At 32.9% G+C, this 69,528-nt stretch overlaps 3 protein-coding genes and 1 long non-coding RNA gene across 8 annotated transcripts; 3 read left to right on the plus strand and 1 right to left on the minus strand.

Annotated features, from left to right (window-relative positions):
- Positions 1-2,497: 2,497 nt before the first annotated feature.
- On the plus strand, positions 2,498-6,588 carry LOC127710762 (uncharacterized). Its single transcript, XR_007986315.1, has 4 exons — positions 2,498-2,720; positions 3,703-3,798; positions 4,808-4,921; positions 6,379-6,588. It is a non-coding gene; the product is annotated as an uncharacterized LOC127710762 (long non-coding RNA).
- Positions 6,589-24,619: 18,031 nt separating this feature from the next.
- Positions 24,620-36,590, plus strand: LOC127710758 (uncharacterized). Of its 4 annotated transcripts, none has more exons than XR_007986313.1 (4): positions 24,620-24,858; positions 26,834-26,923; positions 28,690-28,800; positions 29,909-29,956. XR_007986313.1 is itself a non-coding variant. In XM_052216723.1 (4 exons), the coding sequence occupies exons 1-4, from the start codon at positions 24,771-24,773 to the stop codon at positions 36,481-36,483; spliced, it is 411 nt and encodes a 136-aa protein (XP_052072683.1). In that variant the 5' UTR covers positions 24,620-24,770; the 3' UTR covers positions 36,484-36,590. The 4 variants fall into 4 exon arrangements, 3 of the variants coding, with proteins under 3 accessions (XP_052072683.1, XP_052072682.1, XP_052072680.1); XM_052216723.1 differs by lacking the exon at positions 29,909-29,956 and adding an exon at positions 36,362-36,590; XM_052216722.1 differs by lacking the exons at positions 28,690-28,800; positions 29,909-29,956 and adding exons at positions 34,611-34,721; positions 36,362-36,590.
- Positions 36,591-40,979: 4,389 nt separating this feature from the next.
- On the minus strand, positions 40,980-51,643 carry LOC127710748 (NIF3-like protein 1). 2 transcript variants are annotated; one of them, XM_052216708.1, is made up of 7 exons: positions 51,617-51,643; positions 47,409-47,571; positions 46,779-47,025; positions 45,098-45,248; positions 43,848-43,962; positions 43,270-43,396; positions 40,980-41,274 (listed from the first exon to the last, which is right to left on the minus strand). In XM_052216708.1, the coding sequence occupies exons 2-7, from the start codon at positions 47,559-47,561 to the stop codon at positions 41,006-41,008; spliced, it is 1,062 nt and encodes a 353-aa protein (XP_052072668.1). In that variant the 5' UTR covers positions 47,562-47,571; positions 51,617-51,643; the 3' UTR covers positions 40,980-41,005. The 2 variants fall into 2 exon arrangements, with proteins under 2 accessions (XP_052072668.1, XP_052072669.1); XM_052216709.1 differs by lacking the exon at positions 51,617-51,643 and adding an exon at positions 51,583-51,606.
- A 4,604-nt stretch (positions 51,644-56,247) lies between these two features.
- LOC127710753 (NAD-dependent protein lipoamidase sirtuin-4, mitochondrial-like) lies at positions 56,248-60,467 on the plus strand. The gene is made up of 3 exons (XM_052216715.1): positions 56,248-57,145; positions 58,257-58,400; positions 60,245-60,467. Exons 1-3 carry the CDS (start codon positions 56,504-56,506, stop codon positions 60,386-60,388), a joined length of 930 nt encoding a protein of 309 aa, XP_052072675.1. The 5' UTR covers positions 56,248-56,503; the 3' UTR covers positions 60,389-60,467.
- The last annotated feature ends 9,061 nt before the right edge of the window (positions 60,468-69,528 follow it).

Raw genomic sequence — 69,528 nt, forward strand, 5'->3', positions numbered from 1 at the left:
CCTTCAACAATGAGCAAAGCCCATACCGCACAGTCAGCTATAAAAGGCCCCGAAATGACAATGTAAAACAATTCAAACGAGAAAACTAACGGCCTAATTTATGTACAAAAAATGAACGAATAACAAACATGTAACACATATACAAACGTTTATTTCATTACGAAGTAAACAAAATATAGATGATACAGTTGTGTCTTTTTAGATATTAATACAGTACACCCCAGGATCCTTCTAGTATACACTGTCTGTATCACTCTGCTCAGCTCTTCATCAAATTGCATATCATGGCTTTGTGATATCAAATTCGTTGACCCGGCCTTTTCTAAAATAACTTTGATCCGGACATATCACCGATGTCATAATGGATGAACCGACGTTGACAAGTTTGACCCGAACTTATCAAGTCATCTTCGGTTTGCTCGTGAAACAAAGACAAACACTTGTTTCTATTATACAAGATACACAAATACAATCCGAATAATCGATTATCAGAACAAGAACTTGTTCATCATATTTATATTGAGTTCACTCGACAAAAAAGCTTCATATTGTGACTCGCAGCTAATATTTTACATTATCGGTGATCCCACTGTCTGTATCACTCTGCTCAGCTTTTTCTATTTGATTCAATCCATTAAGTTTATTTCATTATGAAGTAAACAAACTATAGATGTCATGATACTGTTGTGTCTTTTCAGATATTAATCCAGTACACTCCAGGATCCTCCTAGTCTGTATCACTCTGCTCAGCTCTTCATAACATTCCATATATCATGGCTTTGTGACGTCAAATACGCTAACCTGGCCTTTTAAATAACTTTGACCCGGACATATCACCGACGTCATAATGAATGCACCGATGTTGATAAGTTTGACCCGATATGAAGCCTTTTTGAACCCGTTTGCAGCGCTCAATCGACAAAAAGCTTCATGTTGAGACTCGCAGTTGATATTTTACAATATCAATATGCAGACATGTAGAATAACCATACATTGTTTCGAAATTTTATTTGTACAAGGCTAAGAAACAGGTAGAAAGCGAAGCTCTGTCGAGCATTTCTATCCTGTTTTGAGCCGAGTACAAATAAAATGTACATTTCGAGACAATGTATGGTAATTTTTTTATAAACTGCAACTCCTACAACTGTTCCAAATAAAATATTTAGGGTAAAAAACCATCATTTTTCAATTCGGAGCGAACGACGTAAAAATTCCGCGAACCTGTACTTTTAATGACGTCATAAATAAAACTCTACGCAAACGCATTGTCAAACGTCATAAACAAGGCGATATACGGTTAGTGACTGTATATCACAAATGATTATACGGTCAATGCAATTTGATTGCGCAAATAGCACAGCTGCAGTAAATAACCTGATAATCGATACATATCAATATGCAGACAACCTGATAACCGGTACATTTAAGGAATGACTGTAATATTTGTTCTGTCTATGAAGAAATAACCTAAAAAATGTGGTGCACACTAAATAACCCGCGTAGCTAAAACGTAAATTCCGTTTTTAAGGAGTAAATTTTGAAAAAAAAACGTTGGTGACGTCAAGGTCACATGACAAAATTATGTCTATGAGCTGATAGACAAAACACTGTCAGCCAATCAGAAGACGTCTTACATCCAAAATTAAATTATATCTGGATATCTTCATTTCTACTTCAGAATGCCTATTTCTACTAGATTAAAGGATTTTGATCAAATTCCAATTTGTTCTGTGAAAAACCACCAAAGATACCAAGCTTCTAATTTTGTACGCCAGTCTCGTGTTTCGTCTACAAGAGACTCGTATTAGTGGTGCTCGAATAAACATAAGTTAATAGGCCAAATAGAGTACAGAGTTGAAGAGTCTTGAGGACCAGAAATCACGAAAGGTTTTACCAAATACAGCTGAGGTAATCTATTCCTGTGGTAAAATATCCGTAATCATGGTAATATTCAAAATTCAAATACAAAGTTTTGTAAACAATTAATTTATTTATATTACCATATCAAAGATAAATAAGGTCATCGGAGAAATGCTGACTACTGGACTAGTGTAACATGTACCTTATCATCAAACAGAAAAAAGCCAACAACAAAAAAGCAGTAAAAATACGTATACGCTTAAGGAATGACGATTTATGAAACCAAAATTATAATAAATTGTGTTCGCACCAAATTTACGTTTTTTTAACATAAAACAACGTGTTGTATCACAACGTGCATGATATTTATACGAGTGACATTTCAAACATGCTTATTTACGCATTTTATTATTTTGACCTTTCAGTTTTTTACTTTTCTAGTGTTAAAGGGTTGATTCTTGTCTCCGTGACAATAACCTGACGTCTCGTTAAAATTTTATTCTATTTTGATGTAATTAGTCAATTTTTAATTTTTGTTTTGTATTTGTTCGTATATACTATATATGTATGTATGCTTTCTTTTTTCACATTTGACATTTACGAAAGAATTTACTTTACATTTAATGACAAAACATGATATTGTTCTCGTAATTAACCATCTATCATAGCCAGTTTTATCCGTCTTAAACTGACATAAAACATCTTTTAATAAAACTGTAAACAAATTTACTCATTATACCAACAAAATCGTTGCGGAGGAAAGATGCATAAATTTGTTGTCCTATGTGTCTTGGTTATAGTTTCAACTTGCATAGCACAGAAGACAAAAGGACGACCAAAGATTGTCGTTAAACCTAAAGGTAAGACAACTATATTATGAACCTGAATCGCTAACCTGACAAATTCACCCGAAGTTGCTAACAAGAAAAAAGAACCTCTGGTAAATTGAAATTGAATGTCCTTGTTTTTATCAATCCCCAATGATTCGAAACTCACGCATTGTAGTTTGATAGAAGATTTTTGAAATTGACCAATGAGATTCCAAAATTGAATCTGTTGGACACGTTTTTCATCCGATCAAATTTAAACGAGGATCTTTTGCAGAAGACCTTCTATCATATATCATGTCCGCGAAGTTTGCTAAAATGCCAGACGCGGTTTCAGAGAGGAAGATGATAATGCTGAATGAATTCTGTACAGAAATATATGCGTTTCAAAAGTAGACTTCACCTTCAATGAGTGTACGTGGTTTTGGAATACATAGCTGTTTCAGGACGTCCAAAATAATTCTGTCGAGGCTCTTTGATACTAACTTATTCAAAACATGGTTGGAAAAAAGTAAAAGGTCATGCCGATTTATGATAATATTATTAACACTGAAATTGGTACTTTCCAATTCGGTGTACTGGAACTATTAAACAAAGATATAAGTTTAATGACGAGTTAGAATAATATGTCTACTTTAAATACGAGTGTAGCTTTAAAATCTAAAATTATGATATTTCAGACAAATAAGAGAGATTCCTTTCTGCAATTTTTTAGTTTTGTTTTATTGTTTTTTGCTGAAACCAAAGGACGATTTTATGAATCCGTTCCACGGTTTTGGTCTTGTGATTCACCCGTTCAAAAGAAGGGAGTATATTGTTTTACCTCTGTCTGTTCGTATATCATTCCGTAACAATTGGGGGGGGTTGTAGTTTTTTTTTCTTTTCTTTCTCTGTTGTATTTGTATTTGTTTTGTTTAATATTTTGTTAATTTTTTTATGGTTTATTGTTGGTGTTTTGGATCATTTTTTTCTATTCATTTAATTATTCATAATTCAATGATGTAAATATTTTTAGGAATTTCAGTCAACACAGATATTGAGAAGTGTCGAACTTGTAGCCGGTATTTTAAAGGAGACAACAGGCAGCTGTGTAACAATTTGTTTTGCAGTAGTAAGGTTTTAATGATAATCTTTTAAGAGTAACATGCATATATAAAATTTTGGATTGAAACAATAATTTTAAAAGATTATGAGTTCAGTCGCTTGTGAAACCATTCTACTTAAACTGGTCAGGGCTTTTGATAGGACGCCAGTTTATAAAGGCGTGGTAAGAAGTCACTGAATGGTCTCCAATAAGATTTCCTATTTGAAAAATTATGTTTGTAAAAGTTTGGGGCATGTTAACGTTATGAGTCGTAAAATAGATTCGCAATTTTATGGACTCTATTCATAATGACGTTGATTTCGATAACTTGCTCTGTAAAAACTGAGATGCAATCGAGTATAAATCATTAGAAAAAAAATGAAAACAACACGTTATAAATTACATGCGTTTGAAGCGCTTTTCTGGATTTACCATCATCAGGAACGCTCAAAGCCGAATATTAGAAAGCCAAGGATGTATAAGAACCGAAGCAGTTGAAGAGTTGTATGACCAAAAAGGACCTAAAAAATTACCAAATCAATCTAAGGTCAACTTTGCCTGAGGGAATTGAAACCTTAGTTTCTTTATAATTTAAAATTTCATAAACGGACAATTTTAGAAAGGTTTGTTATGAATCATGTCAGTACCGAAGCACTTACTAATGAGCTGATGATACCCTCAGGGACTACTAGCAGAGGTATCGAACCAGTGCTGTAAAAAATGAAAATAACAAGTTATAAATTTCATGCATCCGAAGCGCTTTTCTGGATTTACCTTCATCAGGAACGCTTAAAGCCAAATATTTAAAAGCCAAGAATGTATAAGAACCGAAACAGTTGAAGAGCTATATGACCAAAAAGGACCTAAAAAAATTACCAAATCCATCTAAGGTCCACTTTGCCTTAGGGAGTTGAAACCTTAGTTTTTTTATAATTCAAAAAATTATAGAAGTTTGGTTTGGTATAACCTGTATCAATTATAGCAACTAGATAGCAAATATTTCTATAAATGCATAGTCTGTTTCTTATTTTCACAGAAGACAAAGCCAGAAAAAACTTGAAAAGTCCTCAAATATGCAGTTCGTGTACTAGAAAGTTTACAATCCTGAAGAAACAACAGACGTGTAAGGAAGTTTTCTGTGCAGGACCTAGTATGTATAATACATTTCTGTTGATATGATATAAATGGCATATATCTTCATTTTACGGTTTGGTTTGGGATGGAGGTTTGAAACGCTCAATCTCAAAAATTAAAAGCCAAGGATTATGAGTACAAAACACGTAACGAGCTATATGACTTTAAACAAATGTAAAAAAAAGTAAATATATCTAAGGCCAATTTTGTCTGAGGGAATTGGAGACTAAGTTATCTGATAATGTCATAATTTATCAACAAATAATATAAGACAATTTTATTATAAATCTTGTCAGTCCCGGAAGTGTATAATTTTTTACAATTATAACTAATGAGAATCACAATGATATAAAACATTCACCTACAATAGTAGTCACGTACCTTTAGTCAATAAGGTTATTATCCTAGGAAATGAGAAAAAAAAATGTTGCTTGTTTGTTTTAGTTTAGATTCACTGGTTGCTCCAATTTTAGAAAATAAAATCCAAGCCTCAAATTATTCCTGACCGTTTTATATCATGCTAATCTATGAATGCAGCTTTAGATACATTATATTTCTCTTCAACAACACTTATCTAAGCTATAGGAATTGATTTTTTTTGTACTTTGACTGAAACACTGAAAACCGAAATCATATAGTCTCTGATTCGTTTGTTGAGTCTAGATATGTTGTTAGATAGTTGTTTAGTTATCCTCCTACAGTTTTAAAAATACACAATTAAAGTCTCAAACTATGATAATTCCTGACCTTTTAACATCATGCTAATATATGATAATTACATCTTTAGACATATTGAATTTCTCAATTCGATTTCTTCAGCAACATTTATCTGAACGAAATAAATTGCATTTTATTTTACTCTGACTGAAACCCTGAAAACCAAAGGCCTATGTTCTCTGTTATGCTGTTTAAATGTTATGTTAAAATAACTTTTGTAATAAAACTTTTCAAAACATTTGAAATTCGCATTATGAGGGATTTGAAAAAAACATAGTAAATTATGCGTGCCACTTGTGGAGCAGGATCTGCTTGTCCTTCTGGAGTACCTAAGAGCACCCCTTCCACAATTGTTTATATATCTTAGTGCAGTTAAGATGAATTATTCGACCAAAATTTAGATTTCTCATCTGTCACGTATAGGTGGTGCATGACGTATTTTTAAAAATGAAAATAAGATGGTATAGTAAATTTGCCAATGAGAAAAATATTCACCAAAAAAACAAAGGGCATTGATATTATCAAATATAGATCAGTGAACGTCCTGAATTGCACATCACAGCTTTTTATTCACAAACTAATATACAGAAAATTCCTTTTAAACTATAATGAATAATAAAAAATAAAAGAAAAAAGAATTTAGTCAACTGTATTTTCACAAAAAGATACCAACACAGCTCAAAAAGAGCATGTGTACTGAAAAGTACAAATAAAGCAAAGAACACTGTATAAAGCATTGTTTTTATTCTGTTTTAGCAACAGTTGATCCTACCACCTTTCCCGCAAGAGCTTTGGCCTTTACAGTGGATATGCTATGTGCTTACTGCAGGGCTATAAATAATTATAATTGCCTTGTACACTATGGTTGTCCACGGTAGACGATTGTGTACCATAAGACAAACAAGCTAATCTTAAAATACTTTGTTTATAGTTCGTTAATCGTGGATAAAATTTATCTAAACTGTGCGGGTTTGTTATTATTTGTTTTAGTTTTACGCCATGTGCCGTCTTAATAGGCAAAGGTGGATCGGGGGAGGGGTATGGCCAATCGGATAAATATCTGCCTTAAGATTAAAGGACCCTCGAGGAATACAACTACAGGTCATTGGACCGTAGTCAAGAAAGAGAAAAACCCATAAGGTATATTTAGCTATAAAATTCCCGGGTAGCACATTGTGAAACAAACAAACTAACGTTATGGTCTAGGCCTATATGCAAAACGAAAAAACTGAATGAAAACTTTGTTAAAACAAAAGTCTTTTGAAGTCTTATATAAACGGAACGCACGTCTGGCGTGCCAAATTATAATTTTAGTATCTTTCAGCTCCCAAACTAGATAATATATTTTGTTGTTGCTATGCATAATAAGTATGTTACTTATATGATTGTTAAAAAGCCTGCTCGTCAACTGCGTACAATGGGATGCAACTTTCATTGTACCTAATTGATAACGCCATGTACAAGATTTGCCTCCCTGCCCCCTTGCCCCCATTGTTACTTCATCCGGAGATCATTTTCCAGCCACATTTTATTATGTATTTGATATTTTTTTTATCCAATGTAAAATTAGAGAACTAGGAAACCTCCAGCTTATCTAAAGGATTTTATTCTATCTTCTTATGAAATGCATCAGTTTCCGACCTTGAAGATATTACCTCTGAACACATGGTTCAACTTCAGTCTTCTACACCAAAATATGAAGCAAGTGCTACCGTTCGTACAAAAATCCTACATCTACGAACATTGTGACATAACTGGACAAACCAATTGAAGAATAAACAATTCAGATTAAAATATTGGAACGGAAGTTGTTGGCCGAACAACACGGGCTCTTTGTAGACAAGAAAACATCCGGTGTTGATAAAAAGACTTCAAGAATCAAAGCGAAGGACAATGGTAAAATTAAAATTAAAACATTAAAACTGGTAACCTTGAATCAGTTACGGGATACAGATAAGGTCAACAAACAGGCTAAAGAGCTCAATCAGCACCTTTATAGATCAATCTTCAGATTCAGATTCTACTTCTTCAAGTGACAATGACGAGGATAAGAGTCAAGCCCAAATTAAAGGTAATGATTGACTATATGCATTGTTCAAAGACAAACAAAAACGTAACGCATTTTCGGGTGAAGCAAAGGCCGCTAAGGATCGGGTAACTTACGATGTGTCATGGCCACATGAGCATGCCCAAACCAAATCAGTGAATTATTCGGATGAACACTTCGGACTCACACAGATTGTTAGAGGTGAAACATTTGACATACATAACATAGAAGCCATAGCAATGCTCAGACAGAAGCATTTGATTAATCTGTTTTTTCTCGCCGGAAAATGGTCCTTTGCGGAGACAAAGGATTTTAATGCCGTAGTTTTGCGTTCAAAAGAAGTCATAAAAATTGGTCTCATGTATTTTTAGAAGAACTAGGCCAAACTCTCCTTAAATTTTCATCTAAACTAACAGAAGAAGTACTCAACGATAAAGTTAATTGCAATCCCATTTGCGGCGCCTAATTATCAAGCGGAAAACTGTAGTCGTTCCGGGGATCATTTTGGAGCCTATGAAGACATGTTTGCAGGAAGTGCGTTCGTAAAGGCAAAGACTCAAGAAACTCGTCCGTTCGACATCCATTGAAGGATTGTCCGCATCATGAATGATGTTCAACTTCAGTGCTACATTGTGCATCTGCTTAAATAATCAATAATTACATTCAGCATAATATCATGAAACCACCTGCTGTGCCAGGTGTGTACTATAATGAATATATCATTCGCAAAGAGAAATCATGTTCCTCTGGAAATGTGGGCGTGTTATTGTGTGATAATTTTGTGAAACCTCCTGCAATTCCAGATGTGATTGTTTCCCCTGATATTCAGGTGTGTACTTTAGTGAATTTACCATGTTTAAAGAAAAAATCATATTCTCCTGCAAATGCGGGCGTGCTATTGTATGGTCCTCAAAATTTGTTTGGAATATCCTCTGCAAATAAGACAGACATTTTTATAGCAATATTTGTAATTTTGTGCTTAGAGTTGTGTTTATTTATGAAAATGATGCATATTTACTGCAACCTTTATTATGTAGCACTGATTTTGACACTGTTATCAAAGATAACCATTGTTGTTGATGAAACTAATAATATACTTTTAGTTTTAAATGTTTGTCCTTGGTTTACGAAAACAGCAGGGTCTATAGACTATTTTCATATTACCGACTTTTTACTTAGAATTATATAATTTTTCGACCTAATCTGTGGTAGGACATCCTGGAACTCAGTCAGGTAAGAGCAACCAAAAGAAGTAAAATTAAACATATAATCGGTGCAATTTGGGGGGAAAGTTTACTGTTTTCCGATTATTTTTTTGTGTATAGAAAAATATGAAACAGTTAATTTCCCCCGAAAATTCCACCGATTGAAAGCTTGATTTTACTTCTATACGTTGCTCTTACTTGGTCGAGTACCAGGATGTCCTACCAAAGAGTAGGGTATCTGTCGAAAAAATACTCCAGAGTCAAAAGTCGGTAATATGAAAATAGTCTACTGATTTTAAATATCGTTCAAATTTAGTGAAATGGATATGAATATTTTTTCACGTGTTCGTGAAGCCGAATTTTAAGCATTCATGATTGTAAAATTCCAGTACGTTCTAATGTTTTAATATTCAATTTAGGGAAAACTTTTGGAAGATTATAGGACGGAATAAGAACATGTTGAATTTAGTACATCAACTATGGTGCTTGTGTATGAAAAGTAATGTTCAATTGAGTGTGAGTTATATAGCATCTGTGGGAAATATGTTATCGGATTTGCTATCCGGTTAAAATCGGTCGGAGAAGAAGAAAACACAGTTCTTCATAAAATCTAATGTGTACAATTAAGATTTTGCTGAGAAAGATGTACCTAACCTAGTTACATGTTTAATGATGTCATCAATATCTAGGTGTGCATACATGATACATTTGTACTATTTTAGTATAATTAGTGATAAGTGTAACTATACTAACTAGTATTACATAGTTGTGTATCTAATTACTGTTGTCTTGTGACTTCCTGGTCTTTAGTCCAAAAGAGCAGTTTTACAGAAGAGGTCAAGCTTGCTAAAGGAGCAGCCCCTCGGTCTGGTATTTTTTCTAACCCGAAAAATCAACTCAATGCATACAATATATTTTGAGTGTTTTATAAATTTCGACCATTTATATTTTCCATTGTGTAAGGATGCCTTGTGTGCTAACGCAGGTTCTGTTAAAAACAAATATATCTGGCATGAGTACCTGGAGTCAACTGTTTGAGTTTGCTATGGACCTTTTTTTATCTACAGATTAGAAATTGAATTTAAGGGGATTGAGCCACAAGATTCAGTATGTGGCCGTGTCAACATTGTCATTGTTTTACTTGACATTGTTAAGTTGTTGAATATATTTATGATTGTGTAGGTGCTTCTTTATGGCGTTTTCTAACGTTGGCATATTTCAATATGCTTAGTGCGTCGGATCTGGTCAGAAGCTCTCTGTCTTTTAATTTCCGGGGACAATTGAACAGGAAGAATGGTTTTGGTAGTCATAGGGCATCCTTCTTTTATTGAATTGGTCAAAGACTATACACGATCATGATTATGCACATGTTTTTTTCTTCTTCCCTATATTTGATTGCATTATTATAATAAAGCACCTTTCGCAAAACACTATTAGTTGTCGATTGCGTACAATGAGAGGCAACTCTCATTGTACCTAATTGATTACGCCATGTACTTGATTTGCGTCCCTTGTAACGTCATCCAGGTTTTAGTTAACATGTGGTTTTAAGAAAGAAAGCATGTCCATGTTGTAATGTACTATTATATTATTTATTTATGTATTTCTCTGTGCTAAGTGTTCTGTTTGTACTGTATTCCTGTGACGTTGTGTTGTCATTTTAGCAAAATGTGTATGACCCCTCAACTAAAAGTTGGGGGCATATTGTTTTACCCCTGTCCCTCCGTCCGTCTGTTCTTATTATTTACTTGCATAAAAGGTGCATAGGGTTTCCGGATTACTCCTCCTACAGTTTGAGTGCTAGGAGTGTTTTCACTTTGCTGGCTGTTTGTACATATATTGAAGGTATGCAGGTGGTCAGGGTTTTGATTTTAATTAATATTTGCTCTTTTGGGAGATAGTTGAAATTTGTCTTTTTTTGGAGTATATACTTGCATCAGAGGATAAATCCTCCTACAGTGAAAGATATACCTATGTGCTCTCATGCTCATCTTTGTGTATTTTAAAATAACACTTTGCATCTGCTGGGGCATCATTTGTGTCTCCCAGACACCATTATATCTCAAAGCAAGTCCTACATTGACTTTGTTATAATACAGTTATTTCAGAGTGGAGTGCGGGGGCATCACTTTGTCTAGTTAACATTGCCATATAAGCGGGAGGTTTGGCTAGCCATGAAACCATTTTTTCTTAAAATATCCTGTGCCAAGTCAGGAATATGGCAGTTATTATCTACAGTCCGTTTCTATGTATGTTGGCGTTTGATTTTGTTGTAGTTCAGTGTTTCTATTGTTCCGTTGTTTGCCTCTTATAGTTAATGTGTTTCCCTAATATTGTTAGCTTTATTAAGGTAGCTTTAAGATAATCTTCAGTGTCAGATTTATAAGCATAAACAAACTGTGTTTTTATTTAAAGGTCTCTTTGGTCATGGTGCATACCTATGTTCAAGGACTCTTCGGTCATGGTGAATACCTGTGAACATGATCTTTTTGGTTATGGTGCAAACCTGTGTTCAAGGTCACTTCGGTCATGGTGCATACCTGTGTTCAATGTCCAATCGGTCAATGAGTATACTTGTGTTCAAGGACACTTCGGTCATGGTGCATACCTGTGTTCAAGGTCTCTTCGGTCATGGTACATACCTGTGTTCAAGGTCACTTCGGTCATGGTGCATATCTGTGTTCAACTTGGTATCTTCGGTCATGGTGCATCCCTGTGTTCACAGGCACATTTATTGACATGTAAATTAGTTTATTCAACAAACCTCGGTCATGGTGCATATCTGTGTTCAACTTGGTATCTTCGGTCATGGTGCATTCATGTGTTCACATGCACATCTATTGATGTGAATTAGCTTATTCAACAAACCCAACATTACAATTTCCTTTGCGAAATTATATACTAGTATCTAAAAACGTGCAAAAGCATGCGCCAAGTCATCTTTTAAAAAAGAGTCGGAAAATAATGAGAGAACCTTCAAAAATCGAAGATAAACCATTGACAAAAAGAAAGAAAAATGACAAAAAGACGAGCATGCCCTCAAAATACTATACAGAAAACTAAAGATTTAACAAAACGAAACCTACTAATACCGGGTTGAATTAAGGCTCTATGGAAGGGTATATGCTGCTCCTGCTCCACAAGTGGCAACCGTCGTTAAATGTATTATTCCGTATATTAATCACTTTCTATAAATATCAATATTCCTCCATATTCAACCTAAACGCACCAAATGTATAAAGTAGTATTTTCAATTACTAGCTCTAAATTCGGCTTATCTTTTCAGGTCTCTTTTGGTCATACGGCTTATTGCGTATTCGGGTTTTTATTCATCAACTTCTTTGAAATTTTTGATTTTGAGATTCATGATGAAGGCAAATCCAGAAATACTCTTCGGACGAACCAAAAACATTTTTTTCCTTTTATGAGCAATGGGTCGATACCGCCGCTGGTTTACTGTTAGTCACCGAGGGTATCGTTCGCTCAGGAGTTTTTCGGTACCAAAATTTTAGTTTATTCGTTTGAAGTTCTTTTTTTGTCATATAGCTACTCACATATTTAGGTATTTTTTTTACATTCTCGCATTGAGATTTTTGGGTTTGCGCGTTCCCGATGAAAGTAAATCCTGACAAGCACTTTGGACGCACCAAATTTGAAAAGTATTATTTACATTTAGACCCGGTTTATGGTTGGGTTAGTGTTGCTCAGTCTTTAGTCTTCTATTTTGCGTTTTGTGTTCTGTTGTTTGTCTTTTTGTCATTTTTACCATGGCATTGTCAGTTTGTTTTCCGCTTATCAATTTGCATATCCCTTTAATTTCGTTATCAAGTGGTTTGAAAGAATTTGTCAACAGATATTTCCTAATTATTTATCAAGTTCATTAACGATATAAGTATTTTGATATAAAACAAGATACAAACATGATCAAATATGGTGCCGAATAGTAGTTCGTTCGATCCTGACACATAGCTTCATGGTAGGAACAGCTAGTTTAAACGATACTTTTCGTAGTCTACTACATGCATGTATGGAGTCAAGCTAGATTGTTATAACTTGGGTGTGAATTGTCATTAGAGCTACTTCGTAATTCCACCTGTGTGTTACTACTTTTTCGAGGAGCATTATTGCATTTCAGATTTTGATCCATTTTTTTTTTTAATTACGGAAGAGATATTGGTATATTGTAATGTCTTTGAGCTTGTAGTAGCATATGTTATAGCAACTCGAACCCAAATCAAGATCATGGTCATGATTGATGATTGCCGGATCATCTGAAGTATTGTTGGGACCCGTAATATGATCATCTGAATGATTATTGGGACATGTAATATGATCATCTGAATGATTATTTGGACACGTAATATGATCATCTGATGGATTGTTGGGACCAGTAATTACATTGAATTTTGAGATTGGTTATTTAATGATTTTGATTAAAATAAGTAATAAGGGGTTCCCAAAGTAAGTGTGAAAAATAATACGTATTGTTTGAACAAGCTGTGTGAAAACATAATAAAGATAAGTAATCTTTCAATTTTCAACGTCAAATCATTAAAGGTACGAAGTATGAAAACATAATTACTGAATTATAACATGTATAAGTAATTCAGATATTTTTTTATTGCAGATAATTGTGCGAAAGGCAATATTATAAAATCCGATACGAGATGCTTAACTAAAAATAATTTATATGTTTACTAGTATCATAATTTGTTATTCTCAGCTCGGTTAATGTGTTGCTAATTTTGAAATATGCTAGAAACATCGGAAGCGATGTATATATATACAAGAAAAATTAACCATTTATCATTCAATTCTGAATACTGTAAGAATGAAGAAAGAAGTTCTATTTTCCCCTCAGCTCGGTGGCGACAGAACAGTGCGAGTTTTAAAGGACGGTGAAAGTTTCCAGGTTCAGATTTATGAAGTCATGGAAAAATGAAGAACCAAGCCGTATTAAAGAACAAGCATTGAATCTATCCAGATGGAAGATTTTTAATGACAATATCAAGGTGGCGACGGATGCAGTAAGATAAATAAAGCGAGGAATGGAAGTTGAAAACGGATGGTGTTATTGCAAAGTTTGGACGAAATTAACTTTTGCATACCTGATGAATTTGACGATATTGTGCCGTGCTATTTGTCCGCTGACCACCACAATCAGGAACGCTTTATAAGATGTAAAATTGCCATGTATGCACTGTCTGTGTCCATTTCTATGTACAAGAAATCTGACGTGTCAACATATCTTATCATAAAATCATAGTAAAACTCAAGCATCGTCATTTTAGCCTACTGTAGAATAAAGAAGCCTAATTGTATCGGTAGATCGAGAACCAGAATTTCCCGTGTTTTGGACATCTCAATAATAATTTTCTTGCTAAGGTCGCTGTCACCTTCCCGTCGTCTTTCGATGACTTGATCTACGAAGGTATTGGAACAGTTCATGGCGGAGAATTCAATAACCTGATGTATTTATGTGACTTGCATACCATGTATAAGAAACCATCGCAGTAGTACAGATCCTAAAAGTATTTTCCTAGCTTTCATACCTCCAATAAGTGAACGACGAGGTTTTTCTGACAGCCCTTGATCACTCGCGACATTTTGCGTGTGCTCCCCTATGCTTTCAAATGGAATATTAGTGTTGCAGAACAGTGGTGACATCTCTTTAAAATATCTAAACAGACTCATTTTGTTTCCTGAATGTTTTTTTTTCAGGTCGGTGGAACTTCGATATCTACTTCTAAAACACCAAACAGCATTCAGAATTTGTTTTACTGTGACATTACCTTTATTTTTCGTAAAAAAGGTAGACGATCCAGTTTGAATGTGGTTTTGTAAAGTTCGTTCTCTTTTTTGCAAACTTAAGTACTGACATTCCTAAATTTCTACAAGATTATATCCTTGTTCCCGGAAAACATGGATGTATTTTGTGTTCTTTTCAATTTGTGTGTCTTCTGTGCTCATTTTGAATGTTTTTCGTAAGACAGCAGTTGCGTCCATGATAACAACCATGAAATTGATAGATGGTTGATGTTTCAGCACAACAGCCGTCTACTGGATATGATCCGACACGCTTCTCCATACCGTCGTTTAAATTGTGTTTAATATCGCGATCTGTTATTTTCCGGAGCAAATCCAGTAATATGCGCTTATATATTTGTCGCGCACTTCGGGGACGAAATCGTTATCCTCTTTCCTTTTTATGTTTGTCCTGTTGGCTTTTGCTGGTTCAAAGCCCATAGATACAATGCAAATCTAACAATCTTTTTGCACGATTTTTCGGAGTTATTACGAATAAACGTTTCATTCGTTTTAGCATGTCTGAAAAATATAATTGAAGGTCCGCCGACAATATTATTCTGAACTGTTTGATAAAGATCAATGTCATTTTGACTGAACAAAGAGTAGACTGCAACGCATTTTTTGCTGGATTGAACAATATTTCTCGTGGTATTCCCTATATTTACATTGCTACTTTGAAAATTTCTACACCGCGGTTGAAATAATAGCAAACCATCCTTTCTGTTGCGGTTACGTAAGGCCAAAAATCAAAGTTATTGTGCCAGATGAGAAGACCGCGGATAGTCCTCATCTTTTACCTTTTCCACACTTCTTGACAGTACTAATACTCTTCTTCGCTTATGTTTGTAGCCTTCAGGTTACTGTAAAAAGCCGTATGAAGGGGTAATGTATGTTCATCAAGTTTTTTGGGTTCTGTCAAAAACTCGTAAGGAAAAAAATCCTTTATACACTTTCACATCGAATGCTTTCAGAAAGGCAGAGTATGAAGTACCTGTGGACAAATAGTTTGTGATATCCAGAAATTTAAAATTTTCATTTCAAAATACAAGTGTAAGAGTTTATTTTCTTAATTATGACATTTGAACCCTCGAACAAGTTCATTTGTTCCAAAAAGTGTCTTTTCAAGAGATTCAAATCGTAGCGAGCAGAATTGAATCCGAGAACTGACACTTGTTGACAATACAGTTCAAATCGACCTTGCAATTGACGTAGCGCGTTACACATTACAGCTCCATGGTCTTCCTAATGAGATATGGCGGAATCAAGTCATTCTAAAACGTCCTCCATCTCTCACATGCAAGCTCGTAATACGCAGCAGCGATCACCATGATGTAATTGATCATTTCACCTACTAAATTGCTGCAGTCGGGATTGATAAAACTTTTCGCTTGCTGATAACCATCAAGGTTAGAGCAAACACTTACAGAAATAGGACGGTGACAGGTTTCCTACTTGAGTCCTAATCCTTCAATCTCTTCATCTACAGGTTCTAGTATAAGTTCACAATTAAAAACAATAAAGTATGAATACACCCGTTTTTACATGTCAACACCAGTTTCGTATTCTTCGAGCACATCAGAAATATTTTGTCTTGAACGATGAAATCCACCCAGATAACTTAACGTTGTCTTATTCTAGCATTTTCTCTGATGTTGGATACATAGCAATGCACTGGTAAAGTAACGTTCGTATATTAGACATTTGTATTTGTTACTGTAGGCTTTCATCTTTGAAATATACAAGAAGTGAGAACAATGGAGGTTTAAGTTCATCGTATCTTCATATTGTGTCATGCACCTGCAATGCAGCACTACAGTTCCGTCATCTCTTAGATTGTAAATTTTAACGTTTATATGAAAACATTGCTCAAAAGAGTGTCATTCACGTATGTTAATTCCAAGGAAGGACTTTCTGGAATGGGACCCACCTGTAAACTCCTTAAAACGTTTGAAAAACGATATTGCTGTTGATTCTCTTTTTTTTTTTTTTTCTCCATTGTGTATGGCGAGACAACGGAATGCACACAAATTGTCCATATATTTCTTTCCTGTACTTTTGTTTTTGGTCAGATCTTATATGTTTTTATTGGAAATAATATATTCAGGCAGTTCTACGCCACCAGCTCCAAGCATGAAATTTGTTTTGAACACGATAATTTTCATATTCGTTAAAAAAAAATTTCCACTTATTGTTTTGTTTCTGTAACAATATGTATTCGTTAATGTCGATCTGATTCAGCAAACGTTTTATGTTTTTGTGAATATCAAATGGTCTCATTCTGGTCAGGGATGAAGTATCTCAGGTCATTTGTTTCAATACTCTGCAAAATGAGCCCAAAAGGAAATATTTAAACGGAAAGCCATCGGTTGACCACTATATATTCTGAGCGCTTCGGCCATTATTTCTTGGACGCTAATTTCATTTGCAAGAGGATACTGTAAGAGTTTTGGATTAAACTGACTTCATCTGGTGCCAATATAAACCTTGTATTTGCCTTGTTGTGTCCTCGAAAGTTTTGTTGCCATCATACGGCAGTGGTTTGTCCTCTTCCCATGGTGGTGTTTGTAATTTCAAGCCGCTACCTTCTTAATAGACCTTTTCAACAACTCACGACACCGACTATTGACATCTACAGTTTACAGGAGAAATAGAGGGGTCGTATCAAAGATAAAAAATCATTCAGGTAGAACATGCATGTAACATAAACGTAGTACTACATATTCGATTTAAACGGTATTATTAAAAAAAAACGGATATTGTGCAAATAGCTATTCTGGATTTTCTGTGTTTTTCCCCTTTCTTTCATATAATTCTTAATCATATGTAAAAAATATTTATAAACCATTTCTCTTTCAATTCTATAAATCTTTTAAAAAATCGGCAATCTATTCACATCCGAATCTATTGCTTCTTCTCTTATGTAAATTAAATATAATTATTGATATCTAGTTGTACGAATTTTCCATGGAAGACTACTTCGCTTGCCAATAGCCGTTAACTCGTTTTGGGAATGTTATTTTATGACTCTACATTTTATCCTCCCCATAGTAACAATGTTACGGATAGGACATTGCAACTAGACTATCTGTCTGTCCGAAACGCGTCCAAAACACACTTGTGGACATTGTAGAGGTTGCGTCTCAGCAGATCTTCACTATACTTGTTGTACATATTGAATATAATTGACTGTTATAAGTTCCCGAATGAATCAGACCTTGTCCCTTTGTTTTTGGTACATTTTTTCCGTTCCCGGACATAATCATTACGGGAAACACGTCTAGTATGTTGTAAGAAGCTATAACTGCTTACCCTGTCGGAGCACTTACGTTGATCCCAGTTTTACGGAGTCAGTGTTTTCTCATATAACTTTGGTCTTCTATGAGAAAATTGTCCTTTTCTCTTGTCTTCCGATTTTTTTTCTTTATTTTCCCTTTTGTTGATCTACGCTTTGGTTTTTTGGTCAATAGTATATTCTTTTCTCGTTAGAATTTTTAGTTTACAATATTATGCTACGGCCTTGGATTTTATCTCTTTGTTTTGTCGGAGCCGTTCAGATCTCGCTGCTTGGTACTGAATTCGAAGATCACGCGGTAACTCTGAATGTCAGGTTTGTGTGTTGAATCGTGTGATTTATTCGTGCCGTGTCCATTGTCCGTGCCTGCCTTTTCTCATTATTGTCAAAGTCTGTTTTGTGTAATTTGAATTGAAAAAATATAACGAAAATATGAAATAGAACATTCGCCTTATCTAAATGTTCTGTCCATACACATTTAAGTTGAACATATAGCATGAGCGAATTAAAAAAAAACCCTACTAAGTATAAAGTACATTGTGAAGGCATCCGAGGCAAAAAAAATAACGGACTTTGTAATGACATGTGCCGCACTTGCCAATAGACATAAAATAATTGTCTGTTTACATATTCACAAGTTTTTTTTCATTTTGATACCTTAAAGTAGCTAGATTCTCATCTTCTAAAAATATAGAATAGAATATTAAAGATTTCCCTTTTATTTATTCATTAGGGTCTGGATGGGGGTCCCTCAACTCTGTATTCTCTTTTTTTTAAATATTTTTCTCTATTTTTCTTTTATTTTCCCCATTATTCTCTATATTCTTTATTATAATTTAGAACCCCAGTATTCTCTATTCTTTATTTTTTGGGCCTATTTTTCTCTTTTTTTTTTACCATGATTTTGTAGTATTGGTCTATTTATGTCTATTCTGTAAACCCCATCTAGACCCTTATTCGTACTCAATTTAAAATAAAATTAAAGAATTTAAATCAGTAAATGGTTTATAACCAAAACAAGAAAAAATATCGTTATGGTGAATACAAATAGGCCGGTGAAACATTTTTTCCTTTCAATTCAGTTACTGATAACAATTATATCCAACCATTACTACTTTGAGATGACCACTTACATCTAACCTGTCGTAGTCGTTGTCAACTGTAGGTGTAGATAATTGTTGAAAAGGTCTAGTGGGACAGGTTCCTATGCAGATAAAGTTCCCATTTGTTGTCAAAACATTAATCACATGTTCTACATTTAAATGACTGTTTGGTATTCGTTGAAATGTTTTTGGCCACTGTTGAATTTTCACTATGCATTTTTTGATGATTAAGTAATTCTTTCTTTTTCCAAAGCAGATGTGTTGACAATTTTCACATTTTATGCCCTTATTCCTTCTTTGAATTGGTTCTTCCTGTGAATAAGAAAAGGATCCGAAATTTAGAACCGTTAGCAGAAAGTAAGCGAAATATTTTTAAAACAATTACTAGTATATAAAATACTTCAGAATGAAGTTTTGATTTTAAGGTTGTCTCTATTTGCCAACACGTGTGGCTTTTGGTCTTTTTTTGCTTCAATAAACATTGGCCTTAAAATGACTGAAAAGTAGTTTACATCCGGAACAAGAATGAATAAACATTTAATATCTTCATTATGTGTTTAATTCCATCTCTATTATAACAGATATAAATAGTAAGAATAATATGTTAACTTTTCATTTTGTTTTGCTTGTGTTAAATAACTACTTCCAGGGATAGGGTTTGGACAGTCCGCATCAGAACTAATCTGAAATAAATGTATAGGTTTAGCTTCTTTGCATTGCATATGAAATGTGAAGTAAGCCAAAACTGTAAAACGTATTTTGGTTTCTAAAACATCAATCTAAGTTAAAAGTTAATAAATTGATTTGTACGAATTTGAAATATCAAAAAGAAATTACCTTTTTCTGACTATCTTTACATGTCTTCTCGTGTCTTATTCGGTTTGTGTTGAATGAAAATGAGAATTCGTTCCAACATTTTCGACAAGGAAACTTTTTGTTGGTCAACGTTGGCTTCGAAAGGTTTTCAATTTGCAACAAAAAATGTTAACTCATTATTATCAACTTTTCCTTGACACCTTTTTTCATGACGATTTCTGTTTCTTGTATTAGTAAACTTTGTGTTACACATCTTACAGAAAGTATTATTGACCAAGTTTCCTGAAAAAATTAACAAAAATTAACACAAAACATATAACAACTTAAAAAAGAACAAAAAAGTGATGAAATTAAAATTGACGATTGTCTCGAAATGGATTAAACTATGGGATTTAATATAACAGTGAATTACATGTACCTTTTCTTTTTTTTATGAATAAATTCTTCAATTACTGATAATCAGCAACTAAAATTCCTCGGACCTCTGCTGTACAGATTCCACATTTTAACGTTTTCCTCTCTCCTTCCGTGAAATCTGTTCTTCTGCATGAAAAAGAACATCATTCCGATTCATTATGGAAAATTTCGTAATCGAGTTCTGTTAAACTGTTATAATTGTTTTTTTAACTTTTTTTAACGTAAACCGATTTGTTTTTGGTTACTAAACCTTTAAAAAAACGAATAATCAGACCGTTAAAGCAAAAAATCATTTGCCCGTGTGTGAACAACTTATTACTTATTTAACAATTTATCATAAAATAATCAATCTCAGAATTCAATATAATTAAGGATCCCAATAATCCTTCAGATGATAATATAACAGGTCCCACGTTGAAAATTGAAAGATTACATATCTTAAATATGTTTTCACACATCTTATTCAAACAATGCTTATTGTTTCTCACTCTTACGTTTGGAACCCCTTATTACTTATTTTAAACAAAATCATTTAAATAACCAATCTTAAAATTCAATCTAATTACGGGTCCTAACAATCCATCAGATGATCATATCACAGGTCCTAATAATACTTCAGATGATCAAGCAACCATCAATCATGATCATGATCTTGATTTGGGTTCGAATTGCTATAACGTATTCTACTGCTTGTTTATATGCATGATAATTCTGAATCATTATGAATAAGATTTAAGGATAAAAGATCATAGGAATATAGCACACAAATATAGGTCACTGCTGGTGGTGGTTTCCTCCTCGGGGCTACCTACAGCTCAGTAGTCAACACTTTTATGTTTTGTGTTATGTGTTATTATTGATACGGTCATAATTATAAAGTAACTGTTAACAAAACTTTGAATTATGCGTAATACTAAGGATTTTTTGCCCTAGGAATAGATTACCTTAGCTGTATTTGGCAATATCTTTTGGAATTTGGGTCCTCAATGCTCTTCAACTTTATACTCTAATTGGCCTTCTTAACTTTTTTTTATTCGAGCGTCACTGACGACGTTTTAAAAACATCCATCCATCATCGTCATGTAATATTTACATGTATATGTATATTGTTCAAATGATGAATATGTTCTTGATAAAAAGTTAAACATTACTAATTTTTTCAAATTTTGCAGATACCGAAAATTGATATAAAACATAAAATATTTGTAACTCAGCTTCCTTTGCATAGCAGTAGACAAATTCTGGATGATATTAACTATATAGTGTTTCAGAGAAAATATATTTCATATTTTTACACTATGTACCGCTGATAATCATGAACTATTGGCATAAAACAATTGATGCCGTCTCTATTATAGTATACCCTTGCTTTCTGAAGTCGATGGAATAAAGTGAGGACGGAGGACGTTCGGTCGTCCTTTCGTCTTCCCTTTCTCTTATGCATCCGTAACTACTTGACGACAAATGTTTGTGTAACTTTCTCAGAATCTTCAGCATATAATAATGCCACGACTTTGCATTGCGGGAGAGTACCAATTTGTGAGCTTTGCCAAAAAAACGTATACTTTAGTTCTATTCTAATATTAAACATATAAACTTTAAATGTCCTGTTGGAACGATTTTAACAATAGCATTGTCCTTACATAAACTTCACACTGACAAGAACCTTCTCAAATTGCATTAGACAAGGAACATAGAATACCAGTTAAATATAAAATTTCACACGATATAAAACTAACAGTATTTAATTACAGTGGATACTTTGTCCAGAAAATCAAACAGTACAATGCGTTTTCGAGTACACAGCGACGGGTAATAGGTGCTATGTACGCAGAAAATCTGGACTTCTTTCAAACGGAAGAATCATGATTTCCTGTTTGTTTGGTTTTTTTTTCTTCATTTTATCAGTGGAATAAATCTTTTTACAACAGATGATAAAATCATATAACTTCATATTTAATCAAAACAACTTATCATAATCCTCATTACGTGTTGTGCGTAACAATAAAAAGTGCAATGAAGCAATTAAATCTTACATTTTAATAACATAAACGGAACCAATTTTTACTGCACCAGATGCGCATTTTCAACAGTTAATGTCTCTTCGATAATGCTCGGGGCCAAAATATTTGAAAATTTAAAATATAATACAAAAAATTAATGGTTGAAGAGTTGATATAACATTGACGGTCGCTATAGTTCTCTAAAAAATCATTTCAGAGGACATAATTATTCACTTTAAAATTGAAGATCGGCATAACTTATATGAAAAACATACAGGTTAGATTTGAGAATGATTATTTTGTTCAAATATTATTTTGAATCGTGTACAAAAACATCAGCAATAGAACGCTGAAATAAGATGATGATGATGATTTGGACAATACAACAAAACCAACACAATCAAAATGCAATGTAAAGCATAAAATGGTCACAAAATAAACCAATACATTAAGAAAGGCAAAAAAAATAAATAAAACATAGTCAATCAGTAAATGAAGAAAAACACGTCAAACCAAAATTAAAGCACTGACATTTTTCAATTTGAAGTTCAACAAAAATGATATTATTTTAGGTATATGCATGAAAACACAGGCTATCTATATACAATTATGAATAACAGGAGAGACCTAGTTGGCCGAGTAGTATTAGTAGTCACTACTTTGACAACACTGGTGTTGTGAGTTCGAGTGCGCTCGACTAGGAACTTAATTGACTATGATTACCATTGTTTCTACCGAGAGTCGTTGGTCCTATCCCAGTAATCCGGCTTTCTCCATAATGAAAACTTGCTGCCACAATATAGCCAATAGTGCTGAAAGTGGCGTTAAAATTCAACAAGCCATCCATTCATATAGACAGTATATCAGCAAAAGATGTTTACTAGTAATAGCTATAGTCCACTCGACGGAAAAGTATTATGTATACTCTTGAATTAATAAATACACAATGCAATTTGCCACGTAATAAATATTTTCAAGGGCATTTTATAACTCTTTTTAAAAAAGCTGATCGGCACTGATTTATGAACTTGTCAGAAAAATTACTGATATACACAAATTTAATATAAATTTAATAAAAATCTGACAAGTATTGTGCACGTGAGAGCGCTTACAATTCAATTTTCCATATAATTGATATTTCATAGGTACATAACTGTTTATAAAATAGTTGATCGGCACTGATTTTCGAATATGTCCGAGACATTGTTGATTTAAACATTTGATATAAATTTGACAACAAGCTGGCATTTCGGCCAAAATCTGGCAAGAAATTATGCACGTGAGAGAGCTTACAAGATCCGGCTGACGGAGGACCGGACGGACGTCCAGTATTTGTATTCCACCCGCAAAAAAAGAAACAAAATCTGAGTGGATCATATGAACTAAAAATTGAGCAAGAACGGCGCGTCGAAGGATAAGCGTCTCCTGCTATAAATGCAATAACATATATGCAAACAAAACACTATTTGTTATAAGTGCGAGTCTGTGACTCTTTTTGCCTATAATCTCGTAAGTCATGAACTTTTCAGTATAACTTACGATCAACCTTAGTCCCAAGGTTTTTTTTTTGTGAATAGAACCCCTGAATATGGGTTTACAGAATAAAGCAAAATGGGCGAATACAATAAAGAAAACAGAAAATAGCAAAAAATAAAGAATAAAGAATTATTATACGGTGCTAAGTAAAAAGATACCCCCAACTAGTCCATACCATTACAAGTAAGTGTTGTTTCAAAAACTAAAATAGGAAACAAGTGTGACAATTGGAACGGACAATACATCCTTGCTTATAAGTTATGACAGGGCACATTAAGTTATAAGTTATGACAGGGCACATTAAGTAGTACCATCCATTCTTATTATTTACATATTCTATTTAAGGAGGAAAGAATTTCAAAACAATTGAAATTGATGCATTGTGTCTCATCAATTGAACAATGGAAACATATCTGTTATGTCAGTATCTCGCCATATATTTTTTGCAATTAAAACCAAAGTAACAATAAAATATGTTCTCATCGCATGTAAATTTTTAGATTGTGCTTCAAGTCAAAGCGTGAATAATACAAAGACGTGTGACCTTTGTAAAATGTTGTATTACGCACTTTCAGTTTGACCTTTTAGACCTTTGCCAGTGGTAACTATTGGTTGTATGCCTCAGTGACGGAAATACAACGTCTCTAATTTATTTAATTTTTTTGGGGGGTAATCAGTCTTTCTTTTTTAAATTTTCATTTTTTGTATCAATTTGTACGTTTAAATACATGTATATGTATACCTTTTCATTTCACTTTTGACAGTTACGAAACAATGAATAATACATTATATTATATTGACAAAACATGAACTCTTGTTCGCACTTAACCATCTATCATAGTCAGTTTTATCTGTCTTAAACTGGTGTAAAAACAACTTCTAATTTACACACTATAACAACAAAATTATTGTGGACGCAAGATGCAGCAATTCGTCGTCATTTGTTTATTGGTTATGCTACCAATTTTTATTGCTCAAGGAAGAAGGCCGAAGAATGGAGCTAAACAAGGTAAGAAGGCCTGATGTTTAGGTTCTTTGAAAATAAAACGCTCACATGACAAAACTTTTGTATTGCTGAAGAGAAATTAATTTCTGACAAATTTAACTTTGCCATCGAATGGCTTTGTTTTCATCATTCCCCTGAAGTTTCAAAATTTTCGCCTTCGAGTTTGAAGAGAAAATATTTTTGATTAGCCAATAAAAGTACAAAATGCCTCTGGCAGACATGTTTGTTATTAGATCGTAATCAAACGAAGGGCATATGTAAAAGGTTTTTTTACTAACTATATTCTTGCAAGGTTTGATTGAAATTGACCCATGCCTGTTTGTGTAGACAGGAAGAGAAATTGTGTTTTTCTATATGGTTTAAATGGGAACACTGTCGCTAATGCCAATGCAGCCATGTAAGCCATCTGACCAACATCAATGAGGATATCTCGTTTCTCAATTCATTTCAAAATAGCGTTTTATATATGTCTACAGTTTTGGTATCCTTACAATTCACAAAATAGTCACTGATAAGCAAACGTGAGTACATGTACGAGAGGAAAATCATGATTTGAGCTCTGTCGGATAGAAATCGACCTTATGCAAATGCACGTATACATGTACATGTATGAGGCTTTGATTGATTTTTTAAATTCAAATACGAAATAAAAGATGACTTTTGGTCTGTTTTGTAGATTTTCTTACAAAAGCTCAATTTTCGAATAGTTACAGAATTTCAATAGAGATTTTTCAACGCGAAATAGGTTTACAGATATGATAAGTATTCATTTGCATAAGGTCGATTTCTATCCGACGTAGACTGGTTCCCGATCGCAATATTCAGTATGTTACACATATATATATACAAATATAACGTGACAGTGTATGGCTATCAGCTAATAGCTGCGGTCTTTTTCACAAAAAATCTTAAGAGTAAAAATACTCATAAGTAATACACATTTCAGTATAACTTACGATCAATTTTAATCGTAAGATTTTTTGTGAAAAGTGTCGCAGGAACGTAGTCACGGGAACCAGGATATATCAGACGCGGCCCATTTGTTTACCTTTGAGTTAGTGTATTGGAAAAAAAGTGTAGTATCGCAAGGTTACACAGAGCATAAAAATACCGCTGTCCATTAAATGCTTACGACGGAACTTGAGTACAAAATATTTAATATGTTACCATTCGATCGTTCGTTGATATATTTAAACGCATTGTAACATCCTGGAGGCATACACTCAATCTATACATACGCGGCATAATTTAATAAAGAGGCGGAATATACCAAGGAAACATTCAAAACTCATCAGTCAAAGAGCAACTGTCAACGCCATACAAAAACAAACGAGAGAATAAATGCGAAACAACAGACAAGTCCACAAAACACTACATATATATAAAACTAAAGTCCGAGCAACACGATCCCTACCAAAAATCGGGAACGATTTCAGATGCTCCGGAAAGGTACGCAGATCCTATTCCACCCTTTATGTTTCAAGAAATATTAAGCTTAAGAAACAAAAGCTTTTATTTTTTCTAAGTGATACTGTTAACATTTAATATGTGCTATTTCTGAATGACTGTTTTGTGATACTAATTACAATTTGAGAATCCTGAGTACTACATGAGTAAGTATTTCAATGTTGTGTGCCTTTGGCAACAGAGTAAATTGTATGGTTTGAAGTACAGAAAAATAGAATGGAATTTTTCAAACTTATTACGTGCTTCAATGATGATTTACATCCAACGGTTCCTTTAAATCATGTGTGGTCAAACTTACATAAATGTTCGTTTAACATGTTTAAGAATTAAATTAGAAGAATGTCTAGTTTGAAATAACATTTATAGTATAAACTAATAGTTAACGATATTTTCAATGCATTAAAAATTCCTTTGTAATTGTTTCGTATTTCTTACCAAAATCTTTTTTTTTTATTATTTGTTTTTTATCCTGTGTTGTTAATTATATATGTTGTATTTTTTAATTTTTCAGACACCCGGGCTGATATTAGAAAATGTCGTGATTGTAGACGATTCTTTAAAGGGGATAACTTCCAGCTGTGTCTAAAGTTATTTTGCAGCAGTAAGGTTTTACGAAGAAATAATATATAGATATAGGAAGATGTGGTATGAGTGCCAATGAGACAACTCTCCATCCAAGTTACAATTTATAAAAGTAAACCATTATAGTTCAAGGTACGGCCTTCAACACGGAGCATTGGCTCACACCGAACAGCAAGCTATAAAGGGCCCCAAAAAATTACTAGTGTAAAATATGTATGGATTATTGCAATATGTTCTGCATATAGACATTGATAAACCCTAATTGCGAATTAAACAAACAAACAAAAAACATTATAGGAAACATTTTAAGTAAACGTTTTAAAACCTGAAATAATAATTACATTTTGTATGATTAAAAGAATAGTACTGTACACGTATAAGAAAATTTCACTCAGAAATAATACGATTTTAATCAATTATTTGTTATAAGACTATAGGCATAAAATTGACTACAGTTCTAAGCTGTCAGTTTATTTTCGACTTATGAGTTTGAATGTCCCTTTGGTATCTTTCGCCTCTCTTTTTTCTAATATATTGTGGTATACGAGTTGAATGGGGGGAGGGGGAGAATAAAGTTAATGTAAAGTATTTTTAAAAAACTCTCCAAGACTTGTCATTGGAATATTCAAGGAGAGGGGCGAAAGATACCAAATGGACATTCAAACTCATAAGTCGAAAATAAACTGACAACGCCATGGCTAAAAAAGAAAAAGACAAACAGGCAAACAATAGTACACAAAACACAACATAGAAAACTAAAGACTGAGCAACACGAACCCCACCAAAAACTCAACAATCGCATGTAAATGAATACGAATGAAACTGGTTCATGGCCTCTATCTCGACGGCAAACTTATGAAGTCGTGATAACCTGTCAATTATCCCCATTAACATTTATTATTCGACAAATTTGGAAAAATTCTTGGACATGCTCATTAAACAACCAAAAATATGGACAAATATCCAAAAGAGAGGCGAAAGATACCGACAACGCCATGGCTAAAAAAGAAAAAGACAAACAGACAAACAGACAAATAGACAAATAGACAAACAGACAAACACCAGTACACAAAACACAACATAGAAAAATAAGACTGAGCAACACGAACCCCACCAAAAACTTGGGGTGATCTCAGGTGCTCCGGAAGGGTAATAAGATCCTGATCCACATTTGGCACCCGTCGTGTTGCTCATGTTAGTACAAACCCGGGGATAAGTCTAATTGGGTAGGTCAAATTCGGGGAAAAGGGGATGGGATTGTAGTTACGTCAGTTGGAACATATCCGTCGTCATCTGTGAAACAGATATTCAATAACGGTCAAACAATCGTGATGGCGCCCGCTCAATTCATTACTTGGAACTCTTGATTTGATAACTTTCTAGTGAGCAGCTGCAACCCTCTATCAAGGAAATCATGATAGGAAATACAAGCCCTAGAATATCGTATCAACTAAGATATATACTCCGTATGTAGGCGCTGCTGGAATGTTGCTACATAGAAATGGAAAGGTCACAATTGGGAAGCTGAAATCATCTCTTTTGTCGTAAAGTTATGTTTTCAACCGACCTTCATCGTCAGTTTCTAGATGTAACTCAAGATATGAGGCATAAATCGAAAGTTTGGTATGTAACCATTGAGATGCAAATCGAATGTTTAAAATCGACTGCTAAAAATGATATGCAGCTGTATGATTCATTGCTTTGCTTTAACCTGTATCGATTCAGATCTAGTAAACTTATTGTCAATCTTTTGTTTGCATACGAAGATTTGTTTTATTTCCACAGCTGACAAGACCAGAAAGAATTTGAAAAATCGTAAAAGATGCAACTCATGCACTAGGTTCAGAGCCCAGAAGAAACAACAGACGTGTCGGGAAGTTTTCTGTACAGTACCTAGTACGTAGACTTATTTCATTATTTTGGTATTATTGGAACACTAACTTCATGGTTTGTGGTAGGGGAGAGGCAGGAGTTCGGTTGGGAACTCAATGGGGAAATATACGCATACATGGTACGAATCTGATCTAGCTGGAATTAAAAAAAAATATTTTGAAAGGTTTTTTTTTCACGATTATAACTCCTGAAAATCAAATGAGATATGAAAACAGACACGTATTTTTTAATAAATTAGATTATATATAATCCTAAGAAAATGCTAACTTATTGTTTAAGTGATTGTAGTTTTAGATTGATTGATAGGTTGTTTTCTCAACTTCTGTCAATTTTAGAAACCATAATAATTGAAGCTTCCGTGTATTTCAGACGGTTTTATATCTTACCCGTCTTAATATTTTAAATCCATGCTTGAATACATGAAAAAATACTTGAATTAAAAAAGAATGTTATAAATAAAAAGCGTTGTAAAAGTGCAAAGATATTTTTTACACATTGTGACTTGGATGGAGAGTTGTCTCATTGGCACTCATACCACATCTTCTTATTTCTAAAGATATTTTATCATCTCTTTCCCTAATCAATAGATATCCTAAACAACTCGAAGGTTAAGTAGTAAGAATATCTAAAGGGCTTCCGGTCGATTTCCTTTTGTAAAAGGGGTATCCATTTGAACTAAAGTTTTCAAGGAAAAAGGGGGTATCCATTTGAACTTAAGTTTTCAAGGAAAAAGGGGGTATCCATTTGAACTAAAGTTTTCAAGAAAAAAGGGGTATCCATATGAACTAAAGTTTCCAAGAGAAAAGGGGAAATACAAATTTCTAAGCGTCACAGAAAAGCAATTAGTCTAACACTTTTCCTCTGACACGTTTTAGTTTGAATAATAATCACTTACAGAAATTGCTACATCTATTGCTATTTATTGAAGCAGAAGGTAGCATTTTATTTCGCCTCTACAAATTTTTGCACTAGTTTAAAGACGTACTTGCAATTTGTATTTCACTAGAAATACATTTTTGTTTCACAAAATTATATATTCGTTTTATATAAATCAATTCAGCTTCATTTTTTTGCTTTGAAATACTTCACATTTCTTTCCCTGCCTTTACAGGCATAAAAGGCGCAATACCCCTCAGACGAGTTCAGCGCACTCCACGTGCGAGATGTAAGTGAGTTTGAAAAAATCATACTGTTTTATTCATATTTATTGAATTAAATTTGCATTTGCTATACAAAATTTGATGCGGTATGTATACCTTTTTTCTGTTTTTTTTTTATTTATTTATTTATCTTATTGCCGGGGGGGGGGGGGGGCATTCTTAGGAAATCCTTGAACTTGTTTATGGAACAAACCAATGGAATTTTACCTAGTAGTATCTAATGATTCTTGGTTTTATGATTATAATATTTGTCACGTGCTGTTGGTATTCAGAAGGATTTTTGAAAAGCACATTGCAGGTTTTTCATTGCAAAATTACTTTTAGGCATTTAATAAGCGAAGTGAGAACAAAATCCAGCAGTTGCATTGCTGGACCTTTTTTCTGAATGATCATGTTTCCATGATATAAAGTGTATATTAAAAGTGTTCATACATCGTATAACACACTAGCACATAATGGCATAACAAAGCAAAGGAATCTGATATGGAACATTCTTAAATAAAAATCATAAGAGCAGTATTTTTTCATTCTGTTTCAGCTTCTCTTGATCCAAACACCTTTACCAGAATAGCAACTGCTTTAACAGTGGACATGTTGTGTCAATATTGTAGGATTAGAAGAAATCGTAATTGTCTTCGAAAGTTTGGTTGTCAAGGCTAAAGAGAAGATTGTGCGAATTATCGTCTACAAGACATGCAAGCTTCATGATCTGTGAATATTTTGTTTATATTCCATTAATTGTTCATTAAATATATCAAACATTATAAGTTTGCATCATTTTAAGCAATTCAACTGTTTGTATTGCCGGATTAGACATTTTTTTCTTCTTTACTTTATAATTACACCTTCGATTTGATATGTTATTTTATTGACATGCTATTTACAAATGTAGCATGATACTGGTTATGTTCTTCTCATATATTTTATGGTGGTATGATACAAAACCCCTAACGGGAGGGATTGTACTTGATTTTCATATGCTGAAGACATAATCTTTTAATCAGTTTAATAGAGGTCTGGAGCTTGCATGTCGGTAACTGCTAGTATTCCTTTGTTAATTTATGTATCATTGTCATTTTGCTTAGTTTCTTTTGTTACCTATTCTGACATCGGACTCGGATTTCTTTTAAACTGAGTTTTACTGTGCGTATCGCTGTGTGTTTGTTTATTCTACATTGGCTAGAGGTATAGGGGGAGGCCGGTTGAGATCTCACAAAACATGTTTAACCCCGCCGCATTTTTACGCCTGTCCCAAGTCATGAGCCTCTGGCCTTTTAGTTTGTTAGTCTTGTATGTTTTTTTGATTTTAGTCCATTTATATGTTTTGGAGTTTAGTGTGGCGTCCATTTTCATTGAACTAGTACACATTTTTGTTTAGAGGCCAGCTGAAGCCCGCCTCCGGGTGCGGGATTTTCTCGCTGTGTTGAAGATCCATTGGTGGCCTTCGGCTGTTTTCTGCTCTTTGGTCGGGTTGTTGTCTCTTTGACACATTCCCCATTTCCATTCTCAATTTTATTTAGAAATACAAGACTTTTTAGAAGCTGCACTTGGTGTTCTCCTACTCTTACAGTCAATTCTATTACGATTTTAATTACAGTGTAGTGAATATCAATATTAAAAGCACTGGCTACGATAACGTTGAAAAACGTAACAATAACAAAAAGCTGTTGTTACGTTGAACACTTTTAATTGTCGAATGTTAGGATGGATTAGGCACTTGCGAACGCAACAGAATTTGTGCCTATGGGTACGTTGTGTTATTGTTACGTTAACGTTAATGCATTTCAATGTTTGCTGGGAATACTAATATATTATGTCACATATACACAATTTCATAACAAAAACGAGGTAAAAGAGTTCGAAATGTTCAATCATGCACAAATATTGTATTTATTAAAAAAGATATCTGGACAAAAAACGCGAGAACTTGAAGTCTGTGTCACTTTAAACTACAATGCTATCACATGAATTCAATTCATTTAAAACGTGTACTGTAAATTCAGAAATTATTGCGAGGTTTTTATTAATGCGAATAATGCGATTGAGTGAGTATCGCAATAATAAGAACTCGCATTCTGATATCTGATATAAATAACTGTATGCAGATTTTCATGCAATCGCAATAATTAATCTCGCATTTTTGTCCTTTCCACAAAAATCGCAATAATAAATGCACGCAATAATTTCTGAATTTACAGTATTGATATTATGACCCATTGATATTTATACTCCATCTGATTTTGAAACTAAATTACATCCACCATGGATTCAAACATAAATAAATTGCTTCGCCGAGCGCAGCTGGATACGACCGCAGAGGTCCAACCCTGAACAGTTGGGGCAAAAATGGACACAATATTCTCACTTGATACAGGTCTGAATTTGGATTGTAATTAAATATTTGACACATAATAGGTTTCCGACACAGAATAACTGTAGTCAAAGAACTTGAATTGGTTATGTGATTTGAATATATATTCATTTGTTTGCTCTTGTGCAATACACTATGCTGTTGCGAATTGACGAATTAGCAAAAAAAAAAGAAGATATTTAAAGAAATTTTCTTTTTAATTTCTGAAAACTTGAGAACAAATTGTCCCCACCCCCCCAATTTTTTTTAACCTCCCCCCCCCCCCCTTTTTTAAAAAAAATTCTTTCCCTCAAGATATGGTCATAATCGCAATTCAAATTTCCTATGGAGTTTGCAACCAAATTTAAAAGCAGTGTAAGAGGGGTAATTCAAAATGTTGTGTTTGAATTACTTCCCTTACACTGCTTTTAAATTATGTTTTGTACTTAAGTAATTGTCCATTAACCAGGACACCCTTGTTTTTCCCCCTTTTTTGCCCCTAATTCCTAAACGGTTTGAGTCATAACCCCCCAAAGCCAATTTTTACCATCCCTTTGTGGTATGGAAACTTGTGGTATAATTTCAGAGAGATCAATACACCATTCCACAAGTTATGTCTGGAAACTAGAAAAATGCTTATTTGGGCCCCTTTTGGCCCCTAATTCCTAAACTGTTGGGACCATAACCTTCAAAATCAATCCCAACCTTTCTTTTGTGGTCATAAACCTTGTGTTTAAATTTCATAGATTTCTATCTACTTATACTAAAGTTATTGTGCGAAAACCAAATGTCTTCGGACGACGCGGACGTCTACGTGATACCAATATACGACCGCAAAATTTTTTGCGGTCGTATAAAAAGTTCACAATAGTTTTGTTTTAACTTTGCTTTTAATGCACCAATTTTTCGCGAACTTCGTTTATATTACTGTATAAGATTTGAATCTTGATATGTTTTTAGTTTTGATTCAAATGCATCCAAAGTTTGAAAATTTTCATCAATTCGCCTCTCTTTTTCTAATATATTGTGGTATACGAGTTGAATGGGGGGAGGGGGGGGGTGAATAAAATTAATGTTAAGTATTTTTAAAAAAACTCTCCAAGGCTTGTCATTGGAATATTCAAGAAGAGGGGCGAAAGATACCAAAGGGACATTCAAACTCATAAGTCGAAAATAAACTGACAACGCCATGGCTAAAAAAGAAAAAGACAAACAAACAGACAAACAATAGTACACAAAACACAACATAGAAAACTAAAGACTGAGCAACACGAACCCCACCAAAAACTCAACAATCGCATGTAACTGAATACAAATGAAACTGGTTCATGGTCTCTATCTAGACGGCAAACTTATGAAGTCGTGATAAGCTGTCAATTATCCCCATTAACATTTATTATTCGACAAATTTGGAAAAATTGTTGGACATGCTCATTAAACAACCAAAAATATGGACAAATATCCAAAAGAGAGGCGAAAGATACCGACAACGCCATGGCTAAAAAAGAAAAAGACAAACAGACAAACAGACAAACAGACAAATAGACAAATAGACAAACAGACAAACAGACAAACACCAGTACACAAAACACAACATAGAAAAATAAAGACTGAGCAACACGAACCCCACCAAAAACTTGGGGTGATCTCAGGTGCTCCGGAAGGGTAATAAGATCCTGCTCCACATGTGGCACCCGTCGTGTTGCTCATGTTAGTACAAACCCGGGGATAAGTCTAATTGGGTAGGTCAAATTCGGGGAAAAGGGGATGGGATTGTAATTACGTCTGTTGGAACATATCCGTCGTCATCTGTGAAACAGATATTCAATAACGGTCAACCAATCGTGATGGCGCCCGCTAAATTTACTACTTGGAACTCTTGATTTAATAACTTTCTAGTGAGCAGCTGCAACCCTCTATCAAGGAAATCATGATAGGAAATACAAGCCCTGGAATATCGTATCATCTAAGATATATATTCCGTATGTAGGCGCTGCTGGAATGTTGCTACATAGAAATGGAAAGGTCACAATTGGGAAGCTGAAATCATCTCTTTTGTCGTAAAGTTATGTTTTCAATCGACTCTCATCGTCAGTTTCTAGATGTAACTTAAGATATGAGTCATAAATCGAAAGTTTGGTATGTGATCATTGAGATGCAAATCGAATGTTTAAAATCGACTGATAAAAATGATATGCAGCTGTATGATTCATTGCTTTGCTTTAACCTGTATCGATTCAGATCTAGTAAACTTATTGTCAATGTTTTGTTTGCATACGAAGATTTTTTTTTTATTTCCACAGCTGACAAGACCAGAAAGAATTTGAAAAATCGTAAAAGATGCAACTCATGCACTAGGTTCAGGGCCCAGAAGAAACAACAGACGTGTCGGGAAGTTTTCTGTACAGTACCTAGTACGTAGACTTATTTCATTATTTTGGTATTATTGGAACACTAACTTCATGGTTTGTGGTCGGGGAGAGACAGGAGTTCGATTGGGAACTCAATGGGGAAATATACGCATACATGGTACGAATCTGATCTAGCTGGAATTAAAAAAAAATATTTTGAAAGTTTTTTTTTCACGATTATAACTCCTGAAAATCAAATGAGATATGAAAACAGACGCATATTTTTTAATAAATTAGATTATATATAATCCTAAGAAAATGCAAACTTATTGTTAAGTGGTTGTAGTTTTAGATTGATTGATAGGTTGTTTTCTCAACTTCTGTCAATTTTAGAAACCATAATAATTGAAGCTTCCGTGTATTTCAGACGGTTTTATATCTTACCCGTCTTAATATTTTAAATCCATGCTTGAATACATGAAAAAATACTTGAATTAAAAAAGAATGTTATAAATAAAAAGCGTTGTAAAAGTGCAAAGATATTTTTTACACATTGTGACTTGGATGGAGATTTGTCTCATTGGCACTCATACCACATCTTCTTATTTCTAAAGATATTTTATCATCTCTTTCCCTAATCAATAGATATCCTAAACAACTCGAAGGTTAAGTAGTAAGAATATCTAAAGGGATTCCGGTCGATTTCCTTTTGTAAAAGGGGTATCCATTTGAACTAAAGTTTTCAAGAAAAAAGGGATATCCATTTGAACTAAAGTTTCCAAGAAAAAAGGGGTATCCATTTGAACTAAAGTTTCCAAGAGAAAAGGGGAAATACAAATTTCTAAGCGTCACCGAAAAGCAATTAGTCTAACACTTTTCCTCTGACACGTTTTAGTTTGAATAATATACACTTACAGAAATTGCTACATCTATTGCTATTTATTGAAGCAGAATGTAGCATTTTATTTCGCCTCTACAAATTTTCGCAGTAGTTTAAAGACGTACTTGCAGTTTGTATTTCAATAGAAATACATTTTTGTTTCACAAAATTATATATTCTTTTTATATAAATCAATTCAGCTTCATTTTTTGCTTTGAAATACTTCACATTTCTTTCCCTGCCTTTACAGGCATAAAAGGCGTAATACCCCTCAGACGAGTTCAGCGCACTCCACGTGCGAGATGTAAGTGAGTTTGAAAAAATCATACTGTTTTATTCATATTTATTGAATTAAATTTGCATTTGCTATACAAAATTTGATGCGGTATGTATACCTTTTTTCTGTTTTTTTTTATTTATTTATTTATCTTATTGCCGGGGGGGGGGGGGGGGGCATTCTTAGGAAATCCTTGAACTTGTTTATGGAACAAACCAATGGAATTTTACCTTGTAGTATCTAATGATGATTATAATATTTGTCACGTGCTGTTGGTATTCAGAAGGATTTTTGAAAAGCACATTGCAGGTTTTTCATTGCAAAATTACTTTTAGGCATTTAATAAGCGAAGTGAGAACAAAATCCAGCAGTTGCATTGCTGGACCTTTTTTCTGAATGATCATGTTTCCATGATATAAAGTGTATATTAAAAGTGTTCATACATCGTATAACACACTAGCACATAATGGCATAACAAAGCAAAGGAATCTGATATGGAACATTCTTAAATAAAAATCATAAGAGCAGTATTTTTCATTTTTTCAGCTTCTCTTGATCCGAACACCTTTACCAGAATAGCAACTGCTTTAACAGTGGACATGTTGTGTCAATATTGTAGGATTAGAAGAAATCGTAATTGTCTTCGAAAGTTTGGTTGTCAAGGCTAAAGAGAAGATTGTGCGTATTATCGTCTACAAGACACGCAAGCTTCATGATCTGTGAATATTTTGTTTATATTCCATTAATTGTTCATTAAATATATCAAACATTATAAGTTTTTAGCATTTTAAGCAATTCAACTGTTTGCATTGCCGGATCAGACATTTTTTTCTAGCAACAACATTGTTTTCTTTTGTTTTACATTCAAATTCTTTAATTTATAATTACTACTTCGATTTGATATGTTATTGACATGCTATTTAGCATGATACGGGTTATGTTCTTCTCATATATTTTATGATGGTATGATACTAAACCTCTAACGGGAGGGATTGTGCTTGATTTTCATATGCTGAAGACATAATCTTTCAATCAGTTTAATAGAGGTCTGGAGCTTGCATGTCATTAACTGCTAGTATTCCTTTGTTAATTTATGTATTATTGTCATTTTGCTTAGTTTCTTTTGTTACCTATTCTGACATCGGACTCGGACTTCTTTTAAACTGAGTTTTACTGTGCGTATTGCTGTGTGTTTGTTTATTCTACATTGGCTAGAGGTATAGGGGGAGGGCTGAGATCTCACAAAAACATGTTAACCCCGCCGCATTTTTACGCCTGTCCCAAGTCATGAGCCTCTGGCCTTTTAGTTTGTTAGTCTTGTATGTTTTTTGATTTTAGTCCATTTATATGTTTTGGAGTTTAGTGTGACGTCCATTTTCGTTGAACTAGTACACATTTTTGTTCAGGGGCCAGCTGAAGCCCGCCTCCGGGTGCGGGATTTTCTCGCTGTGTTGAAGATCCATTGGTGGCCTTCGGCTGTTTTCTGCTCTTTGGTCGGGTTGTTGTCTCTTTGACACATTCCCCATTTCCATTCTCAATTTTATTTAGAAATACAAGACTTTTTAGAAGCTGCACCTGGTGTTCTCCTACTCTTACAGTCAATTCTATTACGATTTTAATTACAGTGTAGTGAATATCAATATTAAAAGCTCTGGCTACGATAACGTTGAAAACGTAACAATAACAAAAAGCTGTTGTTACGTTGAACACTTTTAATTGTCGAATGTTAGGATGGATTAGGCACTTGCGAACGCAACAGAATTTGTGCCTATGGGTACGTTGTGTTATTGTTACGTTAACGTTAATGCATTTCAATGTTTGCTGGGAATACTAATATATTATGTCACATATACACAATTTCATAACAAAAACGAGGTAAGAGAGTTCGAAATGTTCAATCATGCACACATATTGTATTTATAAAAAAAGATATCTGGAGAAAAAACGCGGGAACTTGAAGTACAATGCTATCACATGAATTCAATTCAATTAAAACTTGTATTGATATTATGACCCATTGATATTTATATAGGAAGAAACCTACCTTTGGTTTGGACGTACTCCATCTGATTTTGAAACTAAATTAAATCCACCATGGATTCAAACATAAATAAATTGCTTCGCCGAGCGCAGCTGGATACGACCGAAGAGGTCCAACCATGAAACTAACAGTTGGGGCAAAAATGGACGCAATATTCTCACTTGATACAGGTCTGAATTTGGATTGTAATTAAATATTTGACACATAATAGGTTTCTGACACAGAATAACTGTAGTCAAAGAATTTGAATTGGTTATGTGATTGAATTTATATTCATTTTTTTGCTTTTGTGCAATACACTATGCTGTTGCGAATTGACCCCCCTCCCCCCCAAAAAAAAAATAATTTACATACCCCACCCCCCTTTCTTTCCTTTTTTGCAAAAAAAAAAGATATTTGAAGAAATTTTCTTTTTAATTTCTGAAATCTTGAGAACAAATTGTCCCCACCCCCAATCTCAATTCAAATTTCCAACATGTGGTATAAGTTCAGAGAGATCCATACACCATTCCACAAGTTATTGTCTGGAAACTAGAAAAATGCTTATTTGGGCCCCTTTTTGGCCCCTAATTCCTAAGCTGTTGGGACCATAACCTTCAAAATCAATCCCAACCTTCCTTTTGTGGTCATAAACCTTGTGTTTAAATTTCATAGATTTCTATTTACTTATACTAAAGTTATTGTGCGAAAACCAAATGTCTTCGGACGACGCGGACGTCTACGTGATACCAATATACGACCGCAAAATTTTTTGCGGTCGTATAAAAAGTTCACAATAGTTTTGTTTAAACTTTCCTTTAATGCACCAATTTTTCGCGAACTTCGTTTATATTACTGTATAAGATTTGAATCTTGATATGTTTTTAGTTTTGATTCAAATGCATCCAAAGTTTGAAAATTTTCATTGAATGACAATTTGGTAATGGGAATAACTTCGTCCATTGTTCAAAGTATAAATGACAGTAATAAGGATAATTGTTTTGTTAAATACATGTGAACAATTTTCTAAACTAAACTGTCAGTAATATCGGACAGTCCCATATGATAAAAATATGTCTCTGGTTATATGTACATATTGTCAACGAATTTATGGAGCATCCAAAGTTGTAAACAACTACCGCTCAATGTCCAGTCTTCGACAATGATCAAAGGTATAGTAAGGCATCGACTATTCATCTGTTGTGGGGCATGTGTTTTTCCGTCAAACATGTTTTTTCAACTTTTATCTAAAACAAACTACCTTAAACCAAAGCTTTTAACCTTTTACATTTCCTTGTTCAGTGGACCATGCAATCTAGGTCAAAACTTCATAATTAACATGTGTTTTAAGTTTCACGTTGATAAGACTTTAAACTACATGTACCTCAAATCAAAACTTATAAAGGGATTAACAGATGAACAGACAGGAAAATATAATGCCTCATGGCATACAATACAATACAATATGTCATACCTGTCAACCTATGACAATGAAAATGCAGGTGATGACCTGCATAGAAGAATGAAATCTCAGGTCATAATGTGGACGAACTTTTTCGAGTTGAACTTCAGTATTTAGGGGACATTTTTCTTATAATTTATATAGAAGTTTCCAAAACATGTTCACATGGTTAAGTAATTTAAAATTGTACATAATTATTATTATTTAATTGCACCTGAAGGCCATTGATAGATTTGTGTTACATTGCCTTAATTCCTGTTCATATTCATTCCATGACATACAATGTGCCAATTTGTGTTTTCTTTACATACATTTGTGCAGCTTTTAAACAGTAGAACTTATCATAAGTTGATATTAGAGTATAATAAAATAAAGTTAAACAATTAAAAGAGGTATAGATGAAAAAAGTAATTTTCAAATTTTTTAAGGTAGAACAAAAAGTAAAAGTATTATTCTGATATGTTTGTGCATTCAATTCATTTTAGATTTAATCTTTTTACAAAAAAAAACATAAGTTTAAGGAGTATATTGTGAATTGACAAAAAAGGGGAAGTAACTCAAATTGTTTTGTAAACAACTTTGAAATACACAAATTACGACCTAAAGCTAAGGTAATTGGTGTTAATTAACAGTGTGTTTGACACCAAAGCTGTCAAGTGAAGCCATGCACTGAAATGGGTCAATTAAGCTGAGTTTACACAGCAAGTTGAACTTCTTGTCCAGGAAGAATTACGAATTTGCCGGTATTTCATTGAAAGCACTTTATATCTAATCAGTCTGAAGGCTAAGGAATCTGGGTGAAAACGGGTTATTTTCTGAATTCCCGGGGTAATTTGGTCACCCGGCACGTGTTCCAGGTGACCCCTCAGAATTGTGAAAATCTGGGGTCACACCCGCAGGATCCGGGTCAGTTGACAGGTATGATATGTGTTTATTCCAATCAAGGTCCCTTAGGGGGCAATGACAAATATACAAGCAAACAAAAATGCACAAAAACCCTTTTTGAAAATGTTTCAGAAAAATGTATAAATGAATGCATTCTCAAATTCTAGCCATTTTTGTTATTTTGAGAATTCTATGTTGATGCCAATTCTGAGTCACCTTTTAATCAGGGACAGTCTATACTATAGTATAGAAAATCCCTGTTTTAATTTATCATTTTTTTAGACTTTAGGCCATATAGAATTTGCCTTTTTGGAATAACCACCTGTATTGTTGAAAACTGTAACTTACGTCTCGGTTATCTTTTGGTTATTTGCGTTGTTTGGTTGTAGTCTAATGGACGCCAACCACATACCTTCATTTACAAACACCCTTTCATCGCAAACAAATTATATATTGCGTCAAAAATTCTGGATCCCACCCTCCTAAAAAAGATCTCAATGGGTCTAATGATTTCAGAAGCATTTTTTTTTAAGTTTACAGAATGAAAAAAACATTTGATATAATTTTGTGCATTGCTCAAAACCCAAATATTTGAAGCCAAGGAGGGTATGACCAAAAGGGAACCTAAAAAGCCTGAGGGATTCAGACAACATATAGATAACAAATCACAGACAGACAAATGTTGCAAAGTGACAGCAATAGCTCCCACCTTAATTAAGACAGTTGAGCTAAAAACTCCTTTAACCTATAGATAATTCAAATGGCAGATATTCTTGATCAAATATATAAAGACTAAATATATATAGTTATGATTTATTGTAAATCAAACAATTTCTAGTGGATCTTTGTCAACAGCAGATACAAAAATGTCTACTCCAGGAAGTTGAGGCTCAAGCCTCATTTTCAAATGTTTTAAAAATCCTCGTTCAGTGTTGCTATGGTCACATAGTATCACATTTGTCCCACTGTATACAGCATGAAGAACGTCGTGATGGGACATTTCACCTGTCAAATACAGTGATGCACGTACATCCTTTAATAAGCTTCCTCCTGACCCTGCACAAACTGCCACAGTCTCTAAACTATTTGCATCTGCAATGTAAAAACAAATTTGGAAATTAGTTCTTTATTTTGCGTTGATAAAATATGTCAGTGTGTTTGAAACAAATTTATAAAGTGTTATTTTTATTTGAAAAAATTTCCAAAATGGAAAAAACAAAATGTTCTCTACTCAAACCAAATTTTCAAATGCCTACGAATAAAAGGATATTTGGGTTTAATGTCACAGAAACAGCAACAAACCAATAGTAAACTTCAAAAGATAAATGACTAAATAATATATGTCAAGTTCTAAATTGCCATTGAGTCTAAACATGTAGTTAATAAATCTTAGAAAGACTCAAAAAAATTGTTCTCAGATTTTTCTGACATTTATTTTGCAAAAAATTATCAAGTGGATGTTCCTGTAAGACACCAATGCCCTCCTTCACAAAAAGACTGAATAATGCTAGCTACTTTTCATTATTCCTAAACAGATCCTGAATGAAGTCTACCTCATATGAATAAAAGAACAATATAAAAATAAGGAGATGTGGTATGATTGCTAACGATCTATTAAGATCAAAATGACTAAGATGTGAACAATTACAGATCTCTGTCAAGCCTTCAACAATGAGCAAAAGATGTATTTAGCTTAATTGTCTCCAAATGTCCTTAGATCTGTCTCCTGATAACCTTCCAAAGTCATTCAACAATCACTTAATTAATTAATAATTTTTAATCACAAAGTCAAATGTTTAAAAATGTGATGCAACATTTTGCAGGAACTTCTACCATTTTAAGTAATGGTGCACAAATTTGCATTCAAGTGTAAATACATCTATTACATATATAGTACAATATAGTAAGCTATAAAAGGCCCCAGTATGTAAAATATTAACCAATTAAAAAGATAACAAACAACCTACTTTATACCACAACAAAGACAGAAAAAAATATCTGGCAAACAGAAAACAAAGATAACCATTGAATTTCAGGTTTCTGGCTTTGGCCAGTAACATAAAGAATGTGGCAGATATTAATATGTTTGTGAACCTCAATATGAAAATCAGAAGATGTGGTATGATTGCCAATGAGACAACTCTTCACCAGAGACCAATGATGTCATGGAGATAGGACTGGTGTTAAGCAATTTAAAATCATGAAAAAAGATGATGATGATGGATGGCTGCTTAACGTTCAGCTGAAATTAATATGCATATTTAGGATGAGAACATGTTAATGTAATATGAATATTAACCCTGCTTTGTACTAGACTGACACGCTGAGTCGGATTTTTAACGTGCTAGTTCACAAGGTAACAGTCTGCAGGAAGACATGTCACCTTACCGGACACATTATTCTGACTCCGAGCCGACAAGTCTTTGCTCTTACTCCTTAATGCAGCATGCTTAGAGGAGAAGTAGGAAATACTAATTTTAAAGTCTTTGGTCATGAAAATAGAGGTGTAGAGTAATTAGTCAAAGAGAGAGCAACATATCTTTATCATATGCTGATAGTTTTTTTTTAATCATCAACCATGGTAACCTTATTTATTTTCAATCTTCTTAAAGCCATAAAACATGGACATGGAGTATATAGGCTCTCGGTCATAAACCTATACTCAGTACTCGGGAGTACAAAGTTTGTGCTCAAAAGTCGAAACAACAAATTCAGTATTTTGATTGGTTGCATGGCTGTTGTGAAAAGAATCAAAACTATATTATTTCCAAAAATCTAGAAAGTAGTTAGCAGGTTTATGGACTGTTTTGTCAAAATTTTTACTTTAAGATATAATTGGAGAAATATTAAATGCCAGTTAGGGTCATCAACCCTAGTTCAAAATGGTGTTCATTGAAACATTTTAATTTCCAATTAGTTCTGCAGATAAGCTATTGGCCAAAAATCTTCAAATGGCTAATACCATAGACATTGACTGAACAATAGGTTTTTAAGGGAGAAATCTGATTCCAACTAATCTAACCAGAAAAGTAATAAAATTTATAGGTTTAAATGTTTTAATGTGATGTAACTACTCGGCTATCCTACCTGGAGATTTAGCTATCCTAATAGAACCTAGTTGTAGATGTGACTTGACTTTCTGTATTGCTTCATCTACTGTTAATTTGTTCTTTAGTTTCCCTATTCTTCCCATACCATAACCAGCTTTAGGAACCTGTGGTAATTTACAATCAAAAGAATTATGTGAATTGTTTCCAAAACTAATATCACTGAAATTACAGTATTATAAAATATTAATCATGTTGGGTCATTGTGATTCTTTTTTTCTTCTAATAAATTGGATTACCCTTCTATAATATTGCTTTAGAAGTTTTGTTTGCTACAGAAATACTATGAAAATTACTCTCACTGAGGTTGAGTGATTCACTGTCAAACAGGGCGATTGCTTCTGATTTGAGGTAATAACTCTGATTTATGAACATCTATTACATACTGAATGTAACGGAGATATTTCTGTGCGAATCTCCCACAGCCAACAGCATTCAAAGTAAAACTTCAACACGAAGAGTGATCAATAACTAATCCCCTTTGTGTTTGTAGTACTTTTAGTACAATTTAGGCCTGAAAATTTTCTAGCTATTCAAACATTTCATATATTAACTGACCTTTGACATCTGTTTAACCTCTATGAACTGTGCTGTGTATTTGTTCATTACAGTTACCACTTTACTAACATTGTTCTGTGAACAACCAACTGTAATCATCTGGTCATCTGTGTCACTGTAAAATTAACATAAAATTTCTGTAAAATCTGGTTTTTCATGAAACCATTTACAAGGCATTGGTTCACTGTAATTTGAAACATTTATAAAAATAAAAGTTTACAAACCTGTGACATCAATGAATGTGCCAAACCACTCAAATTTTACAATCATTACTGTGACTAGACTGTAAATAATTTGGGTTGATAAAACAAATTGCAATTTGGTCAGAATATTGAATGAACTGCAATAGGTAGAGTGCAACACTTACAGTCAAGTCATAATTAAGTCAACTGAAATTTTGGTATATGACCATTATTAACGAACATTATAATACTACCCCATTAATTTACATGTTTAAAGTACAAAATTGATATTGTCAAAAGAAAATACATTACTCAACAGTTGTGAGCTAAAGTACACAACAATTCAAAGTCTATTTGAAATTCATTTTTAGTCTTAATATGGGTACCATTAATAGAGCAGGGACTGTTTGCATTAACAGATATAAAGTATACAGAAAACTCATTTTTTTATCATTTGAATGGTATTATGATGATCTTTTATTTTTAATTTCAATTCGATGGGTTCAAAAAGTGGTTCAACAATAAACACCTCTTCCTTTTTTCCATGATTTCTTTTGAAAATGTCCATTTATAAGACACGTTATAATGTACACTAGAATTACAAATTAAAAAAAAACAGCACATTCAAGCATCCAACTAGATGAACTTTCAGAAAACTTTTGCAGCATTAGCTTATTGATTTGAAGGTCTCTCAGACTTTCTGACAGGTCTGGTAAAAAAATCCAAGTTTTATATAAATCACTTAATCAGGAGATCAGAAGATGTAGTATGATTGCCAATGAGACAACCAGTTTCGTTTAAACTTCTTACATAAAGTAAATAAATTTTTTGGGGGGGAATGGGAGATAACTCAAGACATATAGCTCATATACACATTAAGAATGGATTATATACTAAATGTTTAAAAATTCTTGATTTTCACACTACATAACAATATACTTAAATGCATAAAGTCAGGGAAGAGTTGGGCCCCAGTGGCCAAAAATTTTACTTTTTAAAATTCAATAGTATGATTTTTTATTTACTTTTTATTTATGCATAATACCTGACTTCAATAACAAAACTTACGCAGAAAGGGTATGTAATTTAACATGAGGAATGCCAGACAACTCTTCCTGTAACTGGTCACATTGATTTCTCGGTACACAACAACTTATACTGTTGGACATGTTACTGTGAAGTTCCATTGCATGCTGTATAGGTCTGACATCAACAATATCTGAAATACAGTTAATAACAATAGATTTGTATATTCTGGTACCCTTTTTGTACCTTAAGGATACAAACCTAGACTTAAGGGACATAACTCTTCAAAATTACAGGTACGTTTGTATTAACCTGTCATGAAAAAATACTAAAAGCTTTCAGGTTACACAGATTTAATCAATTTTATTTCATGTAAACACTCCTAAATAAATTGATAAAACTGATTTTTTTAAAGACATTACTCATTTAAAGAATTATCTCCCTTAAAAAATGTGAACACACTCTATAAACATGCGTCTGAAGCACTTTGCTAGATTAACCTTCATCAGGAACGCTCAAAGTAGAATATTTGAAAGCCAAGGATGCATAATAACAGAAACAATTGAAGAGCTATATGACCAAAAAGGACCTAAAAATAATATCCAAATCCATCTAAGTTCAATTTTGTGGTTTGCATAAGGGAGTTAAAAATTTAGTTTCTTAATAGTTTCTAAATTTATAAATGGACTTGAACCAGGCTTTTCCTTTCAAAAGTAACTACACATATACTTTTTCAGCAGCATATGTAACATACAACTATGACTGCCTTAGCTAGCCTCATGTAGTAACAAGCTATTTTGACCATTGTTGACCCCACTTTCCAAATTAAATGCAGTCTTTTATTCCCTTGTTAAAGTAAGTGGTTATATATATGCTATAAGTAGCTGTCCTATGCAGGGTTTTAATTGTTTGTTTTACTTTTACAACAAAATGTCTTGGTAGGCTTAGTGGAAGTTTGTGTGCATATACAACTGGTTTATCCACTAAACATTTTGTGTCTGGACCAAATTAGACTACCGTACTTTCCGGAATATAAAACGCACCCCTAAATAAGGCGCACAGCCGTTTTTTGGGGGAAGAAGTGTTTTTTTCCTTACATAAAACTCACCTGAATATAAAGCGCACCCTGATGAAAATGTATTATGCATTCTACTGACCTTAGAGTAATGAATGTTCACTCGTTTTTGTAACTCACTCAGTAACATGTTTATTTCTATTTTCAGATTGTTGAGAAAGTTGAAAAGCATTTTGATTATATTCATTTGTTTCATATTAAAATAAAGAATGTTAATAAAATTATTATACTTTTCTTATTGTTTTAATTAATCTTATTTAACGAATTTAACGGTACACATTTGTATCTAGACCATGTGTTGCTTGTTGTAGTTTGTCTTTGTTTGAAAGTTTATTTTTGAAGGATTCAAACATGAATGTTTATTATTTTTTACTCTTGAAGTCAAATTCTTATTCCCCACTCTTGCATCTAGCCTATCATATCTACCCCCTCTTCAATAGAAAGTTATCAGAGACCTTGAATAGTGATCAAATGAAATAATCTCTAATGACACAGCTGATTTAACTAAACTGAAATTAAATTAATCTTCTGGTGAGTCATACATCATGTACATACTAAATAAAAAAATTCCTGTCTGGAAAACTAATAAGCATACTGTTATTATAACACAACAATTCTGACTGACATCATTTACATATTATATATTACCAAATGCTTTTATTAACCAATCATTTACTCCATCTTGAACACAATCATAGCTAGTATGAGGGGAGAAAACTCCTATTCTATTTTCCAAACATGTTGTCACAATTCTCTCTTTCCATGTTTTCTGAGTAACACATTTCATTCCAGTAAATATTGGTGGATGATATGAAATGATTAAATTGGTTCCCATGGCAACAGCTTCATCCATTACTGGAGGAGTTAAATCATTGGTCAACATGATTTTCTTAATCTGGAATAACATACATATACACATTATTTAAGTGACATTAATAAAAGACTCATATATGAAGTTTTATTTCAGAAATCATGAGTACTTTAAATGTATTGTTATTTTGATAAGAACTCCATTTAATGGATATCTTCAATAAAAATTGACTACCCAAAGAAAGCATTAATTTTCACTAATTCAATGTTAATTTAGGATTATTAATAGTGTATGCAGCAATTAATGTGTCATCTTTTATTTCTTAATTAAAGTTAGTGGTCAAACTGTTTGTATCTGGACAAAGGCATCTTTTTTATGTTTTTACAGTACAAATTCAATCTAATAAAATATGTTCAATCTCTCATCTCTGTAAAAAAAAATTTTAAATGAAATATATATATATGTACTTGTAATGGTGATGATGGCTCTACTAACAGTCCAACATTGTCCCATTTCTCTGCCAGTGAAGTCGGAGCAAACTGATTCAACTTTTTTACCACTTCTTTCAACTCCATTACTTTAACTGATCTTATAGTTGAAAATAATCTGGTAGATAGCATTTAACTTCACCTGAAAAAGAACATTATATAAGTCATTTTAATATTATAACAGTGAATAACCAAAAACTGGAAAATTTTAATAAATCAGATTAGGTCTTGGTCTTTAAACTAACAGTCAGGGGTACTACTTGTACAAGTAATCTTTATTTACTTGAAGAAGTAAATAAAATATACTTATACAAGTTAATTATATTGTTTGAATAATCTCCCCTTAATTTTCAAAAAAATTTACTTGTATAAGTAAATTTTTTTTACAATCCCACAAAAATTCTCAAGTTTTGAGATGTAAAATCATGCCTTTAACAATTTTTCTCAGGTTAGCTCATAATTTTTGATAAGAGTTCAATGTTTCATCTCATTAATTCAACAAAGAAACTGATTGAGCAAAGATCTTAAGTATTTGTGCAAGGCCTTCAAAAATTGCTCCTTGGGGGCTTGTAAATGAGCAGTGTTCTAAAGATAACAGACAAATGAGATTTTCATTGTCCATGAAATTACACTTAAATGAATAGTAAAGACATCTGCAAAGGACAGACAATTCAAAATTCTGTTAGAGCAAAGAAGTTCTAAGAATTCAAGAAAAGAAGATAGGATGACTTTTTTACTTGTATAAGTAAAAAAATCTGAATGTGTAAGGGACATAACTAGGCCAAAAAATAATTTACTTATACAAGTAAATAAAATACACTTGTATAAGTATCCTACAAATTTACTTATATAAGTATATTATAATTACTTCTTCAAGTAAATAAAAATTACTTGTACAAGTAGTACCCCTGACTGACTAATGGTAAATCCAACTTAGTAGGGTTAACCACACATGCAGGGCTTATGGTCGTCAATTGGTTAACCAGGAAGTAAATATAAAACTGACTTACCCCTTAGACAAGCATATACATGGCAAACCCTTCTACGTCAGGTTAGTTTCATAAATTACTACTAAATATTCCAGATTTCAAAATTTGTCTAGTTTTGTCTTCTTGATGAGGACTTTGTCTTCTTATAAGTCTTATGCATTCCACAGCTGAACAAAGGTGGAGTCATTTAGAGTTCAGATTGGTATAAATTTGACAAATTAACTGTCCAAGGGAAGACATATGAGCCCCAAACACCACAAAAAGACCACCAACCTCAAACATTCTATTCAATTTTAGATAAGCACAATGAAAAATTTGTTAAATTTTGTTTAAATTATAAAATTTATCAATTAAAGAGACAACTTGTATTATCATAGTCCCTCTTCTTATTGTTTTGAAGTGACCCATCAAGACCCATCAAGAAAACTTGGATGTAATTTACAGACTAATAAATAATTCTGACAACAGCGCTCTTAACAGGACTGTATTTTTTGGTGCTCTCAGGATATCCAGTTACTATTTCTTATTATTTTGTACATATTTATTTACATATTTATCCTCGTTCAAAGGTAAGCCAAATATATAAATAAAAATGAAAAATATATTTAGGTGTTTTTTGTGGTATTTTTAAGGTGATTGGAGACGTGCAGTGGTGTTCAGCCCCCCCCCCCATAAAAATCAAATGGTAGCTCCCTAAAGAATACTTGTTGTTTCACATGCACGGTATTTAAAAGTTACTTTAAATGCCAAAAAAAAATAGGTATTATATAAATATCACAATGAGTGCATGTATTTTACAAAATAGTGATCAAAATTTGGTATCTGGTTTTTAAAACAGTTGACAGAGGACACCTTGTTTAATTTGTGCTCTGAAGCTGTCAACAGTGGTTGACTGTACTGTGGCTATTAGTAGCATGTTCCACTGAATGATGGTGCACGGAAAAAATGACTATTTATATGTTTCCTTTGTGGTTCGTATGTCTGTAAGTATTTGAATGGTTTTGTCTTGTTCTGCTGTCGGTTGGTATAATACTTCAGATGCTATGGCAATAAGGCTGTGATTGAAAGTGTAATTGGTTCTTGTGTGTTTATTTTTTACTTTTTTTATGAAAGAATGATGGAGTTGGAAGATCTGGACACGACATGTCATCATTCAACAATTTAAAAGAAATGGAGCGAATGACAATGAGTTCATTATCACCAAAGATAAGTTTTAAGAGAAGTCCATCACTAGGGCAGTCTCCTGATAGTACAGGTACTTATACTATGATACTACAATGTACTAGTTGTAGTTAAACATTTTTCATGACCCTCATACATTTGTACATGACTCTGGCATGTCTGATATGATTTATCTTTTTGATTTCATTTTAAAACTATGGGTTACACTAATGACTGGACCGAATGACAGGACCGAATGACAGGACCAAATAAAAAATGCTAATTACTTTTTTATTTTTTTCAAAGGATTAATTTCAAATTTGAAATATAATAAGATTTCATCATTTAATATATAAATTTAAAAAGAAAAAATTATATTTTTTTTCAGAAGCTTGCGAAAACGTGACCTGACCTACGCTGACAATGACAGGACCAATATCGAGAATGACAGGACCAAATAAAAATGCTAATAACTTTTTTATTTCTCGAAGGATTTGTTTCAAATTTGAAATTTAATTAGATTTCAACATTTAATACATAAATTTAAAAAGAAAATATATTTTTTTTTTCAAAAGCTTGCGAAAACGTGACCTGACCTACGCTGATAATGACAGGACCAACCTCGACAATGACAGGACCGAAAAAAAATGCTAATTACTTTTTTATTTCTCAAAGGATTTATCTCAAATTTGAAATACAATAAGATTTCAGCATGTTTTACATAAATATAAGAAAAAATTGAGAAAAAAAATATTTAAGCTTGCCCGAAAGTCTATAAATGTTCGTTTGTAAATATGTTTGATAATAGTTTACATGCATTACCTTTCAGTTATTTTTTAGGTAAGATAATTTCTATCACATAATTTTGATTTAAATGCTTTCAAACATAGACGTAGTTTTTTTTATTGTGATCTATAATTTAAAGTTTTCAGTTTTTATATCTTCTTTTTACAAGTACATTTTTAATTATCTATTTGCATGTGTAATCCTACTTATTTTTTCTTTATTTCAGGGTGGGGTACACTGCTAGCTAGGTCCTCGTCCTGTACCCTGGGATGACTATAAATGTCATGCAGAATGCTAGCAAAACAGTTAAAATTATTTTACAGAATCAGTATTTAGATTATACACAAATTTGATATAGGAATTAAACTAATCTGGACTTTAGAATTGAATTTAGATTAGTCTGGACTTGAAAATAATAAGAACATTGATCAGGAGGATTTTTTTTATAGTTTTTAAATTTGATAAAATGAATGGTTTAAATCTTAATATTTCGAAAAATTTGAAGTAAATACTTTTACATATAGATATGTAATTAGTCATCTTTCCTTGTCATGATAACGGTTAATTATGACACAGTCAACGTAAGTTGGTCAAGTCAAGTTTATTACCCCAAAAAAAAATTTTTTTTCTGATTATTTAGTAATTTCTTAGTTATTCATGATCCAAATTTAACAATTTTCTAATTTTGTTATTTAAATAACAGAACATTAGGACTTTTCATCGGTCAGGTCATGTCGATATTGGTCAGGTCAATGTCAACGTTGGTCAAGTCACATTTTCGCAAGCTTTAATAATTTTTTTCTTATATTTATGTATTAAATGTTGAAATCTAATTAAATTTCAAATTTGAAACAAATCCTTCGAGAAATAAAAAAGTTATTAGCATTTTCATTTGGTCCTGTCATTCTCGATATTGGTCCTGTCATTGTCATCGTAGGTCAGGTCACGTTTTCGCAAGCTTTTGAAAAAAAAATATAATTTTTTCTTTTTAAATTTATATATTAAATGATGAAATCTTATTATATTTTAAATTTGAAATTAATCCTATGAAAAATAAAAAAGTTATTAGCATTTTTCATTTGGTCCTGTCATTCGGTCCTGTCATTCGGTCCAGTCATTAGTGTAACCCTAAAACTATTGCACATATTTCTTTGGTAAATAGTAAGATGAAAAATGCCCCCTTAAAGCAATCTGAAAAGTCATGTCAGTAAACATACATTGAGGATATTGTTATGCCACCAAAATACATACCGGAAATTCTGAAAGGGTTATAATTCAGGGAAGCACTAATGACAGGACGATTGCCCGGATAGTGACAGGACGATTGACCGGATGAGATATAAATAGTCATAACTTTTTTGTTATTCGGTAGATTTTTTTAATATTTGTAGACCTTAGAGATATTACACTATATTTTATGAAAATAAAACAAAATAAGTGAAAAAAATTATTTTTGAGCAATTAAAGTTGACCGGACGGATTTCACACTCGCCGATACACGCTATACATATATTCAACTGGTCGAAAACAAGTGTTAATATCTCTTTTGTTTTACAATATGTGTCGATGAAATTAAGGAATCTGTGAGAATAATAAATATATAATACGAAAATATAAACTTTATAGTAAACAAAAATGTTTTTCTGCCAAAAAAGTTGACCGGACGGTATTGACATTCGCCGATGTACGCGTTGATTATATTGAACTGATCGACAAAAAGTGTTTATAATTTTTTTGTTTTACAATATTTTTACATGAAACTAAGAAATCTACGAGATCAATAAATATATGATATGAAAATCTAAACTTTATAGTAAAAAAAAATAGTTTTTCTTCAAAAAAAGTTGACCGGACGGAACTAACATTCGCCGATATATGCTTTAAATATATTGAACTGATCGACACAAGTGTTAATATCTCTTTTATTTTACCATATCTGTCCATGAAATTAAGAATATTGGAGATTAATAAATATATTATACGAAAATTAAAACTTTATAGTAAAAAAAATTGTTTTTCTGCAAAAAAAGTTGACCGGACAGAATTAACATTCGCCGATATATGCTTTAAATATATTGAACTGATCGACACAAGTGTTAATATCTCTTCTTTTTTCTTTGTAATATCTGTCCATGAAATTAATGAATCTGTGAGATTAATATATATATTATACGAAAATATAAACTTTATAATAAAAACTTTGAGCCCAAAATTTTGATTTGAGTGAGTTCACCACGGCACTCTAGAAGTACTGATATTTAATTAGATTAATCTAATTTTGACACTTGTCGTAATCACCAATCAAACCAAATAACATGTCATTAAAGTTTTCACACCTGAGACATCATATACATTTAATTGAATTACCTTATATAATCAGTTGGCAATTAGAATCCAATCAAAGAAGAAATTTGATAAAGTTCAAGATTACAGATTAACTTTTAACTCACCTAGTAATAACAGAGACATATAATTGTATTATATGTCTCTGGTAATAACTACTCAATTGTTCGGTCATATCTGCTCTGACTTTCAACCAGTTCAGATCGCACAAATTATAGTTCTACTATAAATTGTTTAATAGCATGTCTTTTTAAAGACAATTTTCAAATACATATTGATATATATATATAGATTGATAATAGTGCTACTATATATTGCTTTATTCAAAACAATGTCTTTTTAAAGACAGTTGTCGAAAATATATTTATAAATACATAAATAAATAGATCGATAATAGTGCTACTATATATTGCTTTATTCAAAAGCATGTCACAGTCTTTTTAAAGACAGTTGTCGAAAATCTATTTATGAATACATAAATAATTAGATATTCTCGACTATCAGTCTTATTGAGCCTGATATCACAATATATTGTGCGTTGCTACTATTATAGCGCCTCTTACTAGTAGACAAAATATCAAAATGGATAGTGGGTCAATTGTCTATATGTATACAGATGTATTACATCAAACAGAAATAGTAGATATTTTAACAAATCCCGAAACATCTCGTACATCGAATGTTCCCCCTTATAAGCCAAAGGCAAACGAAGTTTACTTGTTTCAAACTGGGGCAGATGATTGGAAATGTGACCAATATCTGTGGATAAATAATGGTACAAAATCAGTCACCATTGGTAATGATGTTCTTAAAAAACATTTTTACAAAATCCGATTACCAGGAACAACAGACAATACAAACGGTAGAAAAAGACCAGTTGGTTCTTTACAGTTTAAGAAAACTGCATATAGTTTCAAAAGTAAAAAAAGCTTAATACTTGTGCATTATGAGGGAGATGAAACGGTGTATGTACCCGTTGGCCATGGGAACAGCAAAAAGTCACACCCCCCGAGTATACACGCTCTGCTAAAGCATATATCGGCGAATGTTAATTCCGTCCGGTCAAATTTTTTTGAAGAAAAACATTTTTTTTTACTATAAAATTTATATTTTCATATCATATATTTATTGATCTCACAGATTTCTTAGTTTCTTGTAAAAATATTATAAACACTTTTTGTCGATCAGTTCAATAATCAACGCGTACATCGGCGAATGTCAATACCGTCCGGTCAACTTTTTTTCCAGAAAAGCATTTTGTTTTTCTACAAAATTTATATTTTCATATCATATATTTATTGATCTCGCAGATTTCTTAGTTTCATGTCAAAATATTGTAAAACAAAAAAATTATAAACACTTTTTGTCGATCAGTTCAATATAATCAACGCGTACATCGGCGTATGTCAATACCGTCCGGTCAACTTTTTTTGCAGAAAAACATTTTTGTTTACTATAAAGTTTAAATTTTCGTATTAAATATTTATTATTCTCACAGATTCCTTAATTTCATCGACAAATATTGTAAAACAAAAGAAATATTAACACCTGTTGTCGACCAGTTGAATATATGTATAGCGAATATCGGCGAGTGTGAAATCCGTCCGGTCAACTTTATTTGCTCAAAAATATTTTTTTTCATTTATTTTGTTTTTTTTTCATAAAATATAGTGTAATATCTCTAAGGTCTACAAATATTAAAATAATCTACCGAATAACAAAACAGTTATGACTATACACATCTCATCCGGTCAATCGTCCTGTCACTATCCGGGCAATCGTCCTGTCATTAGTGCAACCCCAATGCATGCAGATGCGGAAACGGATAGTAAAACTCGGTTTTTATAGTTTTAAAACTTGCATAATTAAATACCCTTTTGGTGACAAAATTTGAACTGAATTTACATTTTTAGTATTCAATTTTAATCTCCTTGCTGTTATGTATGACCTTATTGGACATTTCAGCAAAATAGAGAGTGTTTGTAGGAGTCGAGAGTCCATGTACGGTTCGGAGTTTAAGATAGCAAACTACATTTCCGTTCATGATTGCGTAATCACAAATTGGAAAACTGCCTTGCTCTAGGTTAGTAGGTTTGTAACTACTTTACATTTTAAGTATCAATATCAGACACAAAAAACCTCCTACGTCAAACTTTTAATGACAGGTACACTTTGTTTTTGACAAGGTACCATATAAAAGACTTCTCAACAAAATGTTACTGAAATATTTTGGTCTTTCAAAAGACAAATAAGAAGTATAAATTGTGTGTTCTTTCCTTTCTCAGAAAGTTTCTGTTAAACAGGACACACAGACAAGATCAAGAAAAATACCCGCTATGGAGGCATGATACATGTACAATGATGTATGTCACCTCATCATGATCTGCTCATAATCAGTCTGCCCCCTACATGTACATGCCCTAGTCCAAATAATTATGACGTCTTTGAAGGCTATTTTAAATTTTTGCTTTGACGCCTTCCTGCGACCGATGTAAGGCGTCAAAGAAAAAAAATATAATAGCCTTTCAAGACGTCATAATTATTTGGACTATCTGCCCCCCAAAGAAATATGGTAACAAAATTAAAAAGAAAATCGGTGAATATTTGTTTTCAAGAAAGATGTGCTGGAGGACAAAAATGTAAACACTTTTGTAGTACAGTTAAACCATTTCTCTCTAAAAAAAAGTCTAACTGCAGCCAACAAAAAATTGTACTAGTGGACGAAAATAAAATTTTAAACAACACTAAAGATGTTTGTGACAACTTTAATACTTTTTTTGTTAATGTTGCCAATTAATGACATAGTCAAAGGTACTATTTTTGAAGAAAAAACACACCCTAGTATTTTGGAAATTAAAGCTAACATGCAACATGATAAATTTTTTGATTTTAAACCTATACAATAGAATATTTTTATTTCCCAAATTACAGGGCCCATAAAGGGCATAAAATCAGATACAATTGATTTACATAATTGGTAACAACAACAATAATAGTCACTTGTAAATATATATTTAGTATATTAGCATTGGTCAGAATCAGAGCCAAAAACCACATATATATTGTGAATAAAAGAATAAAATTACATTATATGCATTCATTCTCAAATCATTTACTTGACTTAGTGTCAATATTCATACCTGATCTCCTTAATTCAAAACAATCACAAATATAACAGCCCAGTTTTTCCATAAGAGTTACATTTTCTTGGGTCAAGAGCCATACAAATTTAGAAGATTTATTTAAATTTTTAAAATTATAACAATTATTAGAAATGTTTTGAAAAAAAATCTTCCCTTTGAATATCATAAAGAGGGCATTCTATACATGTTGACACTGTAGACAATGGTCATGATGGTACAAAATGTAGACAAACTGGTGAAAACGATCAATATAAAAAAAGCTATTACGAGCTGGTGCACCAGTACTGAACAAACATATCAACAACACTTATAAATAATACTAAAGAATGATTTAGTTGTATTGAAAGACTGTAAATATAATTTTGAATATTCTAATATTGTAGATTACCTAGGGTTCGAACATCAACCTTATGTAAGAACTCATTTAAATATACAGCTTCTGTTTATGGAATGATCTACCTGATGATTTTAGAAAAATTGCTTTTAATTATACACCTGGAGAATTTCCTGATCTGCAGTACATATTGAAATAACATACATGTAGAGTATTATAACTTTCTTATCATACATGTATGTGCACATTCAAAGAGCTGTCACAGTTTTAAATTAGACATCTAGGGTTTAGCCCTCTACAGAGGTTTATAGTATAGACATGAATTCAATCAAGAAGTATGAGCCGCTGGTAAAACACTTCCGTTTGTATTCAGTGTTAGGAACAACTCAGTCTTCACGTCCACATTTTGTTCCACCACATTCACCTGCAAATGAGACAGATGTAGATAAATTCAAGGAATTCATTCATAATTCTAAAAGACTGTTAGTTATAACAGGTGCTGGGATATCAACTGAAAGTGGTATTCCTGATTATAGATCTGAAGGAGTGGGACTATATGCGAGAAGTTCAAATAGACCAGTCCAGTATCAAGACTTTGTAAAAAAAGCAGACATAAGGCAGAGATACTGGGCAAGAAATTTTGTAGGTTGGCCTACATTTTCATCTGTATTGCCTAATAATACACACAAGATTTTGAGTGAATGGGAAACAATTGGTAATCTTCATTGGTTGGTGACACAAAATGTTGATGCTCTACATTACAAAGCAGGAAGTAAAAATCTGACGGAACTACATGGAAGTGCTCACAGAGTGGAATGTTTAGATTGTAAACATATGATATCGAGACCAGAACTTCAGGATATGATAAAGGGAGACAATCCTATGTGGCATTCAGAATCTGTTGACATGGCACCTGATGGAGATGTACAACTCAGTCAAGAACAGATAAATGGATTTAATGTAGGTACATGTACATATACATGTATTGGGTTTAGAACTGACCATTGAGCATTTTTGTGGGAGTGGGAAGGGGGCATGGTTTTTATCTCTAAATAAATATACTGGGTAACCGGATATAGATTACACTTTTTATGGTATTTCACTGCATGTGAATTTCATTGTGTCATTTCACTATAAAAGCTATTAATACATATTTCTGACACCAAAAAGATACAATGTACGGTACATTTTTACCAAGATATGAGACTTCCTGTTACATACATACATGTAACTCATATTTGCTCAATTGAAAGTTCAAAATTTGATTAAGATTACAGAAAACATCATTGACTTTTTGGCAATTTGTTCCAGTTATATTAAGAATGAAGAAGTTTATATTGTAAGCATGTGTGATCAGATGATCTGTCTGCTGTTGTTACAAACATTGCTTCAATATGATCAATAAGGCATCTAGTAAATAATAACTGACAATGGAAACTTGCCAAAAAATTTCACTGTATTTCGGTATGTAGATATTGGTCATCCTTACTCCAGACACAAAATAACATATGTTTTTTTTTTAAGGTTTCTCTACTTATGATATCCTATTTTTAATGCTGGAAAATGGCTTAGTAGCCCTAAAGGTTATTTTCACACTTTTGTAAGTGGTAGTAAACAGGTACATGAGGATCTCAATGTGGCAGCCTTCATTTCTGTATTCTTTAAATTTTAGGTAATTTTTTTTCCATATATATTCCTTACATTTTTTGCCAAAATTTTATTCTCTTATTTTTTTATATTTTAGCATCCAACATGTCCAATTATTCTACATTCTTTATTTTTTGGGCCTATTTTTCTTCAACCTTGGTCCATTATTCTCTATTCTGTAAACCCCATTCAGACCCACATATATCATGTATAGTTCATGATATATACTCAACATGATCAAGGTATAAAAAAATTAGCAAAATAAAAAACCAATCCTGTCCCTGCCTACCTAGTGTTTATGTCTCAAGGAGGAAACCCTAAACTCTATTTTTATTTGGTACCAGCATCATGAGCATCATTGTTGTTAATAATTTCTGCATGTCAACATGTACACGTCATGTATTATGTATATAACTTATTTCAGGTTCCTTCTTGTAAGAAGTGTGGTGGAGTATTAAAACCAGAGATTGTATTCTTTGGAGACAATGTTCCAAGACCTCGAGTAGATTTTGTATTTGATAAGGTGAAAGAGTCTGATAGTCTTCTTGTACTTGGATCATCACTCGAGGTAAGAACGTGTCTTTAGGAAAAATTAAGTGTGCAAAGTGATTACTTAAGCAAAAGCCATGCGCAAAGTGATTACTTAAGCAAAACCTGTGTGCAAAGTGAATACTTATAAAGCAAAACCCATGTGCAAAGTGATTACTTAAGCAAAAGCCCTGTGCAAAGTGATAAGCCACTGATTACTTAAGCAAAAGCCAACAGAGATATATAGCTGACCCTTCTCATTGTTGAAGGCCGTACGGTTGCCTATAATTGCTTACATCCACTTCATTTTAACTTTGATAGATAGTTGTTTCATTGGCAGTCATACCACATCTCCTTATTTTTAAAGAGAAACTGAATAACTACATGCATGTTACATCAATTTGCAGGTTGCTTGGTTTGTTTTACATTTATAAAATAACTTGCAATTTAGCATATTAGTAGCCAGGAGAGTTCAGACAACCCTTCCCCCCATACAACAAAAATTCTATTTTAAGTTGAAATTGAGATTTAATTTTGACTATAAAAGTCAAAGCGTCTTGACACCAATTGCAAATAACCCCCTCAGAGACATCCTTGCTACGGGTCTGTTTTGTCAGTGACTCTACTTAGGCCAACTAACATAAAACATGTAAAATGATTAAAAGAAATTAAAACTAGTTTTTATGCCCATTGCGACAAAATGTTAGAGGGCATATTGTTTTACCCAGGCCCTGTATGTCCGTCCACCCACATAGGGTATAAAGTTTTTTCGACTTAGTCCTCCTATAGTTTTTAAGCTAGAAGTATTATATTATACAGGGTGTAAGAACATGTATTCAAGGTGTGCATATTATCAGAATTCTGTTTTTTTTTTATTTTCAACAAATAATAGCTGGTTGTTTACTTAGTCATGTCATGGTAGTATTAGGCATGCAGGGTACATTACTGTGCATTCATTATTATTCGTTGGATACTAATTTTCGTTGGTTTCGTGGGAACAGGTGAACCACGAATTTAAATGTTCAACGAATTACAAATGTTATATTGCCTTGTACACTGACATTGGCAAAACCACGAAATCAAATATCCACGAAAATGCTAGTTTTCTTCAATCCACGAAAATTTGTACCCACGAAAATAAATGAATCCACAGTAGTTGTTTCTGGCTAACTTCTCCTCAGTTTTTAAGCTTGAACGTTTATACATGAAATGACATATGTCTAAATGTGTGAATATTGTCCATGTTGTCAGGATTTTGGTTTTCCATGAATATTTCACAAATGGCATGTTGTTGAAATTTGTCATGTTTTGGTTATATAAGGCATGATGGGTACATGGTTTGTCCTGCTAACTTCTCATTCAGTTTTCAAAAACTAGAACTTTTTTTTTAATGAGGGTGTTAGTACATATATACTAAGGTGAGCATATTATCAGGATTTTGATTTTCTTAAAATTTTCAACAAATGACAGCAGTTCAAGTTTGAGTTCGGTCAAGGTTAACCCCATGATGACTAGTTATAATTTATGGCCATGTGGATGTAGATAATTGCATAAAAATAAGATTTATTATCTATTTTGTAGTGTTTACAGACATCAGGGAAATTGCCAAATTTCACACAGTTGTACTGGGAAAAGTTAAAGATACATACATAAAAAAAATATTACAAACAATACCAAATCATTACATTATAAAACTATGGGAAAATAATATATACATGTACCTAAGAAGTGGTGTCAAATCATGCTAATTACTGGAAATTACATGCACATTTAATATGCTTATATGCTATGTATATTAATACCATGATTTTTCTTTTTTTCTTTCTAAGGTATTTTTCTTTTCTTTTTTGTGATATTGAAATGACTTCCTTTTATGTTTTAAAGGTATACTCAGGATACAGATTTGTAAATGCTGCTCATGAACAGAAGAAACCCATAGCTATTGTTAGTATAGGACCAACAAGGGCAGATAAACTAGCCAACATTAAAATAAACACTAAATGTTCTGAAATTCTAGAAAATATATGATTGAAAGTATATCATGTATATAGACATGATAGATGTGAAATTTTTTTATAATTAAATTATTTGATTATTTGATTTTTAATTGGTAGTAATTTTATTTAAATATTTATTTATGATAAATACTTCAAGCAGACTGAGTGCTAATGTCTTCCTCATCCCTATATTTTGTAGAATCTTTAGAATTATATGTATACACTGCAGCTCAGGTGATATTCCTTATTCATCCTGACCATACAGGAAGTGATGAAATATAATATGCAGTGACAGTTACATGGGGAGGACAGGCACCAGGTGTGTGCTCCCAAATGGAGAAAAAAAGGTTTTCATAAAGAAACTTAGAAAAAAAATAGTCCAATGCTTCTGTAGCCTTAATAGGGTTATACCTTTAAACAATGCCTGGTGTGGGCAGCAGTTTTAGCTTGTTCACCATGACAACCCTATGGATCTTTAAATTGTTGTTTGCCCAACATCAACACTTCTTCATGGATATTCTGGACACAAACAAAACAACAATAAATTAGATAGGTTCTACGATATGGGTCGACTGAAATGAAGGGAAAGGGCTGAAGTTTTTGAATGAAAAAAGGTGTGTTACAGAGGGGCAGAAATGTAGTCTTGCAACATATCAACTGCAGAACCTTTCAAGTTGTTCTATGGACAGAGCCTGACTTTCTCTAAACATTAGGCATCAGATAATCAGATATAAAGTCCCCATTTCAACTGAAATTGCAGAATGTATTATAAATACATTCTGCTCAGACGAACAGATGCTCTTCATTGGCATTATTTTTACTGCCTGATATGACATGATTGAAAATTCAAGGTGATCATATTTCTATACACTAGTTAAGTGATGAGTCACAAGGAGAGGCTCTGCTTCTTTTATTTCATCAACAGATTTACCAATAAGATCTATTAATAAACAAATTTGTGCTTACAATATCTACAAACTCGCTGCATTTGTTTGCACCTGTCCTAAGTCAGGAACCTGATGTTCAGTAGTTGTCGTTTGTTGATGTGGTTCATAAGTGTTTCATGTTTCTGGTTTTTTATATAGATTAGACCGTTGGTTTTCCCGCTTGAATGGTTTTACACTAGTCATTTTTGGGGCCCTTTATAGCTTACTGTTCGGTGTGAGCCAAGGCTCTGTGTTGAAGACCGTACTTTGACCTATAATGGATTTTCTTTTACAAATTGTGACTTGGATGGAGAGTTGTCTCATTGGCACTCATACCACATCTTCTTATATCTATAAATTATAACAAAAATAATAACGTGAGGCTGTCATGACTGTCATGACTGTTTTTATCTAGAACATAGGAGCACTAATGCAAAATGTGAGATTGATAATTGTTTGTGTGACATCCAGTAACAAATTGGTTATGCATATCCATTAAAAATAGAATAGGTTGGTTCTGCAAAGGTGGATGACCTAGATGGATGACAGAAATTAAATTTGCCACTGAAAAATTAAAGTTTACTAATTGTATAAAGCTTTATAGTCCAGTCTGGGATGATAGTCGCAGAAGTTATGCAAAGTGATCTTGCAGTCAGGCAGTAGTGGCTTTGTAAACATGGATTCGGTATGAAGTGAAAGTTTTTTTCAGACAACAACTACTTGGTCAAACAATCATGGAACTTTATGAAACTTGGACAGAAGCTTTTCCTGATCAAGAATTAACATTTAAATAACGAATGTTGTATTTATTTTCATACTTGCTTATACATGGACTTAATTTTTGGAGGACAATATTACACATTTAAACTGACAACAGCAATTGCAGGCATGATTCATGCTCCTTCGTAAGCCTATTACAAATTTTATTTGGATGGTAAAATATCTGGATAATCTAAAAAACATATGAATGAATGGCTTTGAAATACCAGTATGCCATGTCATTTGTCTTTGACCTCATTTTTGGGTTCAGGGATTGTATAAAAACTATTAGGTTTTTGGATAAAATCTTTAAAGTCTCGCCTGCGCCAAAAGTTACAGAATGTGAGGTATAGTGATGTGGATGTGACACCACATCTAATATTTGCATAAAGCCTTATAATTCAGATTGTAGAAGACCTGAATTCTTCCTATAAACATAGGGAGATGAGGTATGATTGCCAATGATACAACTATCCATGAAAGTTCAAATAAAGTGGATGTAAGCAATTATAGGCAATCATATTACCTTCAACAATGAGAAAAACCCATACTGTATAGTTGGCTATAAAAGGCCCAAACATTAAAAATATGAAACAATTCAATCGAGAAAACTAACGGCCTAATTTATAACAAAACAATTAACGAAAAACAAATGAGACAGACATGAACCAATGACAACCACTGAACTACAAGCTCAGCACCTGAATTGGGACAGGCACATGAAGAATGTGACGGGGTTAAACATGTTTGTGAGCGCTCAATACTCCCCCTAAACCTTGGACAGTGGTGTAACAGCACAACATATGAACAAACTACAAAAATCTGATGAAAAAGGCTGAACTAACCACATCAACACAAAGAAGAAAAAAATCAAACATAAACACAGAAACACAGACCGGAAGTGGTAGGGTATTTATCCATCCCTGATCATCCTAACAACAAAAAGGACACTAAGTACAGATCTGAGAGCACTCTCAGTTACTGACAGCTAGTTCAAAGCCAATAACAACTAATAAAAAAAATCATATTCCTAAGAGTAAAAAATCAATCAGTACACATCCAACATCCAATGGATTAAGTCATTAACTGTCAGAGAAAAACATGATCTTGTGTAATGCCAAAATAACGGTATCGACATACTGTAGTACCGTTAAATACAAAACTATTCAGTATGATTTTAATTTAATGATATTAACATCAATATTTATACCAATAAAAACAATATTAAAAGATCTGATTACAGTGTTGAATTGATAACCTTTTAAGATAGGTTTATTTACCTTGTTTTCAGATGCATTAACATAATATGAAGTGTTAGTCTGTTATATTTACATTGTCCTTGGTCTAATTATCATAGTTCAGCGACTGCTTAAAAGCTGAACAGTTGTTTCGTTTGAAAATTTCTCACTTATTATGAGTAATAGAATAACTATTATATTTGATCTATCGGATCCCTACAAGGTCTATATGACCCTCTGACAGGATTCATCGGGCCTTGACCTCATTCCAGGGTATACAGTTACAGGGGAGGTAATGACATTGCTAAAGTAAAAAATGTGACTTTTCGTGACGTCACTGTGATGTATCGAAAAAGAATTTTTCGACTGATTTTAAACATTACCTTGAAAATGGGTACATGGACCCCTCTTTTAAAAAAATTACACTCGGTTTGATTTTGTACAAAGATTAGTTGCACCAATTTTTTATTAGCAAATCGCCGATGATTTTTATTTTGATTAAATAGATATACAGCAAAAAATGTTTTCTAAAATTAAAGAAAATTCAATAAAAAAGAATTATTTCCAAAGAATTGGTATACACATGTTTTTACCAAAAATCCGCTTTATATGGTTATCTTTTGATACAAAAAAAATAGGTATGTCTGTTCAAAGGATGAAAATGTCCAAGAAATCGAAATTTCGAATAAATGTCTAAATTTAGACCCAATTTTTCTCTAAAGGTAACAGACAAAGGTATATCTTTTATTTCACATTTAAATTGACTAGGTGAAAAATACCTTGTATGTAAATTTTCGTTGAAGATTCATCACGGGATTAACACTGTAGCGTATGCCCTTAATGGATCAACGGACAAGGTGGAGTTTTCGTGGTCAAGTCAGTGTCTCAGATACTTTAAGCACTGAATCAACTTTGTAAGTTTTTTGTATTTAAGTGCGTGCTCCCATACTATAATCGAGAGGTCAACTATATTTGATGAATGCATGTCTCTCTGCCAAGGTTCATGTGCCATTTACCTCATTTTCATGGTGCAGCGGTTTATGATAGGTTTTCATGGTTAAGTCCTTTTCTCAGCAATTAGCAATAGGTAATTTTTATATGTAGGGTATTGAATGATTGCGTAGTGTACATGTCGGTCTGACGGAGTTCATATATCCTTGAACTTATTTTCATGTTTCATTGATCAATGATAAGTTTTCATGGTAAAATATGTTACTCAATACAATAAGCAATATTGTTGGTGCATGAAATCATTATATGGTGTACATGTCTGTTTTGCAGGTAAATTTGACATTGGCCCCATTTTATGGTTTGAAAGTCAGTTTGAAGATTGAGTGGTGGGAATGGTTGTCAGACACTCAAAGCAATACATGAACTATAGTTTAGTGTATTGAATGATTGTATGATGTAAATGTCTGTCTGGTAGGGTTCATCTGAACTTAACCAGACGTTTATGACTTATTGAACAACACTACCTTGTAAGTTATTGTAAGTGATCTTGGTTTGGTCTGTTTCTCAGATTCTATAATCATTCGGTCACTATATTTGATGTGTAGCCAAGGCCGTAACTACCATTGAGGCAAGTGAGGCAATTGCCTCACTAAAATTTCGACACTGATTTTTTTTTTGTGTATTTGTTTATGGTAATTAAATACGAAATATAATTACTTGTTTTTTTCTGTCTCAACCTTTATTTCTATAACTTGACATTGTTCCTTTTAAATTAATCTTCCCGGATATAACTCAGCATATCAGTCACCGCTTGATGTTTCTCGATTACATTAACCTAGTAACCGGTTATCATAATGTTTCACTGGTTAAAACAGGCTCTTGCAGAAAAAGGAAAAGCGATACTGAAGGTGAGGAAGGAATAATTTTAGTAAACTAATGGATGTTATTTGTGATCAAAGCAGGTGTTAAGAGTTCCAGTATTGAACATATTTTCAATCGAACTAATCCAAAAACTATAAATAGACTGACAAATCAAGTGCTGGGGCACCGCACGGGAGCAGTCCTGTCTGAGTATTCATTTGCCCGTTTTCCCCAACTTTTTTCGTTCTTAAAATTTGAAAGAACATCCCGTAATCCAATTTTGATATTATTAATGGACGTAGGACTTTTAAAACGGGATTTCGTGTTTTATAATTCGGGACTACGGGATTTCGTGTCTTTCAATTCGGGATTTCGGGATCGGACCCCCTCCTACCCCTCTTATTATTCGATTGTCGATCTTAAATATCTTGCCACAGACTATTTCCAGAAATAATCTGAAATCACGGACCTACATGTAAACGGCGAAAACTCTAGTCCAATTTCCCCGTATCCATAAATAAAAACCTAAAAAATAAATATTCCTAGAATAACATAAAACGATATAGTTATATCCAATTTCCCGTATCCATAACATAAAAAGGTAGCATGTGGCAAAAAGAAAGTTATATCCAATTTCCCGTATCCATAACATAAAAAGGTAGCATGTGGCAAAAAGAAAAAAAAAGAAAAATAATATTCCTAAAATAACATAAAATGACATATGGGGTACCCCCATATCTCAGTGAATTCAGATGACAAAGTTATAATTATCCGATATTCCGGAAGGTGAAATGGCAAAGTAGATCTCAAAATATCCTGTTCAAGGCTTAAAGCTGAAAATTGATAGTAAGTTCCGTCCGCTATGAAACGGTTTGAAATCAAAACCGTGACATCTTCAATCTATGCAACGATGTCAAGCTCTCTGGAAATGCCCAGAATGCAGGTATTTAAAAACCATTTATCCTAGACCCCCTACCGAAATTTTTCGCCTCTCTTCGCTCGGCTCTAGTTCTGCCTCACTAAAATAATATGTCTAGTTACGGCCTTATTGTAAGGCACACATGTCTGTCTGACCTTGACCTCATTTAGTTCACAAGTAAATGAGGTTAGTCTTATACGATCATTTTGATTTTCACATCATCTGTAAAGTGTGAACCTAAAGACGTTAAGTCTTGTCATGAATTAAATTATTTTTCATATATTTTCTTGTAGATTCAGTACTGTTCAGACATTTGGCCTGCATTCAATTCAGAACTGTTCAATATCTTTTCAGACAATTCAGTATGCTGTTGTTTTGTTCAGTTAAATAACTATATAACACGTCTTAGTTTTATGCAAGCCGGTTTAATGAACAGTAATGTATTTACCGAAATGATCATGAACACATTTTGTGTTTACAGTTAATCTTGCAGTCAGTAAATTAAAATCCACTTTTTGTTTCCAGCATTTTGGGACATGATAAGCTTTTTTATAAATATAATTTTTATGAACACTTTTCATATACATTATATTTATAAATCGATAATTTGGTCACAAGGTGAACAATGAAGTGGCTATGCACTCACTGAATGCACGAGTGACTCGACTCATGAAAAGAGTCGTTGTAACACCCGCTAATGTACTGTTTTTCTATAGCTCTGCTGGTGGGCAAAATTAAAGTCGTACAAGTTCCCGTTCTATAAATACACGTCCTGATGTGCACTGATATATTAAAAACAATGACATGGAAATCGCTCCCGTGTTCGTAAACATAAGGGAAATCCTACAATCGAATTTCTAAACATGTCTTTAAATACAAATTTCAGATACCGTGACACTTAGAAGAATGTTCACATCTTCTTAAATTAGTAAGCGTGTTTTCTGTCAATACACATGTTTTCTGTTCAACGTCCTCTTCTGAAAAGACTTAGAAATAAGAAATCATTTAAAACTCCCAGATAAATTCAGGTGGAGCATAACTATGTTTTTCCTAAGTCGACTTTTCTTTAAAATGCCAAAAATGATTTTTTTGGTTTTGTCTTGTGCTTCAAGTTGTAACAAAGAAATTTATGAGATGGAATTTTAAAATAGAATATTAGAAGATAGGTTTTATATTATGCTTTAAGAAAATGAAAATACAAAAAAAAATGTGTCACTGAACTTGTTTTCTTGCTACAAGTAAAAATTAAACTTTCACTGACATTCCTTTATTAAAACTTAACTATAAGAGTTATCTCTCCTTATATAGCTAAATTGAATCGAACAAAAACAAATACTTGGTATTTTTAAAAACAGTCTAAATAATGCAACAAATCACATATTTATGTTTATTATTTACTCTAAGTAAAAAAAATAACACATGAATTACCAATTTATCTCAGCATTTGCAGATTTAAGCAAACAACTACGGCTATTGTGTACTGCTGTTTTATAATCCAAAATTGTATTCTTTTAAAATACATTGAATGAGCCTCATAACTACTAAAGCACCACTGCGCGCCCACAGCTGGTGTTAGAAGAATAACATTCCACATTAAAATAAAGAATGTTAAACTACAGAACAAGGCGACAGTCAGATTACTTCAAATTCAAACATAAAGCACACACAGCCAAAAAAAAAAATAAATAAAAGTCCGAGGTTCCTAAGAAGATAGAGAAAATTCATAAAAGGAAGATGCAACGATTAATTTTTAGAAAGGGAACTCTGCTCTTTTTTATTCTCTGATTCGTTATATCTTATAGATCCGGTAAAATGTATTTAATAGGGGTACACATCTTCTTTTCTTTGCTTGTTCCTAGAGACCGATGTATTTGATTGGAACCGAGACTCCCCTTTTCTAATTCACTTTTTTATAGAGGCACCATGTGTTTTTTTTTGTGTAGACAAAATTGAGTTTTGTTAAAACAGAAGTGAAAATTTAACCAAACTCATTTTTTTCTACACAAAAATAAACACAAAATTGAATTTTATGACAAAATCTCAAATTTGTATGCAAATTAGTTCACAGAATCCAAACTAAACTAATTTGCATACAAAATTGACTTTTGTCGCCTAATTTTCAAATTAGGTAACAAAAGTAAAGTCTGTGATACAAAAATGAATTTTGTCATGACAAAAGTAACTTTTGTCCCCTGAAAGATAATTTTGAATGACAAAATTTAAATTTGTAGGATGCTACAAATTTTGTTAAACTGAACTCATTTTTGTTGAACAAAACTCACTTTTGTCCGTACAAAATTGAATTTTGAGTACAAAACCACAAGAGTCCCGTTCGGCGCCCCGTACCTAGCAATTCTTTTTAAAAACAATTGACCTTCACTGTTCTTATGTTAATGGGTACCCAAAAACAATACATGTGTCGCTTGCAAAAACATGGTATATATAGTATAAACAGCCACTACAAAACAGTAAACGGTCAGTATTTGAATTCGGCCCAAATCAGGACTATACTTAAAAATCTGAACTAGTACTCGACCAGTCTTAAACAGTCTCAACCTATTTTCGACCTGTACTATACCCATACTTCCAACGTTTGAACCACACTCGGCCAAAGGTCTGAACTGTATTTGACCAATTCTTAATAATGATCGAGCACTTTTTTCTATATGCATTTTTAAAATGAATAGTTATGCAAATACATATTTGATTTTCAAAACAATTACCTCCAGTTGAATGTATCATATAGTTTATAATAATCAATGAAATAATCCATTGAAATGTAATGTTTTCTTGTAATATAAGCAGTATTGAATAATTATGCAGTAATAAACAGGTGCTAACATTTTCAATAATTGTTGACTTTTAATAGTCCGGTGAAGGAATAGTATAACGGCGATTATCAATTTCCCGTCATTATACATGGCTTGACATTGGTATAATCATAGAGAAATAATTTTACTTTAGTTTGAGACTGGTCGCCAAAAGGAACAGTTTTTTTTTTAAACTTGACGTTTGAAACGTAGACTATACGAGGCATGTAATTTTGGCCTGTTATTTACAATTTGTAAACGAATATATATATAATTTTGTAATGGATTCAAAAATTACGTGTAATATTTTATTCATTACGCAATAGAAACAAACACCATAAGTCTTTTGTTAATAAAACATCTTGTCGTTTCACCAGATTTCAATACTATATACAAAAAAGCACTTATTAATGAATAGACAGAACTTTGAAATCCCTTGAAACTTGGTCATTTTCCTGCAAAGCGACTGAAACCTAGTTTAATCCTAGAATGAAATGCTCCGCGGGGCGCAGCTTGAAACGACTACAGAGGTCGAACCATGAACTGTTGGTGGCAAGTAAGGACACTACATTCAAGCTTGATATAGTTTGGAATTTGGATTGTGTTTAAATATTTAACATATCATTTGTTTCCGACACAGAATGAATATGGTAAAAGATCTGAAAGTTTGACATTTGACTTTTACGTACTATGGTTCTATATCCTAA

The sequence above is a fragment of the Mytilus californianus genome, unplaced genomic scaffold (genome assembly GCF_021869535.1).
Source record: "Mytilus californianus isolate M0D057914Y unplaced genomic scaffold, xbMytCali1.0.p SCAF_8, whole genome shotgun sequence".
Lineage (NCBI taxonomy): Eukaryota > Metazoa > Mollusca > Bivalvia > Mytilida > Mytilidae > Mytilus > Mytilus californianus.

What these genes read in the sequence shown, in the direction of transcription:
- LOC127710753 (XM_052216715.1), top strand. Translation starts at nt 56,504, where the DNA reads ATGAATTCAATCAAGAAGTATGAGCCGCTGGTAAAACACTTCCGTTTG. An exon ending in AACAGATAAATGGATTTAAT is followed by an intron (nt 57,146 to 58,256) that starts GTAGGTACATGT and finishes AACTTATTTCAG; the next exon opens with GTTCCTTCTTGTAAGAAGTG. An exon ending in TACTTGGATCATCACTCGAG is followed by an intron (nt 58,401 to 60,244) that starts GTAAGAACGTGT and finishes TATGTTTTAAAG; the next exon opens with GTATACTCAGGATACAGATT.
- LOC127710758 (XM_052216723.1), top strand. Translation starts at nt 24,771, where the DNA reads ATGCAGCAATTCGTCGTCATTTGTTTATTGGTTATGCTACCAATTTTT. An exon ending in GAAGAATGGAGCTAAACAAG is followed by an intron (nt 24,859 to 26,833) that starts GTAAGAAGGCCT and finishes TTAATTTTTCAG; the next exon opens with ACACCCGGGCTGATATTAGA. An exon ending in TCTAAAGTTATTTTGCAGCA is followed by an intron (nt 26,924 to 28,689) that starts GTAAGGTTTTAC and finishes TTATTTCCACAG; the next exon opens with CTGACAAGACCAGAAAGAAT.
- LOC127710748 (XM_052216708.1), bottom strand. Translation starts at nt 47,561, where the DNA reads ATGCTATCTACCAGATTATTTTCAACTATAAGATCAGTTAAAGTAATG. An exon ending in AGCCATCATCACCATTACAA is followed by an intron (nt 47,026 to 47,408) that starts GTACATATATAT and finishes ATGTTATTCCAG; the next exon opens with ATTAAGAAAATCATGTTGAC. An exon ending in AAATTACATACCCTTTCTGC is followed by an intron (nt 43,963 to 45,097) that starts GTAAGTTTTGTT and finishes TTAATTTTACAG; the next exon opens with TGACACAGATGACCAGATGA.